Source organism: Cupressus sempervirens, chromosome 1, assembly GCF_028749045.1.
Source record: "Cupressus sempervirens isolate cs-2001-9-10 chromosome 1, ASM2874904v1, whole genome shotgun sequence".
In the NCBI taxonomy this organism is placed as follows: domain Eukaryota; kingdom Viridiplantae; phylum Streptophyta; class Pinopsida; order Cupressales; family Cupressaceae; genus Cupressus; species Cupressus sempervirens.
The window spans coordinates 33,439,293-33,511,381 of record NC_143118.1 but is presented as its reverse complement, the minus strand read 5'-3'; the positions used below and the strand labels follow the sequence as shown (position 1 = coordinate 33,511,381).

The 72,089-nt window shown below is 35.3% G+C and overlaps 1 protein-coding gene across 6 annotated transcripts; it reads left to right on the top strand.

Annotated features, from left to right (window-relative positions):
- The first annotated feature begins 20,997 nt into the window (after positions 1-20,997).
- On the top strand, positions 20,998-62,899 carry LOC149576030 (F-box/kelch-repeat protein At1g55270-like). 6 transcript variants are annotated; one of them, XM_089816160.1, is made up of 4 exons: positions 20,998-21,207; positions 21,432-21,492; positions 21,618-21,662; positions 61,148-62,899. In XM_089816160.1, exons 3-4 carry the CDS (start codon positions 21,630-21,632, stop codon positions 62,399-62,401), a joined length of 1,287 nt encoding a protein of 428 aa, XP_089672286.1. In that variant the 5' UTR covers positions 20,998-21,207; positions 21,432-21,492; positions 21,618-21,629; the 3' UTR covers positions 62,402-62,899. The 6 variants fall into 6 exon arrangements, 5 of the variants coding, with proteins under 5 accessions (XP_089672286.1, XP_089672285.1, XP_089672283.1 ...); XM_089816159.1 differs by having other exon boundaries at positions 20,999-21,207; positions 21,402-21,492; XR_016361150.1 differs by lacking the exon at positions 61,148-62,899 and adding an exon at positions 32,408-32,504 and having other exon boundaries at positions 21,075-21,207; positions 21,402-21,492.
- Positions 62,900-72,089: the final 9,190 nt, after the last annotated feature.

Genomic DNA, 72,089 nt, shown 5'->3' with positions numbered 1-72,089 from the left:
GAGAAAATTATGGATAGTAATAAAGTAATGGAAACATTACACGTGGAGATCCATCGGTTCAAGGACCAAGCCTGAGAGCGAATTTTGAAAGTAGAGAGGCATTATAGCGATGCATGTTTAGAGATTTTTGAAGATGAGGAACGAGAGAAGTTGTTGTCTGTAGAAGTAGTAGAGGAGAGTTTTAAGAAGATTTTTGAGGAAGCTTCCAATGATGAGGACATCTAGAAGGCTTTCAAAATAGAAGAAGCCTTATTAGAATTGGATACCAAACTCGAGGATTTTGCTAAGACCTAAATTGACGTAGACAATTATAGACAGAAGGTCAAAGATAAATACGAGGCTCTAGATTTATTGGATGTGGCTAAAATTACTTCGATTATAGAGAAATTCAAGGGTAAACATCCAAACATAGCTTTGGGATGAAGGGGCACAAAACCGAGAAGCCAAAATTTCAATTTTGACACTGAGTAAAATTTTGAGATTTTGGACCATTTTGAGGTGCGCAGGTTTGCAGGTCCGCTTTTCCAGAGGTGCGCCGATAGTTAATTGCAAGTTCTAAAAATAGAGCTTTCCATGCATTAGAAATGCATTTTGATGGTAGTTTAACTCTGACAAACACCCAATGAAGGATCAACTTCCATTTTTGGCACTTCCAGACACTTCCACTTCGACTGAAAGCTTTCTTATTCTTTCTTCTCTCATAAATTCTTTGTTTTTTAACATGTAAAGGCTCATGCATCCAATTAATGAATAAAAAATGGATGGAGTCCTCTTTAGCACTAGTTAGATTGTTAGCTTCTATATAATTAGTTTGTTTTATTAAATTAAAAGTATTTTATTGCATGATGATATCTCTCACTCTGAACACAAATTGAGGAGACGATTTCTTATAAATACTCCATTGTAATATGTAATTGGGGCTGCTGTAATTTTGCAATAAAATTATGCTTTTGGTGCTCACATTTGGAGTGTAGTAATTCTTACCTGAATGTGTCATTGTTTTATGAATTTTGTTCATAGAATTGTGATTGAGCCAAAAGTTTATTGCTTTGTTTTTGGTTGTGCAATTCATTAGTTCTGGTGTTTGCTACGGTTTTGACTAATTCCACTGACATAACTAGCTTGAGAAGAAATCACTAAATTGTGCTTGCATAACTTTTCATCTTGCATGAGCACACTTTTCGTGGTCTTGTGATTTGATGAAAGGTGAAACATCATACGATCACTAACTTTCTCATTGATGATTGCATCAGTAGAATCAAGGAAGTGTTGCTCCTTCTTTCATTGGTTACCTATTGATTTCTTTGAAAGCTTAACTCATAGACATGTCATTTTCCATAGCTTATGTCCATTAAGAATTTTAATTTCATGTTATTTGCTTTAAAGTTTTTTTATTTGCTTTACTAACCCCCTTTTTAGAATAGGACTTCATTTCAGTTGCATTGTTAGATTGCATTCATTAAAAAAAAACATAAAAATACAAAAGCATAGTTTTTTTTTTGTGTGCTTTATTTTGGAGCAGTGTGCAGATTCTTCATCTCATCCAAAAATCAAAAGGAACCAGTAAAGGCCTCCTTGTGAACAATCACATTTATCTTCAACTAAAAGGATTCTAGTAGGTCACAAGATCAACCCGAGACCTTGGAGTTGATTCATGAAATCAACTTTTCAAGAGAGGAGTTCACAAGAATTCCTACCATTTAGCATTATGCATAACAACAGCTGAACACTCCCTAGTGTGGAAGTTCTAACTCTTTCCCCCTTCTAATTGTTTGTTGGGTTATTTTCTTACAAACCTGAGTGACATAAGTGTTGAAAAGAGATTATTTGAAGTGTAGAACCTATCATGGAACAATCATTATTTTGTCAATGATGTCAAACCTACTACTTGCTGGTGAGCCAATTGCTTTTTGGTCTAAATGCTATCATTTGTTTGATTGATGAAGAATATTTGAAAAGAGAAGATAACAAGAGAACCTAGAGAGATGTTGATTTATTTAGTGTATAAAAGGAGCACTAAGACCAAGTAAGACATTGATGATCTTATGTATTGTTGATATACTTAAGGCTAAAGTAAATTATTACTTTAGCTAAGTCAAGAAGGAGTGTTTCCATAAAAAGTGTTTGCCAAGCTTGGCTGAGTAAATAGTGTAAATCGAGCAAACCTAGTTTAGGTCAAGTAGAAAAGTTAGTATGTGTCGAGCATCAGTAAAATTAAGTAAGTGTTGAGGATCAAGGAAATAACAGTGGTGACTAAGCTGAGAAGATGCAGTTGATGTCAAGCAACCCAGTGTTGTCCGAGTGTCATAAGACTCTTATTTTCAAGTGAACAATGTTGATGTTGAGTGGCATCAAAAAGTGTTAAATCAAAGATTTGACGAATTAGAGCCAACTAATTTGATTTCTTGAATTATGTGAAGCATGTAGAAGATAAGTATGATGAGCTAGTGGCACAAAATTCAAGATAAACTATTTTGAATTCAAGGAAGATTGTAGAAGAAGTTTCTAGAGTGACTAAAATGGAAAAGTGGGTAGATTCATTGAATTTTACCTAACCCTAAAATGGATGATTGTGGTTATGACAAAAGATCTAAATTCTCTATTTATAGAAATAGTTGGCTAGAAACAAAGGTTTTCATGTGTGATAACCAAAGGAAGACAAGAAGTCTAGGGTGTTGCTTCATATGGTGACCGAATAAAAGAGACTATAATTGATATGCAAAGCAAGAAGGTTTAAGAGGTTGAATGCTTCAAGAGTAAACAAGTTGTCAGAGATTAAGAGTATGAATGCCAAGCAGAATGGAGGACTGAACTAGAGTTTTGTAATTTGCAAGTGAGTTGTATTTTGTTATCAGATCAAGTCCTATTGTTACTTTCTAACAACTGTATCAATTTGGATAAATCATTTGGATTAAGGTTGACCTAACAGTCATTTGTAAATCCTTCAACCAATTGACATTCTAATGAAATGTTCTAAAGTCCTCTAATAACACTCACTCTTAATAGGGTGATTGAAATCCTTTAACCACACCACTTTTAATAGTGTGTGTTGTAACCATTAACAGGGTTGGCCTTTAATAGGGCATCACTTTAGAAGAGTGAAATTTGGTAGCATGTTATTGGTAGTTTTTCCCAAATTGGGTTTTCGCATAAAATCCTTATGTCAAACTGTGTGAATGAGTTTGTATTATTTCATGTTTACATTTTTGCAAAGCTATTTTGACCTAGTACAATGACCTACTAAGTTAAGGCATTGGATAATCTAATGGATGCACACATGATATGGTTTTATGGATATGAATCTATTAAGCACTAAAAAGTTTTATTTGTACATTTGGACCTTGGATAATTGATTCACCCCCCTGCCCTCCACTCTCTGTTATGGTAAAGAACTCCAACAACTGGTATTAGAGCCTTGATGCTAGCAAGGAAATAATTTAAAGGTAGTAAAAGCTAAAAATCAAGACATACAGAAAGGAGGTGCCCAATCTAAACAAGGAAAACTTTCCTGCATGGAAAAGTTTGATGAAGCTATATCTAGGAGGTCTTGGATATTATGCATAATCTACCATTAACACTGAACCTGTTGATCCTATCGGAGCCCCTACTATTGATTATCTGAAAAATAAGAAGGAACACAATAAATAAATATTAGAGCTTTCCTCTGCCCTAAGCTATTGAGAGTTTGATGACATCAAAGGATGTAATTTTGCTAAGAAGATGTGGGATGCTATAGAGACGATCTATGGAGGAGATAAGAATGTTTTGAGAGCTAAAGTTGAAAGTCTAAGAGGAAAGTTTGATGACATGAGAATGCAAGAAGATGAGACAATAGTCTAGTATTGCACAAGAATCAAAGATGTTGTGAATGCTATCAGAGGAGCAAATGGTGTTATTTAAGATGAGACTGTGATCAGAAAAGTATTGAGAACCCTGCTACCTATCTATGCTATAAGAGTCTCTGTCATACAAGAACTAAGGTTAGTTCCTAGTAGTAATCTAACCCTTGAAGGACTGATGGGTAGACTCACTAATTTTGAACCTTCTAATTTTAATAATTTAAAAACTAAAAATGTTGAATCTTCTTTCAAAGCTAAACTAACACTGAAAGAATATAAAGAGAAGAAAAAGGTCAAGCATATTTCTAGTGATAGTGATATAGATGAAGACGATGTAGAAGAGCTTGAAGCATTTCTGGTAAGGAGATTTCAAGAGGCAAAGAGAAATACAAAGGTAAGCTACATATCATGTGTTTCAATTGTAATGAGCTTGGTCATATTGTTGCTAGGTGTCCATAGAAGAAGAACAATAGAAGTGGAGATAAATACAAATCTAAAAGAGACGAGAACAATAAAGAATATAAAGACAAAGGAAAGAAATCTTGCTACATTGTTGAAGAGGAAACAAAAGATGGATCTGATGACCATGGTGATGAAGTTGTGTATGTTCCTATGAAAGATGATTTTGATGAAGATGAGGGAACTACATTGATATCTTATGTGAACAATGTATATGAGCAATGTTAGTATGCTAATAGAAACCAAATTTAAATAAAGCTTCTACAAATTAAACAAAATTCATAAACTTCAAGATAGACTAAGATGAGCTCTCAATTGAGAATATGAGCCATTAATGGACTCTCTCAATAAGAAGCTCTCTTGTTGAGTGGCTTTGTCTAAATAGATAGGATGTATGCTCAAGCTTTATGCTTCAAAAAGGGCTTCAAATGGAGTTGGAATTTGGGTGTGAGTGTATGATTTTGATGTAAAATGGCTTCTTAAAATGGCATTATGACTTTACTTCATGGATTGTGTTGTTTTGCAAAGGAGAAGGATCCAATTTATAGGCAAGAGGCTTGAGGGATTGAGGGATAAGATGCAAGGATGGAAAAAAGCTCATGGAGGGCTCAGATTGCATGAGAGGAGAGCACATGGATTGTGCTTCGTTACAGCCAATCAGGGAGTGACACATGTCACAGGGTGAGAGGATGGAGGAAAGGGGAAGGATGAGTCAACAAAGGAGGCTCAAGGGATAAAATCTTCATAAAGACCCTCATAATGGCTTGTAAGAGCAATAAAAGGGCTTGGAAGAGTCATTTATGACGTTGTGGGCTTCATAAAGTTTTATGGTTGAGATATTTTGAGGGAGATGAGAGCAATTTCGACATGGACTTGATTAGGAGGGTTTTAAGCTTGCTTAGGATTGTGCAAATGATTAGAGGATGGATTAGGATGGTGTAGGATTAGCTTAGGGATAGGCAAGTGGATGGCATTTAATGAGGGTGGGTGAAGGAGGAGATATTTGTTAACTTTGGCTTGGGTTAGCAAGTCTTAACCCATGTTTAGAGAATGTGACAAGGTTAGAAGGGGATTAGGATTAGGTTTAAAGACATCTTCTAGAAGAGTCTAGACTTTGGATGAGGATAAAGACTTTCTAGAATAGTCTAGAACTTCCTAGGATGAGGATGAAGACTTTCTAGAAGAGTCTAGAACTTCTTAGGATGAGGATAAATTAGATTTTTAGGAAATAAATAAAGTTCTATTTATTTCAAGGGTTTGGGTTGAGGAGATATTTATTAAAAAATTTTTAATAAACATGAGGATTAATATTTAATCTTAATTAAATATTTTGAGTTGGGATTAGGGGTAGGAAATGATGGGATTAGCCTTTAATCAAAATTAAAGAAGCATTAGAAGATTTTGGAAGAGGTTAGTGGTCTTAAGGAAATTGGCCAAGTTTTGGGCAAAAAATAAATTTTTTATTTATTTTGGGTTTTTTGGTCAATTTATTAATTAAATAATCTATAAATAAGGAAATAATGTTTAAATAAAATTTAAACATTTTTGGGAGGGATTCCTTAATTAAATATTTTTAATTAAGATAAAGGGATTTTATGGCATAAAAATAAATAAATAAATTAAATAAATAAATAATTAATAAATGATGATGTCATCAGAAATTTTTCAGAAAATAAAAATACTTTATTTTATAAAGGTTTTTAGGTGTCTACAAACAAAAGTGATGGATAGATGATTGATAGTAGATGTTCACATCACATGACTGGAAATAAAAGTAAGTTCATTACCCTTGAGTATTATTATAGAAATAGTGTTAGATTTGGTAATGATGGACCCTGTTTGATAAAAGGTAAATGATCAATGAAACTAATAGAAAAGATCAAGTGTGACAATGCTTGCTATGTAGAAAGAGTTAACTATAACTTGTTGAGTGTGTCACAATTGAATAGTTCAGGTTGCAAAGTTGAATTTGATAACAAGAAAGTAATGATTTATGACACTGATGGAAAACTAATTAGAAATGGAGATCAGACTAGAGGTAATTTATTTTATGTTGACATGAATGATGCTACTTGTCTTGTTGTAGAATTCAATAATGTGTGGCTATGACACAAGAGGTTATGTCATATTAACTTTGATAAATCAGTCAATATCAGTAACATGAAAAGAGTTAGAGGTTTTCCAAAACTGAAGAAACCTAATAATATGATTTACAAACAATGTCAGTTAGGCAAGATGATAAAATCTGGTTTTATAAGTAAGATTCTCTCCTCAAAAGAAATTTTGGAATTAATTCATATTGATTTCTATGGACCAATTGATGTGCAAAGCTACAAAGGTGACAAGTATATTATCTTATTTGTTGATGATTATTCTAGGATGATGACAAATATGTTTTTTAAACAAAAAATGATGTTTTTCAAATATTTAAGTGGTATCTGGAAAGAGTTGAAAATGAGACTAGCAAAAGATTGAAATGTCTGAGATCTAACAAAGGTGGAGAATTTACATCAAATGAATTTGAGATATTCTGTAATGACAAATGAATCAAGAAATAGACTTTTGCACCTAGGACCCCTCCATAAAATGGGATTGTTGAAAGGAAGAATAGATCTGTAATGGACTATGCTAGGACATTGAAGATGGAAAATAATGTTGCTTTGAAATACTAGAGAGAAGCTATAAGTACAAATGTCTATACCTTGAACCAAGTACAAGTCAAGAAAGGTACAAAAATTCCACACCTTTTGAACTATGGTATGTATACTCACCCAATGTAAAATATTTTAAAGTATTTGGAAGCAAGTGTTACATTCTTAAAGACAATGGGAATGGTAAACTTGATGCTAAAAGTGAAGAAGGTATATTCCTAGGCTATTTCATAAGAAGTAAAGCTTATAATTGTTTAAATACTAACACTAACAAAGTTGTGGAAAGTGCAAATGTGAAGTTTTATGAATATACAAAGGTACATGAAGTTGAACCTAAAGAGGAACTTGAAGAGTAAAAAACCTTCATAATACTACTATGAAGGCATGAATACTAGTAAAGCTATGAACCAAGGTGTAAATCAACAACAACAAGTATCAATGACTATCGAGTCAGATACAATGGATACCAAGTTGCATTCAGGAGCCGAGTTGATATTAGGAGCCTAGTTACAAACAGAAGCTGAGTTACATTCTAATATTGAGATCAATGTACATGAAAGGAATGTTGATTTACCTAATGGAGAAGTGCACAGTGACTCTAAAGTTGACAGACCCATTGAAGAAAGAAGAACATAACCAAGATTGTCAAAATATGCAGGAGACATCATCCTGCTTAACAAATTATTGGAGATAAACAACCTAGACCAATGAGAAGGAATAGTTTGAGAAGTGATACATGTTTGTTGAGAATGCATGAGCCTAAGTCGGTAAAAGATGCATTAGAGAATGAGGACTGGAGTAAAGCCATGAAAGAAGAGATTGATCATATTGAGAAGAACAAAACATGGACTCTAGTACACAGACTAGAGAACAAGAATGTGATTGAAACTAAGTGGGTGTAAAGAAAAAGAAGAAGATGAGAATGGTGAAGTCACAAGGAATGAGGAAATATTATTTCGCAAGGGATATGCACAAGAAGAGGAAATTGACTATGGAGATACATTTGCCCCAGTTGCAAGATTGGAAGGAGTAAGAACTCTGTTGTCTTACTTTGCATATACAAGTTTCAAAGTTTATCAAATGAATGTGAAGTCATCATTTCTAAATGGTACACTAGAAGAGGAGGTTTACATTGAACAACTAGAAGGATTTGTTAATCCAAAAAACAAGAACATGGTATGTAGATTACACAAAGCTTTATATGGATTACAGAAAGCCCCAAGAGCATGGTATGAAAGGCTTCACAATTATCTTGTGAAGATTGGTTTTGAGAAGACTGATGATAACAACAATATGTACTTGAAGACAAAAGGAGCTAAAGGGATTTTACTAGTTGAAATACTTGTTGATGATATCATATTTAGAGAACAAAATACATTGTGTAAGACATTTGCAAATAAAATGAAGAAATAATTTGAGATGTCTATGTTTGGAGAGATAAAGTTCTTTGTTGGCTTGCAAGTATATGAGATGAAATATGGTATTTACATCACTCAATATAAGTATGTAAAGGAAATATTGAATTTTTTTGGTATGAGGATTCAAAACTTGTTATTACTCCTATGGTGACATGATACAAACTATCCAAAACTAATGATTCTACTGAAGTAAATCAAACATCGTACAGATCCATGATTGGAAAATTGCAACATGTAGTTCATAGTAGACTTGACATTGCATTAGATGTTGGGATTGTTGCAAGGTTTTCTGTAAATCCTAAGGAGAATCATTTGATGGTTGTTAAAAGGATCATGAGATACTTGAAAGGAACAAAAGACTATGGTCTATACTTCAAGAAGAATGACAAGTTTGAATTAAGAGCCTATATAAATGTTGATTGGGCTAGAAATATTGATGATAGAAAGAGTACAAGTGGCAGAGCATTTTTCTTAGGAAAGAGATTGGTCACTTGGACTAGTAAAAAATAAAATTCTATATCTTAATCTACTGTTGAAGCTAAATATGTGGTTACTATATTGAATTATACAAATGTGGTATGGATCAAATAGCTACTCAAAGGAATGAAGGAATAAATTACTAAACTGTGGTGCTTTATTGTGACAATACAAGTGCTATAAACATATCAAAGAACCCTATGATGCACACAAAGACAAAGCACATTGCAATCAAGTGTCATTACTTGAGACAGTTGGTTTAAGACAAAGAAGTGAGAATGGAATATGTGAATGCAAAAGAACATATAGATTATATATTCACAAAAGCTTTACCTAAGGATACCCATGAATATCTTAGAGGTAAACTAGGGGTGATACTCCTATCCTAAGCTACTTAAGAAGCAAGAGTAGTGCCCTGCATCAACTGAGTTGAATGACATATTCTAGAATTTGGTGCAGTGGGTCTTACTTTAGGAGCTACCTAAAGTAATGAAGGAGCTAAATCAGAAGATTTACATTCACATGCAAGGTGATAGAGGGAGAACCTAAATTGATTATATCTACATGAAAAAGATGACAAGTTTTTGGCATTATTTTCAAAGAGGGAGATAGTAGATAGAGATCAAAGAATCAAATAATGAGATATAAGGTTAAGGGTGATAGCAGAGAGATTTGAACAAAAAGAAAAAGAAAAAAGAAAGAAAGAGGCACATATATTGATAGAGGTAGAAATTTTAAAAATATTAATTTTCTTTTTGGTATTGTTGTTGGTATTGGTTTGCCATCAATGCCAAAGAGGGATATTGTTGAAAAGAGATTGTTTTAAGTGTAGAACCTATCATGAAACAATCATTATTTTGTCAATGATGCCAAAGCTACTACTTGCTGGTGAGACAATTACTTTTTGGTTTGAATGCTATCATTTTTTTGATTGATGAAGAGGATTTGAAAAGAGAAGATAACAAGAGAACTTAGAGAAAGGTTGAGTTATTTAGTGTATGAAAGGAGCACTGAGACCAAGTAAGACATTGATGATATTATGTATTGTTGATCTACTTAAAGATAAAGTAAATGGTTACTTTAGTTAATCCAAGAAAGAGTGTTTTCATAAAAAGTGTCTACCAAGCTTAGCCGAGCAAACAGTGTAAGCTGAGCAAACCTAGTTCAAGTTGAGCAAAGAAGTTAGTATGTGTCGAGCATCAATAAAATTTAGTAAGTGTTGACAATTAGCGAAATAATAGTGGTGACTGAGCTGAGAAGACATAGTTGATGTTGAGCAACCAATGTTGGCCAAGCATAAGAAGAGTGTTATTGTTGAGTGAACAATGTTGATGCTAACTGACAACAAAAAAGTGTTAAATAAAAGATTTGACAAATTTGAGCCAGAAAATTTGATTTCTTGAATTATGTGAAGTGTGTGGAAGATAAGTATGATGAGTTAGTGGCACATAATTCAAGATAAGCCATTTTGAGGTGAATTCAAGGAAGATTGTAGAAGAAGCTTATAGAGGGAGTAAAATGGAAAAGTGGGTAGATTCATTGAATCTTACCTAACCCTAAAATGGATGATTGTGGTTAAATGATAAAATATCTAAATTTTCTATTTATAGAGATAACAGGCCTGAACAAAAGGTTTTCATGTGTGATAACCTAAGAAAGATAAGAAGTCTAGGGTGTTGCTTTATATAGTGGACAAATAAAAGAGATTGGAATTGTCATGCAAAGCAAGAAGGCTTAAGAGGTTGAATGCTTGAACAATGAACATGCTGTCAAAGATGAAGAGTATGAATGTCAAGCATAATGGAGGACTGAACTAGAGATCTGTAATATGCAAGTGAGTTGTATTTTATTATCAGATCAAGTCATGTTGTTACTTTCTAACACCTGTATTAGTCTGGATAAATCCTTTGGATTAAGGTTAACCTAATAGTCATTTGTAAATCCTTCAACGTGGTGACATTCCAAGCGAATGGTCTAAAGTCCTCTAACAAGGCTCACTCCTAATAGGGTGATTGAAATCCTTTAACCAGGTCATATTTAATAGTGTGTATTGTAACCTTAACAGGGCATTAGTTCATAAGAGTGAAATTGGATAGCATGTTACTAGTGGTTTTTCCCAAATTGGGTTTCCACATAAAATCCTTGTGTCAAATTATGTGAATGAGTTTTTAGTATTCCATGTTTACGTTTCTACAAAGTTATTTTGACCTAGGATAGTGACCTACTAAGTTAAGGTATTGGATGATCTAATGGATGCATGCATGATATGGTTTTATGGATATGAATTTATTAAGCACTAAAAAAATTTATTTGTACATTTGGACCTTGGATAACTAATTCACCCCCCCCCCCTCTCAGTTATTTTAAAGAATTCCAATAATAAGTTCAGAATTGTGCGATACAAAAAAAGTACTACACGATTATAGAGAGAAATATCATAATATCGCACAACAATAGTAAGTTCTATCATATGACATTGGTAAAGTATCACATGGTAATGGTAAAGTATCACATGGTAATAGTAAAGTACATCATGCGATATTGGATAGTATTGCATGGTAGTTATAAGAAGCATCATGCGATACTAGAAAAGTATTGCTCGGTAGTATTAAACAATGTCATACGATACTAGAAAAGTATTGCGTGGTCTTTTTGCAAGAACTTGCTTGGGAGAATAGCTAGTAATTTTAGACATATTGGTTGAGTTTCCAAGGGTGTATTGGATACCCTATTGGGTTACGCCCCTTTCTAGGTCTTGACATATCAAAAATTAAGGGTTTCTTTTTTGCTTAAACTTTCATAGTTGGTTTGAACGCGTTGGTAAGTAGTGATGCTTGGAGATTTTTGGTTGCTTGATTTGCTTGGTTAAGTCTTCCATTTTGATCTTGTGATCAGTTTCATGTTTATGTTGTTTGAATCCATGCTTGTTCTTAAAAGAAATATTGGCTTTTATTTATCCTTATTCCAAGGATCTCTAGGTGGGGCATTAAAATTTTCACAACACCTTTCTTCAATGGCTTGACAATTGCATGAATAATTACTTTGGATCTCTATTTGGTGACCCTTTGTGGTGTGGTTGTGGGCTTGGTAGCCACCTTCTTCAAAAATTTATTCGTCTTTGGTTCAGCCATAATAATCTCTTTTCTTTTGGTTGCCTTGGGATCAACAAAAACCAACTCCTTACCTTTTCCTTCATGTCCTTCTTCTTCATCACCTTCATCTTCTTCTTCATTGATAAGGTCTTCACCCTTTCCCTTTGTTATCTACAATGATGCTTCACCAAAAGTGCCCTCTAAACTTTGTATCATCTTCTTTCTTTTTCTATCCATCTTAGGAACCTTGGTTTGCATCATAATCTTGATCTTAGCTATTTCATAGGTTCCAAAAAAATTTCCATTCTTGTCTATCGTCTTGGCCAATAATGTAGTTATAGCAACTAAAACTTCATTAATGTTTACCTCATAGTGAACTGGTCTTAACCATGCAACTTGAGGAATAACAACTTGAGCATAAGCGTAATCAGTATCAACTAAGAAGCTTATATCATCATAAAGTGATCAATTATTGAATTAGGGATCTTGAACTTGTTTATCTTTTTCTTAAATTTTTTAAAGTATTAATCCATAACTATTTCAAAGTTATCACCTAATTGACTACTAAACTCATTTATCTTTTTGATAATTGGCTTCTTCTTATCCCATACTACATCTCCAATTGTGGGGAACAAATTTTGTACATAGAATAATACACAAACAATGAGAGAACTGAACTTACATGAGTTATTCTCCACCTTCCTTATTTCTCGTAGGCTTTTTGCTAGTTGGGTAAGTTGTAGCTTCGCCAGATCATAATTGTGTTCTTTCTTAACAAGTTTGTAACCCATGTCAACAACTACACATGGTATGTTGTTCAGTCAATTCAACTAATAAAACTTGTGTGCAATGACCCTAACAACAAACTTGATCTCTAAATCTTTGATGGTGGTGATCAACATGCCTCTACCATTCCATTTCGCCTTAGTGTTGTTCTCAATTACATCTCTTCCTTGACAACAAATGGTCTTTACTCTATCTAGAATAGGGTATCTAGTGACATAGTGAATAATAAATTTCGTGATCCTTACTAGCCGATTCTTCAACCACAATTTCATGTCATGTATGCAACTTAACACAATCTTTATCCATTCTACCTTAAAAAAATCTAGGACAATGCTCATCTTTTAACGTGTCATTATAGCATAGCTTGTCATATGCACTCCTCAGCTCAAAATCTCCAATCTCTCTAATCTCTCACATGTAGCATGATCTAACAACGTGAACTATTATCACCCTTAGTGGAATCGCTCACAGTGCCTCTAAAGAATCTATAATCAATATGATATTTGGGTATTCCTTGAACTTTGGTGGAGGACATGCTTCATTTTGAATAATTTGTGCATTCTTATCCTTCAATGCCTCCTTCTTCTCGCTAGTAGAAACAAATGATGCCATCTTTATAGTCTAGGGTTTAAAAGCAAACAACTTTACAACTCGGTCCAAATACAACCTTATACAACTTACTTGTGAAGTCGACAACACACTCTTAAATCTTTAGCAACTTTGCATAAATTCACTCTACAATCACTTGAATACTTCACTCTGTAAATTCTTGAAAACCTTGTGAGTTAAAATGAGCTTCAAAATCCACTATATAGGTTCAAACAATCAATAAATGCTTTGTACATGTATTAGGTGCATAACAATTGTCTTGGCTTACTTAGTGAAGCTCAACACACACACTTCCTTCAACTTTTCTCAGTTAGTATCATGACTCAGTTCATACTGACATTCAATACTGGTACTTGGTCTCTACCAAATTTTCAACTCAACATGAAAAATCACTTCTCTTTTGAAACCTTCAATTTTTCCTTGTACATATATTATTATGTTGATTTGGATTTACACGCATATAATTTTAGGAACTAATGAACCATTTATCAATTTATAACATAGTTCCATACATACCTTTTCACTTAGTTTGAGGTGGGGTAATCACCTAATCCATTGGATTCGGTGATAACAACTTCACCATTGGAACTACTGCGTCCATCAGACTTCTTCCTCCATGTTTGATTTATTTCATTCCTTACTTCTTCAGTATTTACCTTTGCCTTTCCATTGCTCTCCTCAACATTAGGTGTTGATGCTCGGTTCATACAATCCTTGCTTAGGTGACTGACCTTCTGATAGTTAAGACATATTGAGCCAAAATTTCTCCAGTTCCTAGATCTTCCTTTGAGATGTATCACAACACAATTTGCTACAATGTGTCCATATTTTCCACAATATTGACAATTTACCCAAGTATTTTAATCCCAATTTGTGGTACTACCTTGCTTAGGTGCTTTGCCATGACCTTTACGTTTCCAATTGTTCTTTTCTTTAGATCTGTAATCTTGTGCCTTATGACCATACTTCTAATATGTTGACCTTTGATCTACACTCATGTGCTTAGTGACCTTGTTTATTGCAAGTGAAACAATAACCATTGAATTTGGGTTTAGGATTTGACTTACCCATCTTGATCTTGCAAATATTTGTTGTATGGCCTAGTTTTCCATAATGATAACATGTAGGCTTTTTATTCTTTGGTTTTTCATTCACATTCCTTTGTTTTCCTTGCTTTGATGATTCTTCTTTCTTGACATCTAATAGGAACTTGACATAGCCTACTCTAGAGGTCTCATGAGGTCTCCTTGGTGCATTCATCTTTTCATTAAGAAATCTCATTGCCTCTTTAGGTTTGTTCAATCTCTCAACAAACTCCTTTTCAACTTTCAACTCATTCACCAATCTATCATTCTCAAATTTCAAAATTGCAATCTCTAGCTCTTTCCTTGCAATCTCATGATTTGCACTCAGTAACTGATTGATCATGTCAAATAGATTTTTGGTTAGCTTTAGTACTTGTTTGATCCTCTCATCAAGTCTTGTAGCCATTTTTCTCGTCTTCATCTACCATTTCTTTGTCTTCTTCAACCTTTTTCTTTTGTTCAGTTACTTCACATAGCCTTATTGATTGTATCTCATGTTCTCTTTTCAATGCTCTGATTTCTTCATTCAGAATGTTGTTCCTCTCCAACAGATCTGTTATTGTTGCATCAAATTCACTAGAACTTCCTTCATCAAATAATTCTTCAACAATCTCTACTTTGTATTAGGTGTCCTTTTGTTGTATTTTCATCTCCTTCCTTCTTTTCAAGGATCTCCTTAATGTATCCTTTGTAGCCTTGACTTTTTCATGTTGGAAATATAAGGTAGGCTAGGTTACTGAGACGGGAGGGGTGAATCGGGAACCAATTAAACTTTAACTCACTTCACCAATTAATCCTTCATATATTATTCTAATATAATTGCATGCATGAAAGAATGAAAGCAATAAAATATTCATAACACTTTGACACAAGATATGGTGACCCAGTAGGTCTTTGATTATTGCATCAACTTTATCTGGATTTTTTTTTCTGGGCATAAGTCTTCAATTATTTCTTAGGTGTAGAGATTGTCATCTATTTGTGATGTAAGATCTTTCCTTTGCAATGATTGAGAGTTGCTCCTTTTCTTTCTTGAGTTGTCCAATAGCTAATTCAGGATCCAAATTTTCTTTCTCAATAACCTTTTCTAGCCTATATACCTCCATTGCCTCTGATCTTTTCTCAAGATGTTAAACTTCTTATGTGAGAACCCAATGCTCTAATACCAATTGTTGGAAATATAAGGTAGGCTAGGTTACTAAGAGGGGAGAGATGAATTAGGAACCAATAAAACTTTAAATCACTTCACCAATTAATCCTTCATATTTTATTTTGATCTAATTGCATGCATGAAAGAATGAAAGCAATAAAACATTCATAACACTTTGACAGAAGATATGGTGACCCAAAAACCTTCCAAATAGAAAGTAAAATTGGGGTGGGGATGATACCCACAAGCTTTAGTATTGAAGCATAAAGTTAACCTGTTAAGGCTTACAATTGACCACTTCTAGTGATTTTCCATGTTAGGAGAAATAAGGACTGTATGCACTCATTTAGGAGATTTAACAAAAGATTGTTAAGTTTATCCAATTAAAGGATTTAACTAATACACTTGTTAGAATGAATCAGTGGCTGATCTCTGATTTGCAACTTTGATTTGTTGAATGAGATTCCTTGAATTGCAATGATCACCTTGCTATGATAGATAAATCTATATTGTCCCTTATACTACTTGTATCCTTCTTCTTCACACTCACACACTTCATATTACTTCTCCTTCTTATTATTAATAAGTATATTTACTTCTCCCATACTCTATCCATATAATCTTCTTCTCCTTTTTTTTGACATAAATACCAAAGGTGTATAATATCTACAAGATCATAGCAAAATGTGACAAGAAATTAGAATGTACCTTCAAAATTATTACCATAGTCCTATCTCGATTCTCTTGCAATACCTTACTTGCATGCAAAACTATTTGTACCTCTGCCAATAGTTCTATCATATGGTTAACTATGGAGAATTTATTATCATGGATGAATATCTTTGCATGTTCAATGTGCTTTTGCAACGCATCCATGTTTGGAAGAATCATGCCCTAAATTTTTGTAGATGTGATTTGCTAAATGAGATTCCTTGAATTGCAATGATCACCTTGCCATGATAGATAAATCTTTGTTGTCCCTTATACTATTTATAGCCTTCTTCAATTCACACTCATACACTTCATATTACTTCCCATTGACACACTTGGATATGATACAATGAGTTACATATATATCAATCCAAATAATTACTTACTGGAGTTGGCTACAATACCAGATTTATCATAATTCACAAATTCAACCCAATTGTTATAACTTTGGTTTTGAAGACAAACTCAATAATGTTCTAACACTCGACAAACACTGTCAACGCTCGACAAACTTTGGCACTCAGTTGAAGTTGAAGCTTGGTCCATACTGATCACTTCAAGTAGCTCAAACTCAGTCAACACTATGTGACTCAGTGAACACTAAGAAACTCGATAGATACAAAATCACTCGATTGATATTACATGACTCAATCAACACTAGATTTTCTTCGTTAACACTGCGAGCTTGGTAGACATAGAGAAGTTGGTCAACACTATAGAGCATGGTTAACACTAGATCTTCATCACTTCTACTAGATAGCTTTGTAGACTCTGCTAGGCTTGAGTGATACAATAAACTATCTCAACTGCTCAGTAAAACACTATGAAACTCAGTATGAACTACAATATGACTGTTTAGCTCGGGAGCAACTAAAACACTTTGTTAATAGTGCTGGATGAATGATAAGCTCGGTAGAAATTGTAGAGCTTGGTAGCAATGTAACCAACTAAGTGTTGAGTCACTAATAGATAAATTGACATTAATGTCAACAGTTCATATGCAAGTTGAACATTAGTCTTTTGGTTCTCAACGATCTTTCCTAGCTTGTAGGTTTCCATCTTTAAGATCTTTAACTCCCAAGTGGTTAGACTTCTACCAAGCGCACACTGCTCTGATATCAGTTCTTAGAAATCTAATAGGAAAAAAGTGAGATGGTGAGATGGGGGATCAGTGAGATGGGGGATCATTATCTATTAAACTTTTAGCACTTCATACATGAAACACATTTGACATCATCACATAAACCCTTATTTGAACATTTATATGATATCAATGCAATCATTCACATCAATAGTATTAGATCTACCTTCTAACTGCATGAATGAAAACTCATAAACACATAACACATCAACAAACAAATTTGGTAACATAAAAACCCTCTAAGTGAAGGTAAAATTGTAGTGGGGATGACACCCATAAAATCTTCACTACTGCAACAGTAAAGTTGTGTTTGTTAAGGTAAAAACATTTTGATCACTTTTGGTGATCTACCTTATGAGGGCTTGTCCCTATTAAAGGCTAAAAATGCTGCTAAGTTCTACCTTGATTAAAGGATTTTTCCATCACAACTAAGTGACTACTTTGTTAGGAGATTTACAAAAACCTATTAAAACTACTATGTTAAGAGATTTAAACCTTGAGAGACTTGTTAGAATGTTTAATACATAATCCTTTGGTATGCACTTACAATGTTGATATCAGATCTTCTTTGTGCAATATATTATCACCTTACTGTGATTGATCTTCTTTATCTCTACTTGAAACTGTTCATTACACTGTTCAGTCTCTTATGACTTTAACACTATGATTTGCCTTCAAGACTTCACATGCAAACAAACTCTTCATTCATATATACTCACTCACACGCAAACTGGGTCATAAACCCTCCTTAAATAGTTGTTTGGGAGAACCTTCTAGATCCTACCTTCTAGATCCCAATCAACGATCTAGTTTTATTTCTTTTGCCTCCTAGTCCTTGCAATTTTTTGATTAGTGGATTGCCTCACATAGGGATTAATGGTCTTCCTCTTGATGCGTAATCAACTCCTTGATTACCTCTTTGATATGTAAAATATGCTTCCAATTGGATAAAAATGGTTGACATAAGATTCTATGTCATTTGAAATAAATATGTGAAACCGTGTTACTTGACACTAACACCATATTGACACTCAACATAAAGTGTCTCGTCATGCTGTCCCTCGACCTTAACTACACTTGACATATACAAAATTACTTGACCTCTATATCAATCGGTGTCAACTATTGTCACTGATAAACTCAACAATCATTGGAGTACTCAGCAACCTTTGGCTTGTTCAACAGGAACTACCATTCAACACATAACTTGAAATATATACAAGTCTTCAATACTTGGCTCAACCTATATAGGATGACTCGGTGAAAATGATGATCAAACAACCCTCCCTTGTGAATAACTGAGTGTTTGACACTAATAGACAACATGACTTAGGGATCAACAATAAACAAGGGTAGATACCTACTTAGCACCATTTAGAGAGTTAGTTTGTATATACTTAGCTTTATTTTATTAGTTTTTAGCATATTGTTTGCATTAGAAGAACCCTCACTAAGGAGATGTAATACTATTAATACATGGGTGTAATATGTATTCAAGGCCGATATTTTGGTGCAATAATAAATTCTATTGGTGTTCTCATTCTGAGTGTAGTAAATCCTGTTAGGGTGTGTTATTTTTATGAATTTATGTTCATGACTAGTAATGAAGCCAATGATTTTATTGCATTACGATAATTGTGCAGTCTTTTAGTTATGATGTTTTCCTTATGTCAACAAGTTTCACTATTGTGATGAATTGGAGAAAGGATCACTATTATTCATGCATAACATTTTGTCTCGTGTGCACGCACTTTTTGTGGCTGCATGATTTGATGAATCGTGAAATATCTCTCAATTTTTATTAAAGTTCCCATCGATAGTTATATCAGTGGAGTTGAGGAAGAGCTGCTCCTAATTTCATTGGTTTCTTACCAGGTCCTCTTGATAATTTAATTCACAAACGTGGTGTTATTTTGACTTATGCCTGTTAGGAATTTTTCGTTCAATAATTTGCTCTAATCTCTCGTTACTCTATCTTCGTTATTTTCTTTTCAAACATGTGGCTAAAATAAGAATTTATATAGGTGCATTGATTAGAAATTACATTCATTATAAAACAAAAAAATACAAAATACATTGGTTTAGTGCTTATGTTTCCTCAAAGTTGTGCATAGTTGACAGATACCAGCAAGGGCCTCCTTGTGAACATTCACATTTATCTTCAATTGAGTTACCCAGTAGGTTGAAATGCTCAACAATAACACTTACACATACTTTCACTAGCAACTATTACACTGTTGCCTTATCCTTTACTATATCTAGAAAAATCCATTATCAATTATTTTTTTTTAGGGCCCATTTGGTTGTTGGCATAGGAATTGAAAATTAGAATAGAAAAATAGAATGAGAATGAGAATAGAAAAGTGCAATTCTAGTTCTGTTTGATTCACTTGGAATTTGATTAACGCTATGTTAATCCATTGTTTGGTTGTACAAAAATGGAATAGGAATAAGATTAACTTTTGTATTTTAAAAAACATTTCCCTTAATTTATTTGTTTTAATTTATTATTTTTTGGTTAATTTTTTCAATAATGATAAAAAGGTTAATTAATTTTAATTTTAATTTTATTCATTGGAGTTAATGAGATATATAATTTATTTCATTTAAAAAAAAAGATATAATAATAATAATGTTATTAAAAAAATTGTTAAAATTAAATTAAATAACATTAAATTTTTTTTAAAAATTTAAAATCAGATTAGGAATAGGAATGGCCTATTCCAATAGCAGATTTTTTTTTGGCATAGACACATGCTCATTTTAGGGGAAAAATGGAATATGTCTTCCTATTCCCAATTTCGATTGAGTGTACTAAACAACGAATATACAACATATTTTGATTTTCTCTTCCTATTCCAGTCCTATTCTAGCAACCAAACGAGCCCTTAAATTATTGACTAAACTAAAAATCCTCGATAGAGAATGGACCTACTCATGAAGTTGAAAGGTTCTTAAAGAGCCTACCAATAATCAACCCTTGGCTAGTGAAGGCTATGACATCATAGGGGACAAAACCAAGATTGTGTTCTCAATTAATCTCATACAATGAATACTCCCCACTCATGTATTGAATAGCTGAAAAGACTTAATGAATAAAAGATCTTCCATACAAGATAAATAAATAAATTTAAAAACTATTACAAAATCTAATGATCATTTTAAAAGACTTTTTAAAATTTATTTTGAACTTATCCTTCACAATTATGTAGGGGTACAATTGTTAATAATAGATATAATAATGAGGGGCCAGGGTACCCTCATGGCAGGACAAGCTCCACTGGCCGTTGTATTAGTTATTGAAGAACAGGAGGATTACCGCTAAAATAACAGTTTGTTTTTTCTTTCCCTGCATACAGAGGACGATAAACCGTCAACAAAGTCGCTTACTTAAACTCTGATAAATTTTGCCCCTTTAACTAAAATATTAGATGAATCAAATAAACCCCCATCAATTTTCTAACTACCCAACACCGCCCATTTCAACTACAACACAACTTTAAAGACGACAACATTGTTGTCGTCCATAGCTGTTGAAACTTCTCTTTTATATACGTTGCCAAATCCCACTATTTCACCGTTCGCATCAACAGCTCTCCACCTTTCTAACAGCTAGTTGTTGTTATTTCTCTAGCATCCTTCCTCCCACGGAGTACACTGCCTTTTTATGACAACCTGCATTTTTGCTAAAAGAGCAAGTTTAGTTCACCTGCCACTCTGCACAACTTTTTCAAGGCCCCGTTTATGTTCAGATCTAATCTCAATTGCCATTCTTCGATTTTTTACCAGGTGCCCAACACCTTAGATGATTATCAATCCTTCTTATTTCACTTACATTCAGGTCTTCGGCCAGTCAATTTGATCTACATTCTTGCTACTTTTCAGATGCCCAACTCTTATTTTCTCTAGTAGTTATATCTTTTGGGCTATTCTTTAGATATCCAATATTAAGTTTCCTGTATTTCAAATCTATGTTTTGGCAGCCATCCATGACTTCATTTTTCTACTTGTAGGGGTCTCATTTCATACACACTGACCAGTTTCAAGAATGAAGAAACTGTCAGTAAACTAAAGGTTTGTAAGCGGCGCTTTTGTTCTCTAAAATTACTTGATTCTTCAGTGTACAAATAATAAAATTGTTTGAGTTTAGGTAGCTTGGAATGCTGCACATTGACTAATCACTGGTCAAAATTTTTCAGGTGTGAAATGTTATGACAATGCACAGGCGGGTGAGACCTGTTCAGGTGCGTTTTCCCTTTGTTTTTTCTTGAAATATAATGATGTTAGCGCTAAACACATACTAAAACCACCGAAGTACTTGAGAGTTATATTGTGTAAAACTAAATTAAAATCAGTATAGGTTCATAGCTTCTTATATGTTATGGTAGAGTTAGTGCGACTTCCCCTGTCAAATCAAAATGCACCAAAACTATTAACAGTCATTAGCAATGCTAGATCCAGGTATATAACCTGTCCCACTAAAGATGCACCTGGGGTTTCCTTTATTATCATTTTTAGCACATTAACGGGTCAGGCGACGGCGACTTTTAAAGAGTAAATTCTGTTGAGAATGGGCGGGTTGCAGCCGTACAATATTGCGGAGAAAACTTTGCTGCCAGTGGCGGGTTGTAGCTGTTACTGCTGCAGTAAAGCTGTTGGTAATAGTGGGTTGTACCTCTTTATTTGTACGCACATTCTTTAAACGAAAGTAAAAAAACGAAAGGTTTTAGTATACATTATCAATTTTTTGAAAGTTTACAACAGTGTGTGTACACTGTAAGCCAACTGAAAGAACCAAATACTAGATCACACCCTCTTCACGGAAAGGGAGTTTATGATAATCAATACAATGGTAACACTTACAGTGTACGGTATAGATAACAGTGATGAACAAAACTGTATCACGAAGGATAGAGCGATCATAGACGGACAGCACATTAACTCACATAAAAGGACTGAAATAAACATACTCCATGAATAAAATTATTGGAATAATTGATATCTTAGCCTGCAGTGGGCTTCATAAATCAAATAATTGATACAGTAGATGACATTGTCTGCATGGCCAGTGTTAAATTTGCTCTACATGAACCAAAAGAGAGTTAATCGTGAGTCATCATGCCAATGTTATCTGACCCAATTCATTGCTGCTTTTCATTATAAATGTCATTAGATGCGACCATGACAAGGCCACATTATTTCTGAACCTAGCGAAATTTAGTTTGCACGGAATAATGCATGCTGGAGTCGAATGTGTGTTATCAACCAAAATCAATAAACTGATGAACAACTGAAAGTAAACTACATATCTAAAATGGTATACCTGATACATTTTTCTTATCTATTTTCCACCATTTTCAAGCATTTGAGGGAACATTGAAAACAAACTGTACCACTGTTACAAACTTACAACTATTGGTGCAAAGTATTCAGCCAAAAAGTAACAGTTTCCTGTGAAACTATGAGTGCCAATTCAGTCCGGCTAACCTCCAAGGGCATAAAGCACTATGGACACTACATTTGTCCAAGGTTTAGTCCTCCATGGCTGTCATGACCAGTCCAAGGCTTCCAAGACATCTTCACTGCAATTCTAATATCCCTTTTAGATTCTGCTTTTTCCATGTAGGATGGTAGATTCCTTGTAATCTCCCAGGACACCTAAGATGCTTTGTAAACTTTTCATCTACATTTTTATAATTTTAACGTCCCATGGCACATATAATGCCTGTATTTCCTATGTCATCTGAAATTCTTATAATAAGATATTCTGAAGTTTCTCCATTTTCAGCTCTATGGAAAAGATTCTTTGTACCTTATACAAGATTCTCATAAAATAATTTTTATTATTGTCTTCTGATTTACACTTTTTTTTTTCTAATACATTGTGCTTTGCACTAAATCAAATGTAAGATCATTGCAATGGCATTTCCCACACTATAGCCCTATTCTGGGTTAGACGCATGACTTAGATCAATGCTCTGTTGCTTCCTCTGAATATGTTGATCAAGTACTTAAAAAATAACAATGCACATGTAATTTGAGTTATTCATTTTGGTTTTATATGTGTCAGGGTTTGTCCTCTCAACTTGTTGGTGTGAACTGAAAGATCACTTTCTTTAAGAGTAGCATAAAGATAATATTGAACTCCAATGTATTTAATATTTTATAGCCACATATTCAGACCTGTTCCAGATGAATTAGCTTTAGATCAAAATTCAATTCTTAACAAGTAAACAGTCACCATTAACTTAAAAAATGTTTAGAGAATCTGCTATCTTTAAACCCTTTAGGCTTTAGTTTGTAATTTTGAGGTTTTTTAAGGCACAGGACTAAACAACAGTATGGTCAATTAGAAATATATTGATGCTATTCCTCTGGACATTGTTTAGCTTTAATGCTTCAGAAATGGGATACATGCAGATTAGAATTAAGAATTATGTGTTTGGACTCTTATTTTGTAGAATTGTATTCAATTTATGAGTTGATAGCCTTAAGTAATGTTGAGACATTGGGAAACAACACCTTGTAAAGCAAAAAAGAAAACAAATTGGCCAAGGAAGTGTTTCCTTTACTGTATGATTTAAGTAAAATGAAATGTTCCCATAGAACATTTTCCTAACAGAATGGTTCATAATATAGATGCAGCTCTGAGACAAATGCTCATTTTATTTGATTTCTACCTGGATTGGATAGGGAGGGGGAATTGGGGCTAAGTAACCATCTTATTTGTAAGGGATTGTGGTAGATACTAGACTAACTTGTGATGCATTTGCAAGTTGATTTTAACTTTTTTGTGTTGATCAGCCTCAATTTATATGTTGTATGAATTTTATTATTTTAATTTAAACTTGTTCTGATCCAGCCAGTACATAATCCCCATGCCTGCCCTGCTGTTTGGGATGCCCAAGGGGAGCTGATGGGGGTTTTCTGATTCCCATCTCTTGTGGTTGCTGTTTATAAAAAGATGTACTGGTAATGTATGATATTTGATGTATCACATGGATGTTTCCCTTTCATTTAAGCAGATCAGAGGCATTCTATCGTCATAGGATGTCCCATGATAATTGTGAGGATATACAGACATCTCCAATGGATACCACTACAATAGCAGTTCATTAATATCATATTTATTTTAAAAAATACACCTTAATCTAATGGAGGATCAATACACGACTCTGATTATTGAGCTTCATGATAAATGCTTGTAATCGAAGATACCAGATAACATAATTAGATTGTAATTGCCTGATCCCCACTCTTTTGTGTTGCTGTTTATATTGGGACATCACCAGAATGCACCTATGATGTTGGATGTTCCCCTAGACATGCCTCTTTCATTTAAATAGTTCAGAGTGAAGGTTTGCAGCTACACCAAAACCCACAGATGTTAGTAAACTTCCAAACCTGGCTTCTTATCCTTGAGTGGGTAGTTATTATCGAGATCCTGGGGTGGCAGTTAATCCATGACATCAATACCGTGAAGTGTGGCAGTTAGTCGAATACCCTCCCTCCAACATAACTCGGGAGAATTGAGCCTAGATTGAGGCTCTGACACCACATGAATGTTTGTTATTACTCCAAAACCCAGAGATGCTGTTGTTAGCCCAACACAGGGACATCCTATCTTCCTGTGATGCTTTCTCATCACGTCATGTCTGTTGATGATTGCAGGGATATATAGGTATCCTTGATGGTTTTCCCTATGAAAAGCATTAAAAAAGCAGTAAAAACCATACTTACTCTACCCTGGGGGACAAATTTCCAGGTGGTGGCACAAAGGGGCCTCAATTTCGGGACAGTAACTGGGGATGGGGGCAGGGGTGTATACCATATACTATAAATGTGGCATTTAAAAATGCTAGTTATGAAAAGATGTATAACAATATAATACATAAAGATCTAAAACAGTAACTGTAAAATAGTAAATTAGAATTACTAAATACTTGAACACTGAACAATAAAATTTTAAATAGTTGAATCAGCAAATGGAAGAGTTCTATTATATAATAGATAACTAAAGTATTAGTATCTAATCATTATGATGATTACATTTAGTAGCATTATATCAAAATAAGTACAAACTACAAAAGAAAAATGCCGAGGCCCAAAATGTAGTGAAGGAGGCCTCTAATCTTCCCTTGGGAGGTCGGCAAACTCATCATCACCGGAACTATCACTCTCTCCAAGGTCAAGAGCCACAAAAGGAGCACTTTGAATGGAAAAAATGAATAGAAATGAAGTTTGATATTGTTTTGAAGGAATTTATCGCAAGAGATGGGCCCCATGTACTCCTAGGGCAAGAATAGAACTCATAAAACAAATATATTTTAAATGTAATACATATTTCTGCTGTGACGGGGGATGCTTGGGTGTCCCTGAGGAGTCGAGGGATGTTGTTGCGTCCCCCTATCTCCTCTGGGGACGCTGGGATGTTGCCGAGTTTCAGGTGGATGATGGTGATTTGGGTGTTACCACTAGGGATTCTGAAATGTCGTCCCCATGTCCCGGGTGCAGCTTGTTCCGGGAATGCTGGGGATTTTGGCGGCCGGGGCACAAAAATATATTTATTTGGAAAAAATTATATGTTGAGGGCCTTTACATCGTGATTTCAATTGATGTGCATGCTGCCCACTGCAATTAATAATTTTCTTTTTCACACATTGATTTTCATTGTTTCAATTTTCACTATGTGCCTTTGTACTGGCAATTGAAGATGTCAGATGGATAATTAGATTGAAGCTGTGGCTTGGATCATTGATCAGCTTGCATATATGTAGCAGTTATTCCCAAAGTCTGGGATTTGTTCTAGAGGCTCCCAAAATCCGTCTCACCATCCTTGAAAGTTTGAAACTTATGGGAACACTGGATCTAGCAGTGGAAAGTGCACACTGAAAAATGAACTCTTCTAAGAAAGCCTCAGCTGTCAATAAGTGCAGACGTCGTCTCATACTAAATACTCAGGAAATATGTAGGCAATATTGGAAGGCAATAAGTAAGAAAATGTGCAGAGCTAGCTTGTAAAGCAAATAAATAGACATGAGCATGAAGAAAATGAAATTGTGTAGAGCAAAGGAATAGTTACACAGGGCTACTTAGTGGGTGCATTAACCTCCCTATTTGATTTGAATAGTCCTTCCATGAAATTCGGTGTCACAAGTGAAGCCAAAAAGGATACAGAAGACCTGATGAACCATTACAGTGGATGCTGAAGACTTGGTGTGTGCTGTTAGTGTTCTTCTGTTGTTGGGTTAAAGTCATGTCTTTGTGAATAAGTCCCATTCAATAAGGTCCTTTATCAAGTGGTTCCTACAAGTGTTAATTGGAAGAATAAACTGTAAATTTGAGCTCAAGGGTACAGATTGTGATGAATTGTTTTTAGAAAAAGTCTCCGGGGTAAGCTATATATATACACAAATTAGATCTAAGACGTATACTGCAATCAGGCTACTTGGTTGGTCGGGCTGAATGAACCAGACAGAGTCGGCCATGATCAAGTAAGTCAGTCAAGCTTGGCCAGAACAGATTATGTCTGGGAAAAACTCAAATTTTACTAGATGGGACATGGGGACCTATGGAGGGTGCTAAAGGATGCTAGCTAGGGGCAACAATGAAGGCAGGGATAAGGGAAGCACGAGATGGCCTTGGCAAGATCATTGCAGCCTGTCCACTTGGTTGGAATGTTCCTGTGTTGACAAGTCCTCAACAATATAAATTATTAGTAAAGCATTTGTTAATGTGTAATTACCTTTAGAGACTTGTGTGAAAAGGGCTTGTCTGTTAAATCGTTTTAGTTTGGTGTTTTCAAACAAATATTTACAAAACATAGAGAATCAGGTGTAGATCTTTTGTAGTAATCCGTAGATGTAAAATTTTATTGCTACAATCTAATTTTATATGAAAGAATTAACTGTGATTTGAATAGAATAGACTAATTAATTCCAGACAAGATTTCTTGAGTAACCAGATGTTCCTGGTAAATGTCGAGTATTCCTATTCTTAATCAAAACACTTTCGCATAGGAAATAATTTTGTAGAAGAATAGTGATTTTCTTTTTTTATTTAGCTCAAATTAAACAACTTAAGGTTTGAAAATTTTGAAAGTTTTCTTAATGTTTTGAAATCTAGGTCAGATCTATTTTACCATTTGAATTATTTGATCTACCAATTTTGGTTCTTATTGTTTCTTTGACATAGGAATTGATATGATATAAGTTAAAGCTAAATATATTCCAAAGAATTTTCCGAGGCATTCCATATTGACATATACAGGATTATTTATTGTACGCTACTGTGATACTAGTGTTGTTAAATGAAACTTAGAAATAACACAATTGTGACATTGCACGTGATAGAAGATATTAATAGTTATAACACCAAATGATTTTCATTAGATCATAAAATACAAAGAAAAACATTTGTACACCAAACATATTTCATCAAACAGAAATCAGTGTCCCACTCTTGGTAGTGAGGATATTAATACCCCAAACTCCAAATGATTTTCATTAGATCATAAAATGCTAATAAGAAAATAAAAAATATTGTATACAAAACGTATCTCATCAAACAGAAATCAGTGTCCCACTCTTGATAGTGAGGATTATTATGCAAAATGCATTCAGTGCAATAAATATTCTTTTCACTTTGGGGATCAAATTGCTAGAGGGTGCCATAACAAACAAAAACGCACTCTTGATGCATGCTCCTATGCCCTTAGCACAAATCTTTGTGAAGCAACAAGATGTTTGTTTTTCTTCATATTATTTCTTTGGCTGAATTCACAAATGACAAAGATGCTGAGACACTGCCATTCTTTTCACTTGGGGAATAAATTGTCAGGGGACACCATAAAGATTAGAAACCACTGGCTTGCTGTGAATATACAGAATAGAAACATTTTGGAATATAAAATGAATCCTTTTCTCCTTACTAATGGTGGATATGCTAAACACTGCCGCTCTTCTTCCTTCCTTTATTTTTAGGGTTAGTTTGCAGTGGATTCCAATAAAAAACATCTGCCATTCAGAATTCTTATCTGGGGATTTTATTCCCTTACCTTGTAGTTTTTGTTATCTCACTCTTTTAAGTTACCAACTGAATGTGTTTGATGGTGTTACCTCTAACATGTAGAAGGTAGAGGTCAGTAAATGCTTGTTCATGTTCCCATTTTGATAACAGCTAAAGTTTTGCGAGTTTATACTGGCTCTGCTTAAGTGCAAACTTATGCCGAACTTCAGCCGAATTTTATTGTTGTCGAACACGAACACAACCCTGGACCTTGTGACTTTGGCTTCTGTATTGGATGTGGGTTCACCCAACTGATGGAAAATGATGGGCATGAAAAGAACAGTATCCGAGAGTCAGATCAAAGATTTTGAATTTCTATTACCACAGAGTAATTATGCAACTAACATTCTACTAGTTAACCAAGCAACCTGAAAGCAAAATATTTATGTCAAAATAAACTAATATCCCGAGGAAAAACTTGATAACTGATAGACTTATCTACAAAGAGTATCTACTAGTCAATAGGTTACAGAGAGTATCTACTAGTCAATAGATTAGATACTCTCTGTAGAGAAGTCTGTTAGATTAGATAATAGCGCTATTGACATGGAGCATCTACTAATCAATTGAGTAGCCCTGGAGCAATATTATGCCCAAACAAATTAACCAAGATACTGAGAAAAAAACAGTCCAAATGATCCTGATTTATCTACTCAAATCACTATCATAAGCTGATAAGGAGGAATTGTTTTTTGGAAGATTTCAAGGACTGATCATTGTCAAGGATTATGCTTTAATCTGAATTATAGTTTTGACTTTTAAATCATGGGATAACACACTAGTTATGTACTTCATGTTTGATGGATTGCAATTTGAACTGGACAGAAATGAAGACTAAGAAGAACTAAAATTTTAATCTCTGTCTTGAAACTGGCATTCTTTATTTGAATCTACTTATTCTATAGCTTTAGAATGCCAAACTTGAAATCTTACTAGAAATAGTGGATGAAGGGTTCCTCTTGAGAATTGAAGAATCATCCTTCAGATGGGTGACATGTCCATGGAAGCAGAAGTGAACTGCCAAATCAGAACATATAGCCTGGAATACAAAAAATGACTGTTTGAGTTAGGATATTTTCGTGCTGACTTAATGTGGTATAAAATTTGACTCCTTGACCATTGCTTGGAATTCGGATTTCAGATGTGTTTGAAAGCTCAGAGCATGAACTAGTTTTTATGCTCTAAAAAATAGCTTCAGATCCTTTGACAGTAGTAGACAAATTGCCATGGCCAAATTATACTATGAAGCCTTGAAGGACCATGAAAAATGCAAAATAAGGAAACATAGAGAATATTGAAAACTTTAATTTGTAGAAGCCACCTGTTGGTTTACAAAACTGCAGATTGGAAATCCAAGAGCCTGCCACTTCTCCAATAGGATTCCGCAATCAGTTTTGGCCAACGAACGAGAATCACCTTGATTCCCCTACACTTTAGGCTCCGCTACACCTAGGCGAGTAAACTTTCTCCTCAAATCTGATCACTTGGTTCAGAGCTTTTCTAAAGCAAATTTAAGCTTTGGAGTTCTCCAGCTGGCAAGGTCCTTGAACTCGATGAAATTGAAACTGAATGCTGAGTACTTGAAATAATTGAATGTTTTGTATAAGGTTTGTTAATAATGAATTTGATGCTTGTAGGAAGAAATATATAGATTTTTTGACTTCAATAATAGAAAGACCAGTGCCTCTGCTCATCCGAGCAATAGAGTCAACTTTAGTGAATTTTCACGTACAACTTCATAAAGTTCTTATGCACTTGAATTGTCAACAAGTTAATAATCAAGATGCGATGGACCAAATATTATGCAATCTTAAATTAGTCTAGATTGAGCTTTAACTCCTCTGGTAGGGAGACAAATTGGACACAAATATGGAAACAATTTAATATTTCACAATATCTGTGATGATCACATTGAAGATGCCAAATGACCATGTCCACTTATCTGACATTTAAATTGTATACAGAATTCCAAGAAATAATTACAAAGAACGATTCATCTGTAGTTTAAATCTCCATGCCATTTAGAAATGAACAAAGGACTTTTTATTTTATTATTAAAATAAAATAGTTGAATTTATATTACAAAGTCATATTAAACTCCTTATCCCTCCATACAAGTAATATAAAATGCTTTTTTTCAGAATATGAATGTCTTTCGAATTTGTGTTCTTCTTCAAAAATGAAATAAGTTTTATATCTATTCCTTTGTAAGCTACGACTTTTCAAATTAAAAGTCATGTCCTATATTAGTCTTCTCTAAGTTATATCGACACCTCTTTAGTCATATTATTTTAATAAATTTAACTTACTTTAGATTAATGATGATTTGAATAAGGTATTCATCGGTTCGTAATTCCATATATCTTTGCCGGCCTTTTATTATAACTTCCTTATTTGTCCTCGAAGCCTATTAATCCTTTACTCAACACACTTAAGATAATTATATTCTGGCAATGATTAAATAACACATATTTTGTTTTGTTCAAAATTCACATTGGCCTTCGTCGATATCTTTTGAACATGAATATTTCTTTTCCTTGGTTTATCTGGTATTTAGTTGGATTATTCTCGTTGTTGATGAAATGGCCCGAAACAAGACTACACTCCTCCGTAAATGCCAAAAGATTGATCCTAGAATTCTTCCGTAAACACACTCGACATACCTCTGAAGACACTCTATTTTTGTTCTGAATTTCCAATATTCTGAGCCGTGGAAAGGCACACCACTGGTGACTTTAAAGAACAATGAAAACTTCATAAAAATTGGCGTATACTATCACTGATTGGGATAAGTATTACGCCAATTTTCATGAAGTTTTCATTGTTCTTTAAAGTTACTAGTGGTGTGTCTTTCCACGGCTCAGAATATTGGAAATTCAGAACAAACATAGTGAGTCTTCAGAGGCATATTGAGTGTGTTTGCGGAAGAGTTCTAGGATTGATCTTTTGGCATTTACAGAGGAGTGTAGTCTTGTTTCGGGCCATTTCATCAACAACGAGAATAATCCAACTAAATGCCAGATAAACCAAGGAAAAAAATATTCATATTCAAAAGATATCGACGAAGGCCAATGCCATCACTGATTGGGGTAATAGTTTGCCGATTCTAATGATTGGGTTCACAATATTTCTGAAGCATGAATTTACTTTCATCAATTTCTTCAAACCGACTCAATCTAGATGTGCATTGCTCAAAATAATTGGCCAGGCTTCTGAAAATTTCTAATGCTCATATATTTTATATTCCATGCTTCTGATATCTAACGACTTTCATTCTCTATTATGTCATTGATTCCGGTAAGAATTACAGAGTCGAATAAAATTTTGTGTTAACGTCTTTGATTGATCTCCCGTCTTCATTCTGGGTTGTGGTCGCATTGCTCTGCCTGTGGCAAAGAGATTATCTTGGGCACGATGAAGATAACTTGAAAGTGAGATATTTATTGATGAGATGACCTTGGACCCTTTCCGACGTGATCAAATGGTAAATGAGGAAGATTTGGAATAAAATCCTTTAGAAACTTACCAATAGCTGAGAGCATCTAGAAATTTTCTCTTCTAACCTGAAGTAGTTCTGTATCATAGTGATAATGTCCATCTGATTTAATGTCATCTGTTCGAGGGTGATATATCTTTGTATGTGTTTATTTCCATTTCTCATAGAAAGGCTGCTTGATCTTTGGTTGTTTTTTAGCCATCATCAAATTATATACCAGGTTTCATCTCTGTTTTATAAAGCATTAGATTTCATATGCAACTCTAGATTGTCTGTAACTCTCCTGTGAATTATACTATCTTTCTATTTCTTCAATTACTCTCTCTCTCTCTCACTTCTTACCTTTAAGTAGATTTATAAATCAACATTTATGGCTGTAAGAACCTTCACAATTGACTGATGTAAATGTCATGTTGGTAACTCCAGATTTGCATCAACACTTGCAAAGGCTTTTCCACTTACAAAGGCTTTTCCACTTGGCTCACGCTGAAGGTTGATCATTTCCAACTTTCTAGAGAGATCTGTGTAACACTTTTGAAGTTCATGTGCATCTGCTGATGGAAAACCTGAATTGACTGAGCCCAGCACCAATGATTAGAACAGATGCTCTATCATCAAATATTCTTAGCACTATTATGAGATGAAGTATAGGATAGAAAGCTTAGAAAATTCACTTAAATGGAGGCTCAAAACCTTGGAAGTTTGGGCTCCATTAGTGGCTCTTATTGGACATGTGCCCCTTGCGGGCATAATGAGATTCCAGCTATCTCTGGAAGAGTAGACCAAGCATCCATGCTTTGCATGATGTAAGGCGAAATTGGGCGGCCCTCGGCCCCCCAAAAATGAACATTGCTTCTTAACTCTATCCAACACTTTGTTATGATCATGTAACAACTTGAATCTCCTGAATATGATGTCATCATTTGTATGAACAACACTTATTGTTTTATCAACATAGTCTGACTCTTATTCAGCCTTCAAGGAGTCAATAGGTGCACTGTAACCCTTGCTAACAAAAGATCTCCATGCATTTGATCAACTTTAAAAATAGCTAGATGAAGCTCTTTTGCTTGGATGTCTTCATGTACACAATCTGCCCTATCTACATATTCAAGACATTGTTTATCTCCATAAAAAGATTTCGAAGACAATACATATTTGGGACATGTTACCTCTCCCCCATTAAGAGTTTGATTAGATAGAACACTTGAAATTTTTTCATAATTACCCTTTAATGCATCCTTATTTTGCTTGGCTGATTCCATCTCATTATACAACTCCTGCTTGTAGGACGAATTGAAAGACACCTCACTTTCTGAATGCATATCATGAGCTTCATCATTTTTATTAGGCCTGCTATCTTCATTATGATGCAGATGGACTTGATTGCATAGGAAATCCTCTTCAAACAATGGATTTGAGAATATAGTGAATTCAGATGTATCTTCTATCACTTCTTCTTTGAATAATGGGTTCCAGAATATAGAAAATTGAGGGATACCATCATGAGAGCTTTCATTTGGATCATCATGTGTGTCATCAACAAGACTAATGTCTTCATCAACATTATCTTTTGAACTTTCCTCTTGTTCATACACCATATGATGTTCTACTTCATCCTCACTATATGATTCCTCGGAATGATCATCTCTTTCATCCAATACCTCTTGAAAACGCACTAATCCATCGCCTTGCTCACCATGGTGATTCGAGAAAACATTTGAGCCATTTTTCTCAACATGCTTCTGATATTCCAGATCTAACAAGGCGGAAATCTCTTCCACACTAAGAGAATCCTCTTTCTCATTTTCAAATTCATTGTCATCTGTAGGCATATAAGTATCATCATGGGCTGATTCTCCTTTAGAATGTTCAAAATTTTCATCTCCATTTGAATCTGAAACTTCATTTGACTTATATGTTACTTCAGTCTCGCATTCATTTTCCTTTGCAACTAGTTCATTATCCATAAGTTTGAGAAAGTTAAGAAATTGATGATCATATAAGAGACCTTATTCCTGCATCTTGTTGAGAAGATTAGATGATGGAGGTTTGTATTTTGAAGGTATTACTTGATAAGCATTAAACATCCTCATAAAGAAATGTGTTGCAGATTCATCTTTTTTGCTTTTCTAAATTCAAATATGCATCCAAAGGAGATATATAACTGGGACTTTTATCCAATATTTGGAAGAGAAGCATCAAATTAGGATCTTTTGGTGAGATTCCCAACTTACGAAACTTTCTTATCAATTCCTTGTGTGAAGGCATGATGTCTGAAGGTACATCCCGAAAAATATTCACTATCCTTATAAACAAATGTGCCAATGTCTCGCCTTCATATCTTTCCAAATTGAAAAATGCATCTAAAGGTTGTATGTCTACTTCCTCCATGGTGTAACATAGTCCGCTTCCTGATCATAGTACATATTCTCCATGTTGGGTGATCAAATCATTTTCTGCTAAGTCTTCTCCCTCAGCAAAGTTACCAATTGAAACTTTATTGAATAGAGTCGCCACCTCTTTCGAGGAATGTATTGATCTTCCGGGTTCTTACTTCTAGCAGAGTACACTTCCAATCAAACTGATACAACTACTTTCTGATTTTGGTCTACGAAATCCGAAACTCTGGGTAACTGCACAACACCTGTTGTGAGCAACTCTCCCCAGTAGAGTCGCCAATTTGTTGGTTCCCAAAATTGCAGATTGAAAATCCAAGAGCCTGCCACTTCTTCGATAGGATTCTGTAATTAGTTCTTGCCAACGAACGAGAATCACCTTGATTCCCCTGCACTTCAAGCTTCGCTACACCTAGGTGGGTAAACCTTCTCCTCGAACTTGATCACTTGGTTTAGAGCTTTTCTAAAGCAAATTTAAGCTTTGGAGTTCTCCGATTGGCAAGGTCCTTGAACTCGATGAAACTGAAATTGAATGCTTAGTACTTGAAATAATTGACTGTTTTGTATAAGGTTTGTTAATAATGAATTTGATGCTTGTAGGAAGGAATATATAGATTTTTTGACTTTATTAATAGAAAGACCATTGCCCCTGCTCATATGGGCAATAGAGTCAACTTCAGTGAATTTTCATGTACAACTTCGTAAAGTTCTTATGCACTTGAACTATCAACAATTTAATAATCAAGATGCGACAGACCAAATATTATGCAATCTTAAATTAGTCTAGATTGAGCTTTAACTCCTCTGGCAGGGAGACAAACTAGATACAGATACGGAAACAATTTAATATTTCACAATATCTGTGATGATCACATTTAAGATGCCAAATGACCATGTCCACTTATCCGACATTTTAAATTGTATACAAAATTTCAAAAAATAATTACAAAGGACAATTCCTTTGCAGTTTAAATCTCCATGCCATTTAGAAATAAACAAAGAACTTTTTATTTTATTATTAAAATAAAATAATTGAATTTATATTACAAAGTCATATTAAACTACTTAACCCTATGAACAAGTAGTATAATATTTTTTTTCTGTACAAGTAATATAATTTTTTTTTTCCAGAATATGAATGTCTTTCGAATCTGTGCTCTTCAAAAATGAAATAAGTTTTATATCTATTCCTTTGTAAAGATACGACTTTTCAAATTAAAAGTCCTGTCCCATATCAGCATTCTCTAAGTCATATTGGCACCTCTTTACTCATATTATCATATTATTTTAATAAATTTAACTTACTTTAGATTAGTGATAATTTGAATAAGGTATTCATCGGTTTGTAATTCCATAGATCTTTGCGGGCCTTTTATTATAACTTCCTTATTTGTCCTCGAAGCCTATTAATCCTTTATTCAACACGCTTCAGATAATTATATTCTGGCGAAGATTAAATAAGACATCTTTTGTTTTGTTCAAAATTCACATTGGCCTTTGTTGATATCTTTTGAATATGAATATTTCTTTTCCTTTGTTTATCTGGCATTTAGTCGGAGTATTCTCGTTGTTGATGAAATGGCTGGAAACAAGACTACACTCCTTTGTGAATGCCAAAAGATCGATCCTGGAACTCTTCTGCAAACACACTCGATATGCCTCTGAAGACTCGCTATTTTTGTTCTGAATTTCCAATATTCTGAGCCGTGGAAAGACACACCACCGGCGACTTTAAAGAACCTTGAAAACTTCATGGAAATTGGCGTATATCATCACTGATTGGGATAACAGTTTGTCAATTTTAATGATTTGGGTTCACAATATTTCTGAAGCACGAATTTACTTTCATCAATTTCTTCAAACCGACTCAATCTAGAGGTGCATCGCTCAAAATAATTGGCCAGGCTTTTGAAAATTTCTAATGGTCATATATTTTATATTCCATGTTTCTGATATCTAACGACTTTCATTCTCTATTATGTCATTGATTCCGGTAAGAATTACATAGTCGAATAAAATTTTGTGTTAATGACTTTGACTGATCTCCCCTCTTCATTCTGGGTTGTGGTCGCATTGCTCTGCCCGTGGCAAAGATATTATCTTGGGCACGATGAAGGTAGCTTGAAAGCGAGATATTTACTGATGACGACCTGGGACCCTTTCTGGCTTGATCGAATGGTAAATGAGGAAGCTTTGGAATAAAATCCTTTAGTAACTTACCAACAGCTGAGAGCATCTAGAGATTTTCTCTTCTAACCTGAAGTAGTTCTGTATCATAGTGATAATGTCTATCTGATTTAATGTCATCTGTTCGAGGCTGATATATCTCGGTTTGTGTTTATTTCCATTTCTCATGGAAGGGTTGCTTGATCTTTGGTTGTTTTTTAGCCATCATCAAATTGTATAACAGGTTTCGTCTCTGTTTTATAAAGCATTAGATTTCATATGCAACTCTGGACTGTCTGTAACTCTTCTGTGAATTATATTGTCTTTCTATTTCTTCAAGAAGTTTTCTTCTATTACTCTCTCTCTCTCACTTCCTACCTTTCAGCAGATTTATATATCAACATTTATGGCTGGAAGAACCTTCACAATTGACTGATGTAAATGTCATGCTGGTAACTTCAGATTTGCATCAACATATACAAAGGCTTTTCCACTTGGCTCACGCTGAAGGTTGATCATTTCCAACTTTCTAGAGAGATCTATGTAACACTTCTGAAGCTCATGTGCATTTGCTGATGGGAAACCTGAATTGACTGAGCCCAGCACCAATGATTAGAACAGATGCTCTATCATCAAATATTCTTAGCACTATTATGAGATGAAGTATAGGATAGAAAGCTTAGAAAAATCACTTAAATGGAGGTGCAAAACCTTGGAAGTTTGGGCTCCATCATGACCTAAATTATCTGAACTGTTTGTGGATTTTTCTCTCCCTCTTTAGATGCAATGGGCCCCATTGCATATAGTGTTTCATCGAGTGGGGAATTTATTATTGAATTTGGTTCCCAGTGAATTATCCCCCTTGATGAAGCAATTGCCTTGCTTTAATCACCCAAAGGAGTGGAAACAACAGGTGCTTTAGTTCTTTAGTCACAGTATCAGTGGATCGATCAGTTATCATTGATATTGCATAATCAGGATTCAACTCTGTGCTCTACACAACTATTTGACATCTAATTTGTCTAGGAGCAGCGGAGAGTATTGTAAAATGCTGTTACATTTAACAATAAATGCAACCCAGAATAGGGCGAATATTAGCTCAAATGCAATTTACCCAATTGTTTGATAGTGTGATACATATTGTAGAGGTTTGAGATTTCAATTTTGGACCCTCGAGCCACTGTTCTTGAAGATGCAAATGTACTTTGTCACCCACCTGCAAACCAATTAGGGACATGATGCTGGTTTTGGTTGTAGCTGTATTGAACATAGGGAAGACTAATCAATGATGCTCTGAATGGCACACTACAAGGATATGCACAATCATGAAATAGATCACCCTTATCTATTTATTTGAGTCTAAAATGCAGTGGACTTTGACAAGTTCGTGTCTATCATTGATCATAGTGTAGACCATAAAATTCCAAGAATCTTACTATCATGCTTGACATGATGGTCTTTGGTCAACCAAAATGGATCCACACATGTAGGAAGAAGAGAGTTCACAGTTTCCTTTGCAGAGGTCCACTTTTTTGGCTGGAATTAGAAATGCCAACTTGCCAATCACTCAAAAATGCAATCATTGCCATGCCTGGTTGTTGGAAGATCAGATATTTAATCCACTGAAATAGATTTACCAGGGCTTGCTGAGGGGCTATGTTACTGGTTTCGGTATTATGCTACAATAAGTTTTTTGAGGTTTGCATTGTTTTGGGTATATTTGTACAAAATACATATTAGTATCATAACTAGATACACATTTGCATCAAACCAGGAATACCATATAACATGCATTAAATTAACAAATTATAAAAAAGTAAAGTTATTTCATTGATATTAATTTAATCGTTATTGATATTCATTTTCTAAATTGAAAATAATAAAATCAGTAATTCATGTCATATTGATCTTCATAAAGGCAATATCATCATTGTCTTTTCCATCGCCATCGCCATCGCCATCGGATTATATACTTAAATTATAAGAACTAGGAGTGCCATTGGTGTTCGCATTAAAAAACATGTAAATTATAAGTCTTTTAAAAAATGAAATGCTCAATTTTTCTTGCTCTAGCTCTACACCCCACAATTTTATTGTACTTTCGTGTGCATAAGAAGGCACATGTTGGAATGCATGTAAACTAATGAATGTGCGATTTTTTGATGCAAATCAGTCGTGTCTTTTAAAATTTAATGGAGGATTTTGTCCTTTAGTTCCAATTAGATGAAGATGAACTAACAAGCTGTAATTGAGCCAAAGTTAACAGGGTTAGAGCTACAAAACTATAAATGAAACTTCAAATTTGGAAGCAAATCTTAAAAATCTAAAAGAAATTAAATTTAGAGAGTTTCAGATTTAAAAAAAAACTTCAATTTAAACTTTGATTGCAAGAGACTGTAGGTTTTGGAATCATGGCCATGGAGGTGTGAATAAAGAGCATTTATGAATGTGTGACAACATTTTAATTCATGGAAAACCTTTGTAATTGCCTTCTATTGTTTCATATGGGTCATATTTAGTTGTAGAAATCTTTTATCTCTGATTTGTGCATATGGAAGTCTGATTCCATTTATTGTTTGTAGGTGTGATCTCAACCTTTTCAATTTTGGCATGTTGTTTGTTGCACATTGGAGTAGTCTAAGATTTTACATTAACTTACGGGTGGTGTTAGGTCCCACAATGCTTTTATGATCTAGTAATGCAATTCATAACATATGCTATGTTCTAAAACTTTTAAATCATATGCGGATCATACATATATGATGTCTTTCCTGCATGTGTATGTAAAGTGAATTCACTTGCTGTGGAATGGTATTAATAATTACTGTTATCTTTGGGCGCATATTCATGAAAGCTTTCATCTGTTTGTTTAGAGGTCTTGGAAGTCTAGCTGCAGTCAATGCTAACATGAGACTTAGTGAAGTATTTTGGAATTCATCGTGCATTGTGTATGGTTGTCAGAGATTGAGTTTATATCCTCCATTTCTTTTCAATTGCCATATCTTGAAGACCTTAGGGAACCCCTCCCCTCCCCTCTTCACCTATCAAAGTTTAAAGCAGGAGTTACCCATCCTTATTACCAGATCCATCCCTTGGGTTAATAATTCATCATTTAGCCCACAAGAGGCAGGTATGTCCAACCAGCACTAGATCCATCCCTTGGGTTAATCAATTCATCATTTGGCCCATAAGAGGCAGGAATGTCCAAGTAGGACTAGATCCATGCCTTGGGGCAATCAATTCATTATTTAGCCCACAAGAGGCAGGAACCTCCAGCCAGGACCAGATCCATCTCATGGGGTAATCAATTCATCACTTAGCCCACAAGGGGCAGGAACGTCCTATTGGTTCCCAAAACTGTAGATTGGAAATTCAAAAGCTTGTCAATTCTTCAATAGGATTCCAAATCAGTTTTGGCCAACAAACGGGAAGAATTCTCCTGCACTTCAGGCTTCACCACACCTAGGTGGGTATACCTTCACTTCAAACCTCGATTCCCTAGGTATACCTTCACTTCAAACCTCGATTCCCTAGTTCAAAGTTTTTCTATGGTGAATTTAACTTTGTGAGTTCTCCGGTTGGCAAGATCCTCAAACTCGATCAATATTAATGCACAGTGGATTTCAAGTATTTCTCTAGGCAGGAACGTCCTATTGGTTCCCAAAACCGCAGATTGGAAATTCAAGAGCTTGCCAACTCTTCAATAGGATTCCAAATCAGTTCTGGCCAACAAACGGGAAGAATTCCCCTGCACTTCAAGCTTCACCACACCTAGGTGGGTATACCTTCACTTCAAACCTCGATTCCCTAGTTTAAAGTTTTTCTATGGTGAATTTAACTTTGTGAGTTCTCCGGTTGGTAAGATCCTCAAACTCGATCAATATTAATGCACAGTGGATTTCAAGTATTTCTCTAGGCAATTATTGTATCTAAATTTTCTTTATGGACATCATTTGCACAGATGCGATGAACAAGCTGAGTTTCATCATCTTCTTCATCAATTACTACCAGACCAACTGCATCTGATTGCTCCAAGTATTCAACACTCGCATTACTAGTGCCTATGTTTTTGCAACCATCCCCAGTATACAGAGGATACACACTAGCCAGTATCATCATTTGTTATGTCCATGCAATTAAATGTGCAACAGGTAATAAAATTGGTCTGTACGTAGTGCAGGATCCCAAAGTTTGAGTGTGAGTGTGCTATATCCACTTGATTCGGTATGTGGTTACATGTTAGTAAGTGCTGTGTCAATGTGTTCATGATATATCATAGTTCTCCTCTCTCTGATTTCGTGGCAGACTCCAAATCTGTAAACCATTTGTAGAACTGATGATTATTGAGTAAGACTACTTCTGTAGGCCAAGAAGCCTTTGACGTTCATCCACAGATAATACAGCCCAAACTTGAATCCTTCATGACAGTGGGTTTCTGAGCCTATTTCTTTTGGAAGAGGACAATCTGTAGCTGCATGATAAAGAGCTGCAACTGCTGCTTGTTGTTACTCTGTAAGTGGAGCATTCTGGTCTCAAGCGGAAGCAAAGCTATATCCTTTGCTGGCTACTATCATCTCAAACAAATAACTCCATCTTTTTTGTAACCAATGCTGCAATCAACTTTTGATAATTCAATAATTGTGCAAGACTAATAAACTTTTTTTTATGTATACTGGCATAGACTCTCAGCAATTTCCACATTAATTTCAACATTTAGCAAGTATACTTTGACATCTTATCATTGCCACCAATGACAAGATTTAACAATCTCTTGAGTCCCCCAGATCAAGTTTCAACCATTATTTTCTAAATGGAGGCTCTAATTTTTTTCAAAATTAGGGCTCCATCACGTCCAACCGTAATTATTTCATTATTTAGCCTACAAGAGGCAGGAACATCCAACCAGGACCAGATCCATGTCCTGGGGTAACCAATTAATCACTTAGCCCGCAAGAGGGAGGAACCTCTAACCAGGATTAGGTCTATCCCTTGGGTTAATCTAACTTGCTTCTTATCTGAGTCATAGGACTGTCGCTAATCATTACCCATCTAACCAGGATTAGATCTATCCCTTGGGGTAATCTAACTTGCTTGTTATCTGAGTCATAGGACTGTCGCTAATCATTACCCTTCCATTTAGTGTTAATTTTCAAAACCCTTGCCCCTCTTGTGTCCTCTTCCTGGGTTAGAAGGTCATGAATATCTCTCTTTGGACTGTCATACCTTCATCCATGCAACATAAGGTTATCTTTTTTCTATCACATTCTATGGACTGTCATCTTATTTTTCATTTATACCTCTGGTAAAGTCTGCAAGTATGTTCTTGAAGTTTTCCATATAGATCAAATCCTTGGATTATTCCCAGGGTTTTAGATTGTCCCATTGGTCTTTATTTACTGTAATAATTGACATGTCTCCTTCAAAGAAATAAAACAATAAATAATTGGTTTCCTTCTTCGATTAGTTCTGAAACTTCTTATCAATTTGCTCAAGAAAAATCCCTTCTTTACTCTGACTATAGTCTACATAAGGTCTATACATATCTCCCTCTGCTGTAATCTTCCTGTCCCTTTGACCCTTTGTTGGTCTCTTGTTGGACATTAATATCATTATGTTATCTATCTCATCTTAAAAACTTTCTGCTCAAGAGGGTCTGATACAATTTGCTCGCAAATCTGCTGTTTTGAAAGTCTAAAATAATTTGAATATTAAACCTTCAAAAATCTGCTCACAGGGTCTTCTCAGACCTGCTTTTTTGATCGGAGTGATACTCGATTGAGTCCATGATCAAATGATCTAGAACTCCTTATTCATACCGTGCTTTTACTACTTGTAATGTACTTATTTATACCACTGTAACTACCTCTTTTGGGATCGCCCTATACTTGTCCTAAATTTACAAATCCAAAATGAAATAGGAACAAAAATTGTAGTTAGAGATGTAATTCTTTGTTGAATAAGATGTGATAAGCTGTATAAATATTTGAAGTCTGATTTTTCTTATCAGGTTGATCACTTATATCAATCGCCTTTAGCAAATGGAATTCTTCTGCTCAGTCTGCTCCTAAAATTTGAATAATACTCTTAGTGGCCCTCCCTTTTTGCTTGGAATGAAATCTCCTTTATTTTTTGTTGGTGAAAAGGTCACCACCTTTGTTTAGAATTGAGTCACCTCTTTTCATTGTTTCCATTAAGAATAATATATTATTCTTAAAATTGCTCTCCCTCAGGTGTCCTCAAATGAAACATTGTCCCCTTTATATCTTCCATTGCGGGGGAGACTCACAACCTTCCACATTCACCACCCTTTGAATGAGTCAAAACCCTTCACATTGTCCCCCTTAAAGAGTCACAAACATTCATAGTTACCACCTTTTTGAAGAGTCGTGACTCGCAACCCTTCAGAATGTTTGTCCTTCGAAGGAGCTACTTTCTTATTTTATTCTCATTTGTTTTTCTCTTCTATTAATTCTTCCTTGCTTCACTCATTCCCTTTTCTGTTCCTTCCTCCTCCCTCTATCAAATGGAGTTCTCTTCTCCCTTTTTATTTCTCATGTTTGAGTGAGTCGCAACTTTTCATTTCATGCCTTTTGAACCTTGACTAACTAAATTTAGTTATGTTGTATTAAATATTTTAATTTATTAGTTTATATTTTTTTGAATTCTTTATGTTTTAACTTTACTATCACTATTTATTATTAAATCCTATTTCGAAAATGGGACATCACAATCTGGTTGTGCTACAGAGTGCCTTTAGCAAATGAGGTGCATTCAGTTTCTCATTCCCTGATCATGGGTGTTGGGACTTCGCTTCTTACCATAGCCTATGTATTTAAATATTATTTTTACGTACATGCAACATTAATGAATATATAATAATACTCGTCATGCTTTTGTTGTCTTTGCTTTGCTTCTAGTATACCATTATATAGCTGCTCTTCTGCAAATCAACCGTCCATTGGGAGCAAACTCATTTTCATTGGTTTAGCTATAACTTTGCCTGCATGCGAATTGTTTTCCAATCTCAGACAGAGGTTGGATGACAGATAGTTGCATGCTTTGTAAACTTGACTCTGCAAAATCTCAGTAGGCTAGAATTTGACTCATAAGTGACTTGGCAAAAACTTGGCAGACCAAATTTGATTTGGTTTGGTGCCTTGGAAAAATTCGTCTACTTCAAAAAATGCTTACATTGAAAACTTGAAGTAACTCAAGCCTTCCATTGGGTAAACTCATTCTCAGTGGTTTAGCCACAACTTTGCCTGCATACAAAGTTCTCCAATCTCAGATAAAAGTTGGATCAAGATGATTGCACGTTTTGTAAACTTGATGATGCAAAAACTCAGTAGACTAGAATTCGACTCATAGAAAGTGACATGGCAATAATTTGGTAGGCCAAATTTGATTTGGTTTAGTGCTTCGGAAAAATTAGACTACTTCAAAAAATGCTTAAATTGAAAAGTACAAAGAAAACTTGGCATGAATTTAGTATGTATTTATGATAATAGATAGTTTCTATTTATATTTAATGGCTATCTATTATAATCTAATGTAAATATTAGAATCTTTCTAATATTTAGTTAGCTGTTAGTTATCTGTTACCTATAATAGAATGTTTTTATGCTTGACAATCGTTTTCCAAAGAAATATCGTTTATTCATTTGTATATATTGATCCATTGATCTCTATTAATATCAAGCATTTTACCAATTACTTCTCGTGTTATAGTATCAGAGCAAATAGTTTATAATTTTTTTCGAATAAAAATTAATATTTTTGTTTTGAAAGTATCAATGGCATTTTTTCGAAAATAATTTTCGGCCAAACAGCCCCGTGCACTATTAAGATAATATCTTATACTTTCTATAATAGTCAACTACTTGTCTGTAGTCCGTCTTTCAGTCTAGATAGGAATGTTTCCTATCCCGTCTCTTTTTTCTTCAGTCCAGATAGGAATGTTTCCTATCCTGTCTCTAGTTTTGTTTCTAATTCTGTCTTCAGTCTACGTTTTTAGAAACAACGTCCTTGTAATTCTTTATAAGGAACACATTTGTTCCTCTGTTAATCAATCAATCATCCGGAAATCCGTTAATCTGCCAACTCTTCTTGAATCTTGTAACATGGTATCAGAGCTAGTACATTATTTCGAAAACTTATAATTTCTTTTGAAATTATCAGTGCATAATTTTTCGAATTTTTTTTGGTGCTCGTTCTTAGAAACCTGCCTAGGGTTTTCGGTCTACAGGAAAAATCCCGAATTCGGGTCTGTTTGCAAATCCCAAATTCGGGTTTGTCTACAAATCATCTCTCAAAATCGCGTCCATTTTTAATCCCGTCTCAGTTTGTCATCGTGCTTTGGGAAGCAGATTCGACCATTTTTTATCAAGAAATCTGAAGTTTTTTCAAGCTTTTTTCAGTTAAGGCCGTTTTTTCGAAACCTTAATTTTTGGGGTCGAAAAAATATTGTTTGCAGATTCTTGGTGGGTTTTTCGAGAGCTCAACTGGGTTGTCGTCCGTTTTTTTTGGGTGCCTCGATTTTCGAGCCAGCGGATCCAGAAAATGACAGCAGATTCGTTTTGGGTTTTTCGAGCTCTCTTCTGGGTCATTCTCTGATTCTTCTGGGTCTTTTGTATTTTTTGCCTCGAAGATCGTGACTTCACAGATTTTCATTGAAAAACGTGCCATGGCATCTCTAACAAATATTCTGCTCGAGCATAATTCCAAATTCAATGGTCGCAATTATGGAACTTGGAAGTAGCGCATCATCGCGATCTTCGAATATCAAAACACCGATCAACTTGTTCTGGGTGTTAGGCAGCGTCCGACTTCTCTGGGTCCTGATCAAGGCGAAGCTGCAATTTTCGCCATTTGAATTTGTTTCTGTTTTTTTGGGTTTGTTGATTTTCTCCTCAAAAATCATTTCAAGTTGTCTGTAATATGCAAGGTTGTGTAAGATTTTGGGTTTGTTGATTTTCTCCTCAAAAATCATTTCAAGTTGTCTGTAATACGCAAGGTTGTGTGAGATTCTGGGTTTGTTGATTTTCTCCTCAAAAATCATTTCAAGTTGTCTATAATACGCAAGGTTGTGTGAGATTCTGGGTTTGTTGATTTTCTCCTCAAAAATCATTTCAAGTTGTCTGTAATATGCAAGGTTGCGTGAGATTCTAGGTTTTACCGTTTTTTCCACAAAAACAAAGTTTTGTAAATGCAACTTATTTTGAGTCATAGCACTCTTCTGGCAAAGCTTCTTGGTTTCAGCATTCTGTAGATCCAGGGAGGGTCTCAGTTATCACAGAATGTTCCGACATCCGTACGTTGACCATTAAGGGAGAGTATTAAGATAATATCTTATACTTTCTATAATAGTCAACTATTTGTCTGTAGTCCGTCTTTCAGTCTAGATAGGAATGTTTCCTATCCCGTCTCTTTTTTCTTTAGTCCAGATAGGAATGTTTCCTATCCTGTCTCTAGTTTTGTTTCTAATTCCGTCTTCAGTCTACGTTGTTTCTTTTAGAAACAACGTCCTTGTAATTCTTTATAAAGAACACATTTGTTCCTCTGTTAATCAATCAATCATTCGGAAATCCGTTAATCTGCCAACTCTTATTGAATCTTGTAACATGCGCTAGGGTTTCTTGCTGCAAATCATGACTTTCCTGCTACAAATTGTGGGTTTCAAAGTCGCCATTTTTGCGGTCATTTTACCTGCATCTTTTTGCTTGCAAATCGCATCTGTATTGATGCTGTTTTTTGGCCCTGATTTGCAGAGATTTGGCGCCAAAAACACCCAAAAACACCTACATTTGTTTGCTTGACTCTACACCTGATTTTTGCCCGTGGTTTTGGACGGGATTTATAGATTTTTGTGGTCATTTTATGCTCCTTGAGTGTCATCCAGAGTTTGTATAAACCTCTGTCTCTGATTTGCGGTCAGAAGTGTTGGGTTTTTCCACCATTTTTTTTAGTGAAACTTGCAAATTTTCGGGGTTTTTTCCAGCTGGCTAAGGTTCTGTTCGAATCTGTCAAATGTGTTGCTGGATGTGAAATCTGATGAGAGTTTCTTGAAGGTTTTTTTAAGAACTCAACTGGGTTGTCTGTTTTCCTGGGTACCTTAATTTTCGGGCCAGCAGAGATCCGGAATCCAACAACATATTTCTTCTGGGTTTTTCAGCTCTCTTTTGGGTACTTATTCATTTTTTTTGGATGTTTTAATTTTTTCCTTCAAAGTAAGCACCTTCATAGATTTTCACACTTTTTCACTAAAAAATGTACTATGGCATCTTTGACAAATATTTTGCTCGAGGGAAATCAAAATTTCAATGGTCGCAATTATGGCACGTGGAAGCAACGAATGTTAACAGTCTTTGAATATGGGAATACAGACCAGACTGTTTTGGGTGTTACACAACGTCTGATTGCAACTGGTACTGATCATGATACATATGATCAAAATAATTGGGAGGTCGCGGTGCTGCTCAAATTATTCGTAGTTATTGGTCGACTCCCTTAGATTCCATTCAGTAAGACAATTGTCGAGATATGGGAGCTTCTCAAGAAACTTCATGAGACTTCAGACAAAAGCAGGGCCTACTTTCCCAAGAATACTCTATTTTCTATTATCATGGATGAGTGAAAATCGCTCCAGGAACACTTGAATAGTATTCAGGAAATCTGTGATCAATTACTTGCCATTAGATGCAAGGAGGAAGAGGACATTGTGGTGTAATAACCCTTAAAAATTTACCCAAGTCCTATGAGTTTTTTTTCGAGACTCTCAACATTGCTTCTACTGGTGTTGATTTGAAGTTCATAGATCTTTGCACACTTCTGCTTCAACAAGATCGGTGGAAACAACAGTTCAGTGGCAGTTCCAACTCCACCTCCATAGAGCAAGCCTTTGCTGCAAAACCCTTTCAGAAGGATAAGGGCAAGTCTCATTTATATCAGTCTTCTCAATAGAAGTCCTTTACTCTAGCATCAGAAGGCTCCATGAAAAAGAACATTTAGTGCAACTCCAGCATTAGAAGGTTCCAAGTAATAATATGCACATGTTTCTACTTAAACTCACTGAGGAATTGCAAGTTACTTGGTGCACAAAATTACTTGCAAGTACTTATCTAGTTTTGTCTCTATGAATGAGAACAATATATACCAAAAACATAAAAATAGATAATGCAAAAGTAATGTGGAGAGGAATCTGAAAATGCAATTACTTAAATGGATAGGGGCTTTTCCCTAATGCTGATATTCCAAACAAAGTTTTACCTCACTTTTTTTAACTAACTATAAATTGTCTGTAAAGTTTCTTACCAGATTTCAAATTCGATGGCAGACCGATGCACAATTTTATTGTAGATATGATCACTGTTGACAAAGGATAGATTGCTCCAGGATTTGTAGAAGCTAGTGCAGAGATAATATAATATTCTTGAACTTAGAATGTCCTTCGATCCTTTGATGTGCTTGCATTAATTGATCATAATGCCTTGTTTACTCGGCCAGATCAGGTATATATATCGAATGAAAGGGTGTGGGGATGAACGGTCATGTCTTCGAATGGAGACATGAATATTCATTCTCACACGTGTTCAGAGGTAACTAATCATTCAAAAATTGTCACGGACTTAACACAAGTATAACAATGTATTACCAAACATTAAGATCTGCGGCCTGATATAAAGTATAGATCGATAGTGGTCTAAATATCAAAGGAATCAAAATAAGTTCCGATCATCCCTTAAATGATTTTTGAAAAAAAATAAAAAATCATCGGTTTCAATTGCGCATTGTTCACATACAACAAATACATATGCATATATGTATAACAGTATGTACATCATACTATTGTGTGTATATATATATGCTGATAATAGTAATGTTAGAGCGAAGCTACATGCTTTAACACTCCCTCTTAGCTAGGGAAGACAAAGTGCATATATATAAGTTCTTATTTGAAAAGTAATATCCTCTAGATATATTCAAGAAAATCAAGTCTAATGATATTCTTTTCAGTTATGGTGTGTACACAGATATCAAGTCTCATGATATCCACCATAAAAGTTCATGGTATATCCATAAATATCATGTCACATAATATCCACCATGAGTTTGAACATATTGATCTTCAACAGATATCAAGTCACATGATATCTATCAACATGCTCTTTTAACTATCATGATTTTTCCTTGAATATCAAGTCACATGATATTCATCATGATAGTAATTTAATAATCATAAAGTCGTCACCTTATATCATTAGAATCAACATTTCATATTAAAAAATTGTCACCTTTTGATAATGTACATAGGGTAGGCCCATAAGTCATTAAGTCACACATATGACAAAACAATTTACACTTTAAACATCTTTATTAAAATAATACAAATTTACAAAGTTGAGACTCAATCTCATAAACTTACATTTCAACCATACCAAGTTTCTTTTTGAAATGATCAACCTTCACTTTAGGAAGAGCCTTGATGAGAATGTCAGTTGTTTGATCACTTATATTAATATATTCCAACTGAATAACTCTTCTTTCCACCATGTCTCTTATGTAGTAGTGAGGAATTTCTATATGCTTGGATCTATCATGAAATACTAGACTCACAAATAACTTGATACAACTTCGGTTATCACAGTGAATAGTGGTGGGTTTCATAGGCTCACAGAATAAGTTAGAAAGCAACTTCTGAAGTCACACCGCTTCTCTAGCTCCCATTGCTGTTGCAATATACTCTACTTCAGTAGAACTCTAAGCAACTGAAGCTTGCTTTCTGCAGATCCAAGAAATCATGGCTGATCTTAAGTCAAAACAACATCTTGATGTGCTCTTCCAGTCTTTTACACTTCCGGCCCAATCAAAATCAGTATATCCATGTAACTCCAAGCTGGTATTCTCATATTTAAGTTCATCCCAATAGTACCTTGGGGATACCTTAATATATGCTTCAAAGCAACAAGATGAATCTCACGAGGTTCACGCATGAATTGACTTAATGCATTCATAGCATAGCAGATATCAGGTCGAGTATTTACAAGATACATAAGGGACCCAATTATTTGTCTGTATAAAGTGGGATCAACTAGTCTAGATTCAACACTTGCTTCCTTTAGCTTGTGTAAGTTGGTTTCGATAGGTGTTGACATAGGTCGACAGTCCCACATTCCAAATCTTCTCAGAATATCAATAGCATACTTCTTTTGATGCAGAAAGATATTTCTAGACTTCTGATGCACTTCCAAACCAAGGAAGTAATGAAGAACTCCTAAATCCTTCATTTCAATTTCAGAAGCCAAATCTTTCTTCCACTGATTAATGAGATGTTCTTCCCCTACAATCAAAAGGTCATCAACATAAAGAATCAAAATTAGCATATCACCTTTAGTTACCTTAAAGTAAAGATTTGGATCAGCCACATTCTTGGTGAATCCAAGACTTAGAAGCTATTTATCAATCCTTTCATACTTGGCTTGGGGAGCCTGTTTGAGTCCATATAGAACCTTCTTCAATTTACATATTGTTGGTTAATAGTTTGTCTCTCTTGCTAACTTGGCTTTACCTTGACTCTAGATGCCCAGAATGTGAGGAACAAAAGGATCTCACCAACAAATGGGTCAGTGTATGTGTTATATCACTGCCCTCTGAATTATAAGGTACAACTCCCTTATATGCAATATATGCAAGGAATTGTGTTTTTAATAGATCATTGGGATGGGGGGTATGCTCTTAACTCGATAGCAGAAGAGGATAAACTAGGATGCTCATAACTACAAACACCCCAGGCAGAAATAGATTTGGGCAACCTATAACACCCAATGGAATGGATATCACAAGCTACCTTAAAGCCCTTTTAATATTCTACTCCTAATCTAATCTAAATGCAGATTAGTCATACTGAAATGCAATCTAGGGAGAGAGCAGAGATGCACATGAAAGATGAAATGGAATCCACCATGATTGATAACCCTCCACGAAAATGGAATCTAGTAAGATATCCTCGCTTCAAATACATCTATTGTACAATCCCATAGAGACTACTTTACTATGCATGGTTAGCTCAGCTGGAGGAGACAATAAACAAAACATTAGAAATGCTGATCCTAAATGGAATTAAGACCACACAAAACCTAGTTGCAGATATCAATCAAATCCTCCATTTCATACCTCTCGATTCTCACTCAGTATTTGGAAATACAAGGGGGAGAAGTTGCATAAAATTGTCGATCCCTTCTATTAACTTAGAAAATTACATATATAGGCCCCCTCTTAGGGTTCTTGGCTAGGTACAAATTCATTAGTTACATTAACAGAGCACTTGAATCGCTCAGAAATCCAAAAGTCATCATTACAATTCAATACATCAGAGAAAGAAAGTGGCGATGATTAGAATCTCTCAAAATGGTTTATATTCTGCTCTGATATGTTGGTGCCAAATTCATATAATTTGAGTCTCAATGATCGCTGCAGGTTTAAATTCTGGCCATCGATCTTAGATCAATGATCGAGATTAAAACATGAAAAACCTTCCTTTATTGTTCCTTTATGATTTCCTTTGTGGGTCCCTCTGAACACACGTGTCCAATGCTCACTTTCCCGCATTGGTTATCCTTCACGCATCTTTGAAAAGTGGGAAAATGAGTGTCGTTGATTCTTTCAAATTTGACGGTTGAATGGTATCTCCTCTTTTCATGTCGCATCTTCGCAACTATCATTCATACGATGTCTTCTTCCGATGCGACGATGCGATCAATTGATTTTCGCTATTTCGTTGCCTTAAGTGTCTTGATTGTATTGCTACTTGTGATGGCGCGATGATTGGCATTTTGCAGGTTCGTAACTTTCTCTTCCTATTATCTATTTAGGCTTGCGATGCTGCGATGATCTTTTAATGTTTAAATGTTAACACTTTCGCAAGCTTGCACCTTTAGAACATACTATTATTGATACCATACGATGGTGCGATGCCTGAGATATTAACCTTGCCTTTGTTTTCGCAGCCTCGCAACTTTAAAAGTAATTGTCATTTTGGACTTGCGATGATGCGATAATTGCCTCGAGTTTGACCTTGACTTCATTCGCAAGTGCGCAACTTGAAAAGCTCAATTGTCTGTGTCAATTGCGATGTTGCGATGACTGCCTGAATTAATTGCCAATGCTTCTCGCATCTTCACAACATGAACTTGGATCATTTGGTTGACTGCGTGCGATGTTACGCTCTTTAAAACTTAACTGTTCAGATTACTTTTTGTGGTTTCACACCCTTAGCTTATGATTAACCCTAACCACATGCAACTATGCAAAAGCTTAAATCTTAACTGTCATGTTCATTCCTCACAAAATTGCGACCTTGACTTCAAGTTAATGTTAACACCATGCGAACGGGCGATTTGTAGCTTTTAACTTCTTTGCAACTCTAACCATAGGTAAGCTCTAACTCCTTGCGGCGATGTGATCATTTTGTTTTCACTCTATTGCTGCCTTAACTCTAGGTTTCTTCTAACCACTCGCGATCATGTGACGATTGTTGATCTTTAAGATCTGACGACTGTGATTAAATATCTTAACTCTCCTGCTTGAGTTGCAGTGTGGTTCCATTGGGATGTGTTGTTACCTCGCTTTCCTGCTTCGGTTATTTCTCATGCACCTTTGAAAAGTGGGGAAATGCCAAGCGTTGATCAACTGAGATCTGACGATCGCCATGAAATTGAAACCCTTTTTCATGTCATAAGCTTGGAAATTTGCCCTTGCGATCTCATGATCCATTGCCTTTTGTAACATCGGAAGACCTTTTGACATGTGCTCAATTCTTTATGCTTATGCGTCTGGAGTCTGGATCCACTCAGTGCAACATTTCTTTGCTTACAATCTTATGATCATACGAACTTACGGTCCCGCGTAACATCTTAACTTTGAAATTGAAGACTCTCGATCTCACGATCGTCATGGTTTCTCAAGTCTTACGACCATACGACTGTCGTAACTTCTTAACTTTGAAATCTTAGCTTCCCGATCTTACGCCTCGTATCTTCCCAAGCTCACCTTTTACTGCTTATGATCTCACGATCCTTCGTAACGTTGTATCTCCATTTCTTTCCTTTCTTGATCTTACGATTAGGGTATCATATGGCGTATCATCATAACTCTTATATCTTAAGTCTTACGATCTCACGGAGCCTCATATCATCGCTTAAAACCAAAAAAAGGGGGGCCTAATTGTTCCACGTGTCCAATCATCGCTTTCTCGCTTTGGTTAGTTCACGTGCATCTTTAAAAAGCAAGAAAGCGAGAGAAGTTGATCTGATTTTGATCAACGATTAGAAATCCATCTCTAAGTGCGCTTATATAATTCCATCTTAAAACACCCGCTATTGATTTGGCCTTCATCTGATGATCTGGACTTAATCTCTGAGCCATTTGATTTGTCAACTTTGCAAGGTAGACACGCGGATTAAATACAAGCCATCGATTGGATTTGAAAGAGAGTCATACCACCTTTGATCGGGTTGTTTCACCATTCCTAAGATTTTATCTGCTTCTCTTGCATTCAATTCATCTTCTCTAATTTCCATGATGTTCCTGTGATCTGCACCTTGGTCTTGAGCTTCGATCTTGATGCTTTTGGTTGCCATTTGCTTTTAATGTAGTGTAATCTCTCTTTTGAATGCATCTTGTTTTCACCATGAAATACTTGATCATAGAGATAGGGTTTCTGAACAACTTTCTTCTCCTCTGGGAAATGCGTAAACTTACCCTCCCTTTCCTAATCACCTAATATGAACCAATGCGTTAGATTGCTTTTGAATGCCCACCTAGGTGTACAAAAAGGAATAGATAAGAAGAGAAGTTCCTTAAAGGTAAATCTAGAGACAAACATGACATCACATTGACTCAATCCTAATCCTAGAAGTTTGAAAAATATAAGGGATTGAAATCATGGCAACACATACATAAGAGGCAGCATCATAAGTCACAAATCCTTTTGGTTGTTCCAAGTATACTTCTTCCTCAATTATTCCATTTAGAAAAGCAATTATTTCATCCATTTGATGGATTTTCCAACCTTTGGTTGCTGCAATGGCTATTACAGCTCTAATTGAGGTATACCTGGCAACTAGTGCAGAAGTTTCTTCAAAGTCGATTTCTTCCTTTTGAGAAAACCCTCTAGCCACAAAACGAGCTTTATGTTTTTCAATGCTACCATCTGCAACATACTTAACTTTGAAGAGCCATTTTGAAGAAACAACAAATTTTCCTTTAGGTCTAAGAACTATATCCCAAACATCATTTTTTAGTATCAACTGATTTTTTCCACCATTGCATCTTTCCAAGCTTGAGGTTTAAGTGCTTTTCACACATGAATGTATTGTATGTCAATTTACTCGGGCAGACCAGGTATATATATATATCGAATGAAAGGGTGTGGGGATGAATGGTCATGTCTTCGAATGGAGACATGAATATTCATCCTCACACGTGTTTAGAGGTAACTAATCATTCACAATTTGTTACGGACTTAACACAAGTATAACAATGTATTACCAAACATTAAGATCTGCAGCCCAATATAAAGTATAGATCGATAGTGATCTAAATATCAAAGGAATCAAAATAAGTTCCGATCATGCCTTAAATGATCTCAGAAAAAATATATATATCATCGGTTTCAACTGTGCATTGTTAACATACAACAAATACATATGCATATATGTATAACAATATGTGCATCATATTGTTGTTCATATATACATACATATATGCTGATTATAGTAATGTCAGACCAAAGCCACATGCTTTAATATTGTCCAAATTAGTTTGAAACAAAAAAAAATGTTACAACAGCTACTTAAAGTAAACCTATGAGTTTACTCCTTCAAATGTGGACTATTCCATATTACAAATGACAATGACAAAGATGATAATAACATGAATTATAATCAATAGGCATAGCAGGGAGCGCCTTGCAAATTTCTTTTTCAGAAACTTTCCCTCCTAATTAACACACTCTCGGCAAGTGCATGGGCTTTTAATGTGATGTTTCTTCACCTACCTATGATCTTAGGGCTCTGTGAAATCTGCTTGCAGTTGACACCATTCAAAGAAAAATACCATATGAGAAAATTAAAGAAAGTAAAGAAATCAGAGAAGTCACTAAAATTGGCAATGATAAGGTAATTACGATCAAAAGATAAAAATAAAAAGATCAAATGGTATATCGAAACAATCATATTGAATGCCATACGTAGAAATTGATTAATTCCCCCATCAATGTCTATTGCTATTGAACTCACCACTCACAAGTTTTTTCATTATTGTTTGTGAAAGCACGGTGTTAGGATTAACCATGGACAAGAAATAATAATTACATGCAAATATAACCAATATCAGAAAATAATAAATCGCACAGAAGAGAACACAGGACACAGATTTAACGTGGTCCACCAAACAGCGAGTCCAATATTATTACTATCCAGTGATTACAACCTGATTACAATCTGTAATCCCTTACAACTCAATACCACTGCAAGAAGCAATTTTTGCATCACACTTATGAAATCCCTAACCCCAAGCCATTTTACACAAGTATTTTTGTCGCTTTAAGGTTAAAATTAGTTACAACATGTCGGCCCAAAAATGCAGATATTTTGGGAGCTATGCCCTTGAACCCTCAAACCCCTAACAGCTGTGGCCGATACGGCTGTGTTGGGAGCTGCCGCCCCCAAACCCCCACTCGGGGCTTGGCCCGGCCCCAAACCCCGCCGATGAACTATGGAGTATGTACAATACTTCCCTGATCAGTCACCACAAACTAACACATGGGACATTATATTTCAGATGAGATAACTTCATGGGTTGATATGGACATATTTAGATGGGAGAAATCTAAGAGTTACTATAAACAATTGAAGATTTAGAATAAGCACCCTAGATATTTGGAAAATAATTAAATGCTCATCAAGTCTTGAATGTATGTATAGCACATGAATCATATGTTCATAATGGAAAAACTTGTAGTTCATCAAGGCCTGGTGGTTCTCGGAAGAAATTGTAAAAACTTTGTCTGGTTATAGCTAAATCAAGTATCAATTTCTTTCACATTTCAACTTGGCAAGCAGCCCAATTACCACTAAATATATGATGTCTTAAATTTTCAAACACAATATTAGGATGTACATGAAATTGATCACAAATTTATTTAATTTTGGCCTTCTAAGTTTTGCATAAATAAATACCAAATGCCAATAAACAATTCTGAAATGATTCACACCAGCTTCTGAATTCAGTCATCAACAGTCATCAACAGACCATATAGCAATATAATAAAAAAGGAGTTTAATTGTTGGCTGATTATAAATTAGAATTTGAAGCCAGCTTGTTTACTTTCAGACTATGTAATATTAATTGAATTTTACAAATTAAGAACCTGTCTTTGCCGTAGAATGTAATTGCAAAGTCAAATTGACAGCCGCTTGGTCCAATTTTAATCTGGCGTTCACAATCTACCCTTACAAATGCTACCCAAAACAAACTCCAATCTGCAGACAAAACACTCGTCCAACAACAGAGAAATTATAATATTGAATTGTATAAATGCTCTTTAGCCACTGTTAATATAGAAAGAGGAGATGGTAATAAAACTCAAAAGTCCACAATACCTTAGTTGTGGATTTTCAGAATTAAATCTACAATACTTCAACTGTAGATCCCAAACCCTTATCCTTCAGCAAGGGCACAAACTTCAAGACTCAGAAATGTCACAAAGACAACAAGAGCAAAATAAGATAATCAAATAATTGGATGCTTTACTCATCAGATGGGCTCATATTTATAATCTCCAAATGGCACAAAGTTTTCCAAATGAACTTCACTTAAGAAGCTTCCCACACACAACATTAAAATATAATAAAGTGCTATTATAATCTGATTTATTAATTGCCTTTGGCTCCAAAAATAACCTTTTCCACCATAACTTAAAATTCTGACACGTAAGGCCATTGTTTCTTGTTCTCATGATTTAAAACTTTTTGTCTTGGTTCCAACGAGCTATGATATTGAGGTGACCAACCAACAACACTATGAAAAATAACAACCTTAGCGTATTTATATGAATAATAATAATAATTCACCCATCTTGCGAAAACAACTAAAGAGGCATTAGAATCAAAATCTGACAACACCAAAGTGATCTTGATGATGAAAGATGATGAATGAACTTGACGAGGTGACTTATTATAAATAAACGTTCCCTAAAGATTCTTGGAGCTTAAACTGGATGCCCGAAATAAAATTTGAGAGCATCCTCGAACTCTTCTAACTCAACTAAGCTCATCTGAACCAACAGATTGACTTATTATAAATAGTAAGTCCCTCAAACAGAGCCAAACACACCATAGGCTGCTGAAAAGCCTATAACCACACAACTGAGACTCTTAAATCCCACTGTCAGCTCATGAGGGTCGTGATGGTGAACTGACCTAGCCAACTGCAGGAACCTGCTATAAATGGAGACATTACAGTCCTCCCTCCCTTAGATTGCTTGTCCCCAAGCAATCTCGGAGCAAAATGAATCACAATCCCCCTAGATCCCAAAGGTAGAATTGCGTACCATCCCTGCCGTGTACAAGAAACTCTTGTAGCATCAGCACTTAGATAACTGATATGAATGACAAAATCATTTGTAAACTGACTGTAGACGTTGATGGTGATGACAACCCATCGGAACTCAATCCAACTGAAATACAAACTCTGTCCACACTTGAGTCCCCATTAAATTGATACTCACACCCAACTGCATTGTGTAGATGGTAACAACCATGGGTAATTGAAGCACTACCACCAACTCCAACCTCTGCCAAACTGTCCAGTGTGTGTAGATACTGCAAGGGGTCTAACTTGCAGCTGTTAATCCCATCTGCAAAAGATGGTGCTAACCCATCCCATAATGGATGGTATGAAACTGGAGCCAACCCACATTGATATGAAACCAAGTCCTCTACTTGTGGGTAAAAAGAAAAGTGATGAGCACTCGTCACAGTGTAATGTCGATAAAAACTCCCGATCTCTGTCAAGGGCTCATCATCATCAAACTGGGAATCAAAAGATGGCTCCAATCTCTGACTTCGAACTATTGGTCAAGAAGGATCCTGGGCAACCCTCTCAGCAAACCCAACCTCGAAATCTCTGTGGGGAAGCATAGTAGACATAGTCTCTACAGTCTTTCCCACCAACCACTGAATAGTACAAGAGCCTCGGATGAGAGTACCCTCAAACACTCTATATGAATCCTCTCTCACATCTGAACTCTCCAATAGATACTCCATGAAGGACTCTGTGCAATAGAAATTATATGTGGAAGCATCAACCTGCTCCCCTGCGACCCATAGGTGATCGCTCTGAAAATGTGGCACTACCAACTATCTGCTGTAACATCTAGATCACCAACATCACAGCTAGGTGACTCCATACGTGCCTCAGTCCCACCTAAGGAAGCAACTGCCTCCTGCACTGGAGCAACACTACAATAGTTGACATATAAGTCTCCAATAACAACTCCCTCCTTGGGAGAGTCTAAACAGTCAGTGACAACTACATTATCAACTGCCTCTGAACTAACTGTAGCGACTACTCTGGGAGCCTCGACCTGTTGAAGCTAAGTGCTGCTATCCACCACGGGCACTAACACATCCACATGACCCTGTGAAATAAGTCCATCATCATCACTGCAAATAGGACTAGCAATTGCCGTATTAAATATAGGTACATTTGCATAATGGACACTTGTTGGGGAAAACTCAAGCTTCCTTCCCTACAACCTTGATGTGAGCCTTCTAAAGGCGGAAACCATATACCTTGCTGCCCTCTCAGTTGTCGTTGGATTCGACAAGCTCTTCGCCAACCTCTGTTGATGAAGCTTCAGTTCCTCGATACTCTCTTGCAAAGCATTCATTTTTATGTTGACTTTCTCATTATTTTGCCAACTCCTAGAACTACTAGGCCTCCTATATCTATCCATAATTGGAAAAACTAGAGTGCTGGTCACTTCGCAAACAATAACAGATCTGAAATAAATAAATAAAATTTCCTGCCTCATAGAATGGCAGGAAACTGCTCTGATACCATTGTAAAAACTTTGTCTGGTTATAGCTAAATCAAGCATCAATTTCTTTCACATTTCAATAGTTTGACATTTTGTCAAACACTTGGCAAGCAACTCAATTACCACTGAATATATGATGCCTTAAATTTTCAAACACAATATTAGGATGTACAGGAAACTGATCACAAATTTATTTAATTTTGGCCCTATAAGTTTTGGATAAATAAATACCAAACGCCAATAAACAATTTTGAAATGATTCACACCAGCCTTTGAATTCATTCATCAACAAACCATATAGCAATATAATGAAAAGGGGATTTAATTTTTGGCTGATTATAAATTAGAATTTGAAGCCAGCCTGTTTACTTTCAAACTAAGTAATATTAACTAAAATTTACAAATTAAGAATTTGGTCTTTACTGTAGAATGTAATTGCAAAGTCAAACTGAAAGCCGCCTGGTCCAATTTCAATTTGGTGTTCACAATCTACCCTTACAAATGCTGCCCAAAACAAATTCCAATTTGCAAACTAAACCCTCGTCTAGCAACAGAGAAATTATAATATTCAATTGTATAAATGCTCCTCAACCATAGTTAATACAAAAAGAGGAAACAATAATAAAAGTCAAAAGTCCACAATACCTCAGTTGTGGATTTTCAAAATTAAATCTACAATACTTCAGCAATTGATTCGAAACCCTTATACTTTAGCAAGGGCACAAACTTTAGATTCAGAAATATCACAAAGACAACAAAAGCAAAATAAGATAATCAAATAATTGGATGAATTACTCATCAAATGGGCTCATATTTATAATCTCCAAATGGCACAACGTTTCTCGAATGAACTTCACTTAAGAAGCTTCCTAGCACAACATTAAAATATAATAAAGTGCCATTATAATCTGATTTATTAATTGCTTTTGGCTCCGAAAACGACCTTTTCCACCATAACTTAAAATTCTGATACGTAAGGCCATTGTTTCTTGTTCCCATGATTAAAAATTTTCATCCCGATTCCAATGAGCTATGATACTGAGGTGACCAACCAACAATACTATAAAAAATAACAACCTCAGCGTATTTATATGAATAATAATCATAATTCACCCGTCTTGCGAAAACAACTAAAGAGGCATTAGAATCAAAATCTGACAACACCCAAGTGATCCTGATGATGAATGAATCTGACGGGGTGACTTACTATAAATAGACGCTCCCTCCAAGATTTTTGAAGCTCAAATTGGAAGCCTGAAATAAAAACTGAGAGCATCCTCCAACTCCTCTACTCAACTGAGCTCATCGGAACCAATAGATTGACTTACTATAAATAGTAAGTCCCTCAAACAGAGCCAAAACACACCATAGGCTGCTCAAAAGCCACCACACAATTGAGATCCTCAAATCCCACTGTTAGCTCACGAGGCTTGTGATGGTGAACTGACCTGGCCAACTGCAGGAACTTGCTAAATGGGTACATTACAGAAATGATGGAAGCTAGCACTCAACCAGATGTGTTCAAAACTTTAAAGTTCTCAAGGGAGTTTTCATTTTCATGATACTTTGGAATCTCCAGTAGATGTATGGCTTTGCCTCCATGATTTCTAAGGAGGCTGCCTGCCCCTACATTTCTTGGTTTCCCATTTGCCATAGAGGTTCTGTTTTGCTTCCATTCTAAAAGAGATTGGTTAACACGATATATGGGGGAGTGTAATAATGATCCTTTTATGCTCATCAAATTGGTCTGTAATATGGGTGATTTACTGATTTACCTATCAAGTAAATTTTTTCTTACAAATGATCATTAATTACCATATTAAGTAATGTTAACTGTAGAACAAAGAGAAAAGTGAAAACTAAAATAAAAAGATGTTTGATTGCCCTTGGCTTCTCCCAATCCCATTGCTTATGATAGTAAAAGGTTTGGATCCTCTTAGATGAGCCTTTTGGGTGGGTCTCTCTCCCACCCAAGGATGATTATGTGCAGGGCCATGTGCATATTTTCTGATTCATCTTGAATGGGCCTCCGATTGACCTTATTATGGAAATTTTTATATATGTTTGGTTGCCTGCGGCTGCTTGGCAGTGAACATTTCCCTATCACTACTTGAATTTCAAGTTGAATTTTTCATTCTATTTCCTTTTTAATAGAACATTCTATGGCTTTCCAGATGTAATATATCCCGGATCGGTAAATTTTTTTTTTTCTTTCTTCTGATTTTGTGGACAACTATGATTTCAATGGACCCTTGTTCTTTCAAATATTTTTTACTTGTTAAATCCTCACAAATCGTTATTTGTTGTTTACTAACGTGAACATGAAGAACATGTTTGCTCTATTGTTTATTTCTGGACTAACATACTTCTTGGTTGTATTAGTCTGTAAGATATTGCACCTAGTGGGCAGCTAATAATGATGGTTTCTTGTAAATATTTCCATCCCACTCTCTAGTTATTTAGAAGATCCTCTTAACAAAATGTTATCATATCTTTTTGTAGGTTGAAACTGGAGGGTGCTACTGTGTAGCAGATGTGGGTCTGACTGTGATAGATGCTAAGAAATGTGTTCCTGGCACACGGCATTGTGGTCAACCAGATATCAAAACAACTGTTCAACCCTCTAAGAGAAAGTCTCAAAAAGGTGAAAAAGCACGGGAGCCAGTATTACCTTTGATATCTGGTCTTCCAGATGACCTTGCTATTGCTTGCTTAATCCGGGTTCCACGAGTCTTCCATCGATCTTTAAGGCTTGTATGTAAGAGGTGGCAGCGTCTTTTGACTGGAAATTACTTTTATTCTCTGAGAAAGAGCTTTTGCATAGCAGAAGAATGGATTTATGTAATCAAACAGGATCGAGATGGTCGTGTTTCTTTGCATGCATTTGATCCTAGGTACCAATTATGGCAGCCTCTTCCCCCTGTGCCTTCTGAATTCTGTGAATCACTTGGTTTTGGATGTGCTGTCCTTAGTGGATGCCATCTTTATTTGTTCGGAGGGAAAAACCCATTAAAGGGATCTATGAGAAGGGTGGTCTATTACAGTGCACGGACAAATAAATGGCATCGAGCACCAGACATGCTCAGACGTAGGCATTTCTTTGGTGCCTGTGTAGTCAATAATTGTTTGTATGTTGCTGGGGGAGAATGTGAGGGCCATCCCTATTCCCTGAGATCTGCAGAGGTGTATGACCCAAACAGAAATAGATGGACCTTTATCTCGGAAATGACCACTTCAATGGTTCCTTTTGTTGGGGTTGTTTATGAAGGTAAATGGTTTCTGAAAGGCCTAAGTTCTGAAAGGCAGGTCATGTGTGAGATGTATGTGCCATCAACAAACCAATGGACCTCAGTTGAACATGGCATGGTTAATGGTTGGCAAACTCCGAGTGGCACTCTAAATGGACAATTATATGCCCTTGATTGCAGGGATGGTTGTAGAATGCGAGTATATGATAGTATAAAGGATTCATGGGACAGACTGATAGATAGTAAGGTTCATCTTGGTAATTCTCATGCACTGGAGGCTGCAGCATTGCTTCCTCTTGGGGGAAAAATTTGTATTGTTCGAAATAACATGAGCATATCTGTTGTGGATGTAGCAAATCTTGAGTGTAACGGGAAGAAAGGTCAGCTCTGGGAGACACTTGCAGGAAAAGGACAGTTGAAAACCTTTGTTACAAACCTGTGGTCAAATCTTGCAGGTAAAAATGGGTCAAAAAGTCAGATCTTACATTGCCAAGTACTTCAGGCATAGGCTGCCTAGCTATCTGGGTTTTGGTTTACCTGAACTTGGACACACTAGTTTCTGAAATCTAGCGCATCATCTGTAGACAAATGATGTTCATTTTTGTTCTGATTGAAATCAAATTATTTTCTTGCACATATCGAAGAAATGTCCAGGTGTTCAAGTGAGGTGGGATGAACAGTCATGTAAAATAAAGCTAGCAAAGGTACCTGCACACTTCCCTGGAAATTATGCAAGGTTTCTCAGATATAGCCCTTAAATCCTTGGAGAATATGAAAGAGTGCAGAGATTCTTGTTTGAAAATCTAGACATTGCATGTAAGCCAGTCAATTTAACCCTTATGCTGCTTTAAAGTGAATGATTTTCAGTCCAACTCTCAGCCCTGTAGATTTACTAGCTAGGAGGCAAGCTTTACATAATATTTTCTAAGATGTCTGTACTTTCTTGGTTTTGTATCCATTTGGATTTTACATAATTCATTATCTTGATGAACTTTGCCAAGTTTAATCTGTAATCTTCAAGAGTTTAATCATATGGTTAGTCAACGTGATCAATTTGTGGAAGTGATAGAAGAAATGTTTAACAATGGGCAGATTTTCCTAAAAACATTTTTAGAAATGTTGTTTCATAGAGCAATTTATTTTTGATATTATATTTACTACAATTCTTTTTATCAGGATTTCTTATTTTAGAAGTTTACGGCATCAGCTGTGAAGCCTGTTGATGGCATAAGAATTTTTTTAAGAGCTCCTAACATAACAAGTCTAAGTTGAGGCTGTTTATTGCTTCTATCTACAGTTACTTCTTAGCATTATGATGAATGGATGCAGTTCTCATTGATGTTAGATTTGATGCATTACAAGGATTGTTATGCTCTATTTGGGGTAATTAGAGAAGAAATAAAGCCAAGCCCGTTTCTAGCTTTGGAAGCATGTCAATTGGAACTTTGTAAGCATGTTGTTCTATGCTGTATATGTTTGTTGAAGCTGAGGCAATTTTTGATCAATTGTTCATTGTGCTGTATACAATGCCTGAAAGCTCTTGTGATTCACAAAGAATTAAAAGGGCTTTGGACCATCAAAATCCTATAGTTATATTTTTCAGCTGGTATAATAAGACGGCAATGATTCTGATTAATGTAGAGCCAAAAACACCATAATGAAATTATTCTCAACTACTTTAGTGCTTTATGCTTTATAGAAGAGGCTAATGTGGTAATTGATAGGGAGGCTCTAGTTTTCAACCACTTATTTGTCTTTCTTGGTCAATATTTGTCAAGTTAGTGGCACACCCTTTGCTAGAGCTCCCAACCAATTTACGATACAACTCAACTTGAAGTACAAACTCATCCATGCAAACCTGTCACTCAAACTTCCAATTCTTGTCATCCTATCTTGCAGGAGTGTAAAGACTTCAAAACCTACCTAGAATCCTTGTAACCAATCCACAACCGCTTGGTCTCATCAAATTTCTTTACCTATCTCACAATGTAGTCGTTTTAGGCCTACTAGCCTTTTAGGACAGAATTAGCCCTTTGTTTAGGGTTTTTGGGCTCTAATTCAAAAACTTGACAAAGGGCCTCATGAACAAACTTTTTTGAGTACTCTTTTGGAAGACCTAAAAGATTTTGTAGGTCTTGGGTCTCCAACCTTGGTATAGTGTCAAACACTACTATGAACCGTTACAAGCTTAGTTCAATTAGAAATCAGTCAGGCTGTCCAAAGTCGGCTCAAGTTTATTTATTCAAGTTTGAGCTTGCACCTAGGGCTTGTCTTGACCCTGTTTCATTCCTTTGCATCATTGGATTTTGTTTTTCAATCCACTCTTGGAAGATTTTTCAAACTGATAACCAAAATTCCTAGGCGTGCTATGACAATGCTTGCCTAGGGCATGATCTTAAAATTCACTACTTAAGTTTCTTGGCTTGCTAGACCTCTAATAGCTGTTAAAATCCCATCGTGGAGTTTCAAGTTCGAGGCATTATTTCATTCAAAACCCTAAATTTGCTAGTGAACAACAATTAGGAGTTTGATTTTTATTTAACACCACGAAATAGTACAAATGAGAACACCAACACAAAGAAAGGAATTGAACTAATCTTACTATTTACAACAAAAAAAGAAATCCATTTTCAATCCATAATACACGAGTTGCAAGGTGACTATGTAGGATTTTGCTAGAAAATTGTCACTAAATTGTATTGCAAAAAAACAAAATGCTTTACAACAATCTTGGCATTATTGAAGTAACTAAAATCGTTTCTGCAAATGTATAATCATGGCCATTGTAATTGATAATTTCTAAATGTAGATTTGGATCTCATATAAATATGAGAGGAGACATGTCTCTTCAAGAGGCATGAAGAGACATGTCTCTATAGTTAATCACCATTTAGGTAATAAATAACTATATGTATAACTCCTTTCTGTTGGTCAGGATTCTGTCTTTTCCTCTAATTTGTTGCCTGAGGTTGCTATGGATGTTCAGAATGCTGGTATGGATCTTGTCCTCATTGCCGGTCAGGATCTTGTCCTTTCTCTTGTCCCGGACTCTGCTGTTCCTTCTACTCTTGTTGTGGGCTTGCTTAATTCGGTTTCTCCAAATGAGAAAGCTGTGATGGTTGCTTCTGCTCCTCCTGTCTCGTCAGTTTCTTCGGGGTTTTGGCAACTACAGGCCGCAAAGGTGGACGGATGGACCGCTGTAAAAAGAAAGAAATCTAAGTTCTGTGTTCCTCCTCTAGATATGAATCTCAGGTCCTACAAGGGAGGCTCTAAATCAAAAAGTAAATCATATGTTCCCTTGTTGTGATAGGCCTTTTTAAGTTTTGAGTTGGTTGGTGATTGTTTTTTTTGTCATTGGGGTTGCTCCTCTGCTGGGTTGGTGACCTGTTTCGCCTAGGTCTGTTGTTTCTTTTAAGATAGTGCTTATTGAATATCTTTAGCTTTGTACAAGGTTTTAGGTACCCTTCAAAACTTGTTTTTCTTAATAAAAAACTATATGTACAACTCACCTTTAACCATATATATAATATTAATATATTAACCATATATGTAATATAATATAATATTATTATATTATTATATAAGAATATTTAATGCATAATATATCATATTACATATATTTACATATATATATATATATATATATATATATATATATATATATATATATATATATACACACACACACACACACACACACTTAAGGATAATTTATCATCAATGAGGTAGCTATGATAAAATCAATCCAACAGAGGCTACAACAAAGTCATGTCCCATAGAGACGTGGTGGTGAAACAATTACATTCAAGAACTTCATAACACAATAGTCTCTTCTGATCATAAGAGCCCAATTAGTTAAGTAATTTATGAATACATAGACGTCTACACACACACACACACACACATCAATAATATGAGACATAAAACAATGTTCATATAAACCATGAATACAAATACTCAATGTAATGAGTATATCACTTTGACTGATGCTATACTTAAACACTCCCTCTTAGCAAGGGAGAAGTGACAAGAAAACATTTTATGAGATATCAGTATCAAGGATATCTATACACAACATATTATTTGACTTTAACACTCTGAAATAGTGACTTGTCAAATAACTACAACCACAATGTTATAAACACTATCATAACATGTATTATGATATCTAATTGTCTGAAACAATATCTAGAGTAATCATAATGCATTTGTTATCAATGATCTCTAATTGTTTGAAACAATATCTAGAGCTTTCATGATAACAACCCTATCATTTGCAAGATCGTCATCTTACAAAGATTACCTTATGTCTGTTCATTATCATGGTGTCCGGCAAAATCTGGCCCAAAGAACAATGATAACGGGTCTACCATTTATAAGATCGTCATCTTATAATGGTTACCTTCTATTTATATATGTCAATGAAAGATCGTCACCTTTCATTACATATGTGTGATAATAACCACCACGAACCTAGTCATACAGTAGTATAAAGAGTTTTCACCTCATATTTCTCTCTCATAGAGGAGAGCGCATTATAAAGAATTTCTCTTAGAGCTTCTCCTCATAGAGAAGATATCATCCACAAAGGATTGCATCTCAAAATTTCTTCCTTTGAACATCGATCCTGGAAAGTCAGGTCCTTTAGTTACTTTCTCAGAAACACTCTTTACCCAAGGATGCCTATCGAACTCATTACTCCCTCATGATATACATAGGAGGAGGCCCATCAACATCATGCAATCACCCACATGTATTTCTAGGCTCCCTTTGAGTATCAATTTTCTAAGCTCCTATGTTGCCTTCGAAGAAGTGTCATACTCCCTCTTAATGTAGAAGAATCTCAATCATTAAAGATGTTTTCTTCAAGAGCCTCACGTTATCCATCTTAATCATTAGTCTTTGGAATTACTATCAATAGGTTGAGCCTACCCAATATCTGGTCACATGTGTAAAGTACCAACTTTATTTTCCTGTAAGAACATCCTTAGACATAAAGGAAAAGATCAAGGCAAATCACCCTTATAGTATGTATAGATTTACAAATAAAAGAGAGGCTACACATTAGATAAATGCAAAAAATAAGAATACATATCTGCACATAAAGGATGGTTCAAGTGAGAATGAAACATTGCCTGTTATTCCCCCCCTCAATGTAAAATTCCTACTCTTATATCGTTGAACACTTTTACATCGCATCAAATTTTACAACTTCTTTCTAAGTCCCAACTCGCTCTTTTCATCCATTGAAGCTCCAAACATTCATTAAGCTTAATAGTAGAAACGAACACAAACTCATACACAGTACACCAATGTCATGATGAGTATGAATGTGACACTTGAATGACTCTACAACTCATATATCAAGTTTCATTTATCAAAGAGAGACTCGTAGATAGTTTAACTAAAGTCACGACTTTCTTATGATGTACACAAGGGGTAGGCCCATTCACATAGTTGCATGAATTCCAATCCTCTTGACTGTGAAATTTATTGAACACTTAAGATTCCATCACAACATTTGTTTACTCCCTTTGAATCAATATGATCGATATCACTGACGGTTGATGAAACCATATCCTCTATTTGCTCCCTCTCTTTCAGGGTTGCAGCTGATGAAATGTCAAATGTCCATCTCCCTCTTAATCTCAATCTTGTTCCTTCTGTAATAACATTCTCGGAGGAAAAGATCAAGGCAAATAATTCTTATAGTACATATCGAAATACAAATAAGAATGTTAGTATTTTAACTCAAGCCACAACAAAAATACTTAGTGATGTATAGAAGTCGAAATATATATTACTTCATCTTTACCTTGTATATTCTCATAATGAATTTCTTTTTTGGTTGATAAACATTATGATAAACATTGTCAATATAAAAATAATTGTATATCACATTAATTGTTAATTCTATTATATATATATATATATATATATATGAATGACAAACAATAGTATTTGCAATATGGAATATACATGTTCAATAAAATATATTCATATTAATACTCACTTATACTTGGCCTGTGGTGGGTCCTTAATTTTTGTGACCCATCCCATGATGGTGGTAACTAATATATATACATGAGTGTGCAATTTGCATAGACACCTGATCTCCTTTGATGATGTGGCTTACCCTTGGGTGTGCCCATTAATGGTTGTCTAGACCTCGTAATTTCCATCTCCAACTGAATGCGTTGAATTTTCGATGTCAATATGACTATGGTTGTTGATATCAATAGCATGTTGATGACTTATACACCACCATCCTTATTTCCCTTTGATTCATGTAGGACCAGTGAACCTTACTCCATGTCATGTCCCATCTACATCAAGCGACTGTTGACATTGCAGGCGATGTATGCTCTAAATTTACGAGGATTTGACATTCACTTTCAGATGTGTTTTAATTTCCTTTGTCCTTATTCTCTCCAGAATATATTTTTTCTAGTGGTCTGTAGATACCTGTGTGCTTGATTCCATCTCCCATCGATGGAGTCCATGTGCGAAGATTGTTAAAGGTTTGGTAATTTCTATTTCATCGTGGAGTCTAAAATGGAATAGTAGTGGCAATTTTGAGGGATTTGATACTTCTCTTCATCTTATTTGATTGGTGCCCACATTCTTCTTTGCTGGCGGGTGCATACTTATCTAAAGTACTTCCTCCTTAATTATTCCCTCTCCAATGACGTGTTCTGAATATTATCTATTGCGTTGACGTGTATTATTTCCTTCCATATTTTATTTTCTCATATCTTCTTCTTACTATGCATGACATGTCTCCTCTATCCTTCGTGGTAATGTTTATTTATTTATTTTAAAATGTTTTCCATTCATAAATTCTTCCTATCTCCTCATTCCTTTGTTGAACGATGGTTCTGAAATTTACATCTTTAAATGTACATTGTAAATATTATGTGCTCATGTATTTGAATGAAGATAATTGTTTGCAATGAATGGTCAATGGAGAGAATTGATCGTCGATGCTCTAAAGACTTTGTATTATATAATAATTGTGATTGATGTCTTTGACTTGTACGATACAAATAATGGTCTGCAAAAATTTTAATGCACCGATTTAAATGTGGCTTAAGACTTGGTTTATTTGTTCGCTGTAAATTTATCTTTAATTGTGGAGTATATTTCCCAATCGGATTCGCTATATGTTCCCACCTTGTCCTATTTGACAGTGGATAGGCCTAGTGTTACCCACATGCTATTTATCTCTGCGTTTGTTCCAGTCTACATGCCTGTCAGTCCTTGCCAAATATGGTTTGATGCCTATCAATCAGTGTATAGTTTTCTTATTATAAATTTCTTAGATTTGCAAGTAGCTCTGGTACCATGTTGAAGTAACTAATATCGTTTCTACAAATGTATAATTATAGCCATTGTAATTGATGATTTCCAAATGTAGATTTGAATCTCATATAAATATGAGAGGAGACATGTCTCTTCAAGAGACATGAAGAGACATGTCTCTATAGTTAATCACCATTTAGTTAATAAATAACTATATGTATAAATCACCTTTAACCATATATATAATATTAATATATTAACCATATATGTAATATAATATAATATTATTATATAAGAATATATAATGCATTATATATATATATATATATATATATGATACTTAAGGATAATTTATCATCAATGAGGTAGCTCTGATAAAATCAATTCGACAAAGGCTACAACAAAGTCATGTCCCATAGAGACGTGGTGGTGAAACAATTACATTCAAGAACTTTATAACACAATTTAGTCTCTTCTGATAATAAGAGCCCAATCAGTTAAGTTACACACACACACACACACACACACACACACACACACACACATCAATAATATGAGACGTAAAACAATGTTCATATAAATCATGAATACAAATACTCAATGTAATGAGTATATCACTTTGACTGATGCTATACTTCAATAGGCATAACTTCTAACTACTCCTAATGGATTCTCACATTGCTCTTATTCACACCATGATCTATATAAGGTCTTGCAAGCTAACATTTGAGGGCTTAGATTTAAACCCCTAGGTGCTCTTGCACCATTCTCCCCTAATAGAAAAAGAGATCAAGTCACAACATGTGACAAGAGTGTGAGATCTATACCCATCTTCTTGAAATTAGTTTTAGGTATCGATGTAGCTTCGACATTAGACATATTCTTCCACTTAACCAAGAGCTCCATGTAAATTTTATGTATGGTCTTTTTAGCAACCGTGGAACCCAATATCTTCTCAACTTGAGGTTTAGATGGATTGGATAGTGACTGCAATTTAGAAACAATGTTTGTAATATTGGGGACTTCCTTACCATCTTCTTGGTTTGGTCCCTTATAAGGAACCAAGTCTACAACATTAAGAGAGGAAGATAAAGCTACCTCCTCAAGCAGATAGATTTTGTAAGCATTAGGTCCATATTTTTCCAAGATTTTGCATGGACAAATCCTCCTCATCTGTAGTTTGCTAGAATATCCCTTGGGTAGCCTTCCTTTTTTAACTGAACCATGACCAAGTCACCCACCTGATACTAAACATCCCTCTTTTCCACATTTTCTTTGTTCTTAATCCTTTGAGTATTGTCAATCAAAGTCAAGGTCTTTTGCATAGCCACTTCTCTTCACTACCTTTTCAACATCCTTGAGCTCCATTATATCCATTGGATGTATGCCATAAACAACTTCAAAATGACTTTTACCTGTGGTCTTGTTTACTGTGTTATTGTAAGAAAATTCAACTTGGTGGATTATTTGGTCCAATGCTTGACCATGTTCCTTAGTCAAACACCTTAAGAGGTTTCCCAAACTTCTATTGACAACTTTTGTTTGCCCATATGTTTGTGGATGATATGCAAGCACAAATGACAAGTTAGTACCTTGTTTGTTTCCACAATGGCTTCCAAAAATAGATACAATGCTAATTGGCAAGCCATGAATTCTAATGATTTCTTTGAAGAAAAAAATGGCTATTTGACATACATCATGAGTTACCTTACATGGAATGAAGTGGGCCATCTTACTAAACCTATCCACTACAACAAAGATACTATCAAATCTATTCTTGGTCCTATGCATCCCAACAACAAATCCGTGCTAACCATTCCAATGGCTTGTTGGGAATGGGCAAAGATTGATATAAATATGCATTAGAAGATGCACCTTTGTCTTTTTGACAAACGATGCAACTCTCCACATACTTTTTAACATCCTTTTGTATCTCTGGCCAATAGTAAAGTCTTTGTACCAATTCCAGTGTTTTATTAAGTTCAAAATGTCCTCCGAGTCTGCCATTGTGCTTCTCTTGAAGTAGGTTTTCCCTCATGGACCCTCTTGGTACACGTAGTTGTCCACCCTTGAATAATAGGCCTTCTTGTAAGGTGTAATCTACATATTCACTATGAAAGTGATTCTCAAAGTCCCAACACATCCCATAAGATATAGATAAATCCTCATCATCTTTGTATTGCTCTTTGAAGCTATTAATCCCCATGCTCCTTAACTCAATTTCCTGAACAATCGACCACCTCTTGCTCACTGCATTGGCATTTGTATTTGTTTGACCCTTTTTATGCTTAATAGTGAAAGTGTAGGCTTGAATGTACTCTACCCACTTCATGTGCCTATGGTTCAACTTGTCTTGGGGGTTCAAGAAGCTTAAAGCCTAATTTTTGGTGTAAACAAAAAATTCCTTGGGTAGGAGACAATGTCTCTTTTTTCTCAAGGCTTGAACCAAGGCATAATACAAATATCTTCTCTTAGCTTCATTTAACTTTTCACTAAAATAAGGCCACATGCCTTCCTTGTTGACTTGACACTACCCCCATTGCAAGAATACTGACATTGCATTCAACTATGAACAATTTATCAAAACTAGCTAGCACTAGCACTGATTGTGTGGCCTCCTTCTCCTTCAAGGTTTCAAACCTTTTATTAGCCATCTCCGTCCACTCAAATTTGGTTTTCATGCCTCTTTTTACGATGTCTAGGACTGGTGAACATATTTCACTAAAGTTTCTTATAAACTTCCTATAAAATTGTGCCAAATCATGAAAGCTGTTTACCTCACTAGTTGTCTTGGGAGTGGGCTAGTTGATTATTTCTTCCACCTTTGAAGGATCCATATTGAAATCACCTCATGAGATCACAAATCCAAGGTAGACTACTCCCTGCTTCATGGA

Coding starts and splice junctions, on each gene's coding strand:
- LOC149576030 (XM_089816156.1), top strand. CDS start 36,409: ATGACTTTGACTGATCTCCCCTCTTCATTCTGGGTTGTGGTCGCATTG. Junction 36,559..61,147: donor CTTTCTGGCTTGATCGAATG/GTAAATGAGGAA, acceptor ATCTTTTTGTAG/GTTGAAACTGGAGGGTGCTA.